General features: G+C 35.4%; 2 protein-coding genes and 1 pseudogene across 2 annotated transcripts; 2 read left to right on the forward strand and 1 right to left on the reverse strand.

The window, feature by feature from the left end:
• Positions 1–15,523: 15,523 nt before the first annotated feature.
• Positions 15,524–32,657, reverse strand: LOC149779317 (uncharacterized). The gene is made up of 3 exons (XM_089938422.1): positions 32,514–32,657; positions 21,958–22,006; positions 15,524–16,855 (listed from the first exon to the last, which is right to left on the reverse strand). The coding sequence occupies exons 1-3, from the start codon at positions 32,655–32,657 to the stop codon at positions 16,740–16,742; spliced, it is 309 nt and encodes a 102-aa protein (XP_089794548.1). The 3' UTR covers positions 15,524–16,739.
• On the forward strand, positions 28,202–29,631 carry LOC149779318 (uncharacterized; annotated as a pseudogene).
• A 2,580-nt stretch (positions 32,658–35,237) lies between the features above and the next one.
• Positions 35,238–48,277, forward strand: LOC149779319 (uncharacterized). The gene is made up of 3 exons (XM_089939932.1): positions 35,238–35,450; positions 43,914–44,097; positions 46,703–48,277. The coding sequence occupies exons 1-3, from the start codon at positions 35,274–35,276 to the stop codon at positions 46,816–46,818; spliced, it is 477 nt and encodes a 158-aa protein (XP_089796058.1). The 5' UTR covers positions 35,238–35,273; the 3' UTR covers positions 46,819–48,277.
• The last annotated feature ends 23,812 nt before the right edge of the window (positions 48,278–72,089 follow it).

The raw sequence follows: 72,089 nt of genomic DNA on the forward strand, positions 1-72,089 counted from the left end.
TGAAAAACGTACAATAGTGTGAGGGTCAACCGTTTGACAGGAGAATCTTGATCGAGACCTGGCTTTATGTTTGTTTTGAATTAGCAATACATGTAGTTACCACTTAACGAACAATAATTGAGGGTTTGTCCTTTCCATTTTGGTATAAAGTTGTCCTTTTTTATAACCATAACGTCTGGGACCACCGTTGGCAAAGATCAGAATAGTGTGTTTATGATGTTCGTTGGTTCACTCTCCTAAAGGTTCATTGTCGATGAAATGGTGATAACCTCTTGGGCAATTGATGTACATGCAACTATCGGTGACAAATTAAAGAATACGATCTCCTAAAGTTCCAAGATGAGATGGAATACAATTTTAAGCGGGCGTTGGCTGTTAGGTAAGAAGCAATAATGACATCACCAAACTCATCACATGAAACAAACTCCATGACCACTTCATAAATCACAAACATCAAATTTTTACGGATGTTTCTACGTAATTTACGGACTCTCCTTTATCGTCAATTGTCTGAAAATATTGACCTGATCGATCAAGTATTCGCTATTTGGCAATATCAGACGTTCAGCCAGGTTTCTGCAAAACTAAATGATTATCAAGCATTCTCTTGTAGAATCCGGGGATAACACTTTCCGTTCCGTCTGGTGTATAATTATGATTTTCTATATTTAATCCTATATACCTTGATTTCTTTCATAGGAATCAGGAGCAAATGTGTAGACATATAAGAATGAATTACTGGGTCCTCAGGCGAGTATGTCTGCGACACACGAGTGCATATAACACTATAACACCGACTCATTTGCATCATTTATTCGTGATGTGTGCTTAGTCGTGATGGAATATGAGATAGTGTGTGCAGGCAACGCGATGGGTGACTTTTACCCGCGGACCTGTGTTCGAATCTCCGCAGAGTACGACTTAACAGTTCTCTAACCTGTATGATAGTATTATTTGTATTAAATATTAATTCTGCCTACTATTATCAAGCATTCTTCTACAGAATCCAGGGATAGCGCTGTTCTGTCTGATGTATATTTATATTTCTCCCTCTCTCTCTCTCTAAACCTATCTGCCTATATATATATATAATGTATTTGACTGATTTATTTAACTATTAATTAATTTTTTAGTCATCTGCTGATCTGGTTATTTGGTCAAGTCAGTTAGTCAATAAATAGAGAAATATTTAGTTACTAATTAAATGAATAAATTACCTCCAGCGAGTTCATAATCCAAATTGATAAGTGTTAGGGAGAACAGAAGCAAAATCAAGGGCTGTCCTCAAAGTACTACTTTTCTATAAATAGCTCCAACAACATTTACCTATTTCTAAGTATATCTCAATAATAATACTTTTTTGTTTTTTTTTCAAATGCAGTCACATAAGATTGATGTATACGTTTAGCAATTTCATGCTTTACAATAAATACTTATACGTGTTTCTTTCTGCCCAGAATACTACCATTGACTGGAGAGATTATGCGGAAAAGAAGGAAAAATGAGTTAGCAGTGTCCAGTTTAGTTTTCAGCACTATTTTCATTGTGCATATAATCAATTAACTCAGCATATCAATATTTATAAAGTTTTAAGTTTGATGTATAAATTAATATTTTTACTTTAGCTGGCGTGTCTTGTTTATTTTTGTTTAATATGCGTGTAAATGGACGAATGTAGAAAGGGTTCTAGGTACATTATTCACTGGAAATAACGTAGGTGGATAGATAGAAGGTAGACAAGCTTGAAAGCAGGCAGATTATTTTATGATGCTTATATATGTAAGTATAGGTAAATAAAAATAGTTTCAAGGCAGAAAATTAAAATTTTAAAAGCTGTAGAGTACTGGATGACCGCTAGATACTAGTATTATTTATACGTACATTGCAACCAACCAACCAATTAAAAACACCTATCTGCCCATCTGGTCAGGCAGGGTCTCTTACCATGGTGTGTCATTTGGCAACACCCTTTCTCTCCAGTTGCCACGGCACTAAATAACTTACTTGAGTTGTTTTACCCTCAAACACCAAACCAGTATCATTCATTAAGACTTGGGCATTTATGTCAAATGGTCTAAATTCATACATACATTCACAATGGACGATACAAACAACTATGTAAATGTGCGATAACAAAGATATGTTTTCACTTAAACTGGTTTCATTTCTTTCCCTATAATACAAATATCACCTTAGGGAATAGTGTTCTCGGGAATATAGAGGAAACAGATGCAATTCTGTAACATTAATTTATGTATTTTGTGGCAAGAGGACGTGAAATAGTACATAAATATACATGACATGCAGAAATATACTTTACCTGCCAGCCATACAAACTGTCTTCTCACCTTTATATTTTCCTGTCTACCTTCCCTCCACAAATATATGCACCTTCTACATCGCAAATGCATATACCGTTGCTCACCCGTCTACATACAATGAAATAACTGCATGATAATATGATAATCTTTCATGCAGGAAAACATATGCAAATATTTGGTAATATAAAGATGTTTTTATTTTAACCGATTGGTATTTTGCAGAACGCAAAAGACCAATATAATTCTGTCTAAATTATATGTGCATACAGATCTAAATAAACATATGATTTCAGACACAAATACCTGTCTGCCTTGGATTATCCATACCTACATACCCACCTACCTAATTATATATCGTCCAATCAACTCACAATGTATCCTGTGCTTTCTGCGTTCCTTTTTTAGATTATATGTTGTACAACAACAAATGGTCACAGATTAGTAGACAAATGGTTACCTTATAAATTACAAAGATATTAATAAAATAATTCAGAATTTGAATCTTCCTTGATTTCTATTAAAATCGATAGCATTTGAAATTGCAGGTATTCGTGTATTGGATATATGAATACAAAGAATGTAGTGTTAAAATCAACATCACTTATTATACCTGGTTCTGTTACTTTCTGTAAATACAGCAATAGCAAATCGCGTAATGGTATTTTCTCAAATATAATAGATCACTTATAATTAATGGGACACGTTCACAATTAATAATGATCTGAATACTTAATCAATAATCATAGAGAAATGTTAGCTATGTATTTGTATTACGATGTTTACAAAATAAATGTCACTAGTTAGCTAGACAATGTAATTGATTTTGAACAAATATCAATTATAACATACATACACACACATATACAGACACACAGACACACACACGCATATATATATATATATATATATATATATATATAGGGGCCCCGAGTGGCCGAGTGGTCTAAAGCGCTCTTCGTTACGGATCACTGCCATCTCACCTGTCTGCGGCGGTTCGAGTCTCGGATTCAGCCAATGTGGGTATGTGAGAAAGCTTGCCAGTAGCATCTCGTGGGTCGGTGGTTCTTTCCGGGGTTTTCCCAGGTTCTTCCTCCTTCATTAATACTGGCCACCATATATAGCCTATCGTGTGCTGTAAAATGGCGTTAAACCCCACAACAAAAACAACAATATATATATATATAACAACAATTATATATATTGGTAACATATATATATATATATATATATATATATATATATATATATATATATATATATATATATATATATATATATATATATATATATATAATGAGAATGCACAACGAACAAAGCAAATTAAATATGCATAACAAGTGGTTTACAAAACGACACGCTTGTCATTTTTATAATGATATCTTTTCTATAAGATTTAACATAATAAACATTGTGGCTAAAGGGCATAAAGGAAATGTACATGTATTTTGGACTGCGTTTGAATGCCATAGTTGCAATCCAAACTATTAAGGGAAATTGAGTAAAGGATAAGATTTATTTGATTCTCATTTTAAATTAACCTGCATGATCAAACTTTTTTGCAAGAAGCAAACGCATTAAGTATTTAAAGTAATGCCGTTAACACCTGTTAGGGGATAAATTAGCTTTTAAACTAGGGATCATACAGGTATGTTTTGGGAGAATGAGAGATCGACTTCGAGGACAAAACATGGGCTTTCGAAGTCTTTTTCTAATGTGCTAAAGGAACCTGTGTACATAAAAAAAATAATTAAGCTGAAAGTGGTGAATGTAAATGGTAGGAGAATAACAAAATTACTGGACGCAATTACTGCATGCGATTCAGTTGTCTGGGTACAGCCGACATGACAAAATCGTATACATGAAAACTATTGGATTCTAGCCAAATCATGAAGGAAAATAACTTGAGGTACAAAAAGCGGAAAATCTTCAAACAGTACTTCCGATGGCATGTACAAAAATACGAAATGGAAGAAGAGAATAAGCTTGTCACTAATACAGAAAAACACTTTATATCGCATTTTTCATTTCTGATTATTTGTTTATCCAAGCCAAATGTATGCCCTCGTACGTGCAGATCTATTATAACGATGGATACTTCATGGAAGATCCTTCCTGTGTAAGAAATGAATAAATCATCTAGGGAAGCTGGTTCTATGAGGTTTATTTGTGTTGTACGTGTACTGCATTATATATCAATATTTTCGATTTAATACAGATCAGATTTATTGTATATTACAGCTTGATAGCGCAAGAACCTGACCATTCACCTCTTTCTTCATCATCGAGTTTAGTCATCTTTTTTGTCATTTCATTAAATAGCAGCTATCACATGTGAGTACATTAGGATTTTGCTTACTCAATGTCTGAATAAATCTTAATTCAAGGTTGAGGTAATACAACATGGATAATATAATCAGAATTTGGAAACTGCATGAGCAAATCAGTTTGTAGTTTTATTCAAGATACACAGACTTTGTGGTACTTGTATATTCTGAGTATGATATTGGAATATAACACTATTAATGATGATAAACTACACATTTGTCTCAGAAAAGGAATTCTGTTAATTTGTCACTACAAATTATGTCAAAGTGACTTTGGGATAAATATTTCTCACATATTCAAATACAGCTATTGCCCATTGAATGGTCCACAAAAAATGTACAGTCCTGTAAGATGCTGCCTAAAGAATTGAAATACTGTTGCAATACTGTTACATGCTATGTTCAGTACTACAACAAATAATGAACAAGAAGTACATTAATCGACTCGTATGGTCCAGCATGTTTCAGGTATATGCCAAACATTATTCATTCGGATAGTATACTACATGAAGGAATATACCTGGAACTCATTTATTTCGCTGTAATTTGCAAATATTCTAGTCAAACGTAAAGCACCATACACAGCATTTAAACGAAGCATATAAAAACACAGTCATTTTAAAATTGTGAACCTTGCTCCACACGTTCTGGTCATATCAAATACAAGTTTTGCTGAGGATAGACACTAACTAACCATTCAAGTATTGTCAGTTTAGGAACTTTATTCTAATAAGGCTGACAAGCGACAATCACTCATTGTCGAACAGGAATAAGATCCTCATATCACTTTTTTCTTTCTTCAGAGGGCTATCAGCGAAACTGAAGCCGGACAAGTACATATTTGTTATGTTCTTAAATATGAGGTTTGTATTAGAAAACTGAGATCATCTGAGTGGTCAGTGAGCTATCAAATTGTTGTCCCTAAATCGTAGAGACAGGGCATTCATAGTCAAGCCCCTGAAACCCCTTTGGTGGGTCATTTTGGGGTAAATAAGACTAATCATATCATTTTTGTTCATTTTCATTGGCCAAAAAAGTAATGTTTGTAAATACTATTGATCTTCTCATGCTTGTCAAATGGTATGAAAAATTATATCATAATTTACCAAAGGATCACCTGCAACCTATTTCTGCATCTGACTAACTTTTTAGTAGAATAATAGATGACTGTGTCGGATCCCTGCCTAAAGCCAAGTGAAAAATTAAATTAGGGTATGACAGCAATACGATGGAAATGAGTTTTCAGACTGGTAACAAAGATATGGCTGTCACACCCATACCTCAAAGCTCTGTTCGTGCTAAATAGAATGAACCTTATAGAAAGTTAGAACGAATGTGAGTGTTTCAAATTGCATCGTCAATGCTCCTGAGATGTTAACATGTCAAAGGAGTATGATGATAGAGATACCCGTATTAATTGTGTAATTGTACATGTACCTCACTATGAGAATTTAATTGGTTGGAATGAAACCGGCCTGTAGTGTCTTTAGTGTAACAAGTATTTGGAATTAAGAAACATTGAATAATCTTGGACAGAAAATTTCTCATATTCAGCCAAAAGACAAGAGTGCACTCACACATCCATTAGTTAATATGAGCACTTGTTTCAAGATTTTCCAACACGATTAAATAAAATCTACCATGACCTTGAAATTGTAGATTCTGCACCTGTGAAGTAGCATCCGTGCACGATGAATCCTCTCAAACAGGAATGTTTGAGAAAAAAGATTGAATTTTAGCTTGAGGGTAATTCTCTAGAACAAGGTAAATGTAACTGGAGTTCACCATGTATTCTCGTGCCAATACCAGATAATACCTTCTGCTTAATGCACCGATTTTTAAATAATAAATAGTGTGACCAAATCAAATTCATTTCCATTGTCAAGAATCGATGACTGCGTTGACAAAATTGGAAATGCAAAATGTGTCACCCAATTTGACCTTCTGATAGGATTCTGGAAAATTCCACTCACGGAAAGGACAAAGATAATTCCGGCATTCATAACTCCATTGGACTTAGGAATATAAAGTAATGCCGCAATTCATCTTTTGTAATTTTTTAGATAGATACATTCGGAAAAATATCATTAAAATCTGACGTAGGGAAGCTTTTTACATCAAAACCGAACCCAGTTATTTGCAACACAAACACAAATAGAGTTTATAGTTCTACAATGTTTCTGTTTTCTTTATTCCTATCCATGCTAATCACCAGTAAAGGTTATAATAATTATATGGGTTATAGGGGCTGTTAGTTTTATTTATAAAAAGAAGGTAGAGAAGTTAGAGTGAAATAGGGGTTCATTTTATTTATTACGGATTTAGAATCTATTTTAAATGAACTTTTTTAACATCCGATGTTGTGTGCTCAGTAAATGAGAGGGTGTTGGTCAGTCCAAAAGACTGATCAATGAGGTGTGGTTCCAACATTGCATTCTAGTTAGAAGCCAGAGACTTCCACGTGGTATATTACAGTGAGAGACCAGAGTGTCATATATGTGTTTAATTCTCGTCTGAGGCCAGAAGCTCCACCGTGTTTAATTCCCTTTAGAGACCAGATCAAGAAACAACCGCTATATCAATTTCCGCCAGAGGCCCAAGTGCGGTTGTTTGTCCTTGCCGTCAAACATATCGTATCTAAGTCGTTGATCATTTCAAGGGTGCGTTCTCTGAGTCTCAAGTGTTAGTGTTGTATGGAAAATGCATATAGGATTATATGACTGTGCACTAATGAATTCCTGTACTCCTGTATTTGATTTGACATTCATGTTCTGAACGTACTGATGTCAGCTTGTGTTCGTTTTAAATTTTGTGTCCAAATTATTTACTTATTAATTTTAATCATATAGATAGGTTATGAGTACCTACTTAATTGTTAGGCAATCTTGAAATGCAGGAATATACTTTAAAGCAACGGAATCATTTTATTCTTATCTTAGTTAATGCCCGAGGCGTAACAGAGGCTCTCATACATCCGGTGTTAGTAGCCTTGACACGTAAATTCAAAGTATGCGAGCGAAACAATCGGATGCAGTTTATTATTGAGCTAACAATAAATTAGGGTCCTGAAATTTAAACGGGAAATTTGAGCATTTGTGGGAAGATTTCATTCAGTTCGGGCTGTGCACTAAGAGAATTCACAGAGAGGGAGACGTGTAACCGGACAGTAACCGTCATATTCTAGATACAGTGAACAAGGATAAGTGGAAATAAATGAAAAGGCACTCTGAGTAATGGGTGGGATTTGGTTGACTATCTAACCATCGGACTGTAAGAACTTCGAAAGATATGATGATATCCTGGCCGAATTGTATAGTTCATTGAATTAAGAAAATTATGTTGCATGCAGTTACCTGTATAATCTTTGCACTGAGTGATGATGTGCATTTGCATTGATCAGAATATAATGGGCGTAGATATTTAGTCGAACTAACAATATAATTACGAACATGGCATTCTAAGTACTGCCCTAGCATCACGACCCTGTATGAAATTTGGCATCGGTGTCAAATCACGTAATCAGCATTGCCACTCTTAAGGATCTGTTTGTGAGAACAATAAAGTGCGGAGAAACAAATCAAAACAACAACACGTGTTAGAAAGATGTTTCACCCGCCCCCCGCCCCCTTCATATAAACATGCCGTTTGTGTCACTGATGAAACAGCTCTCACGGCAGCTTGGCATAGAAATACCAAGTCGTATAAGAAAGCAGACATATCTGAATAATCGAGACCCATATTTGTACTGGATTGGCAGCTATTGCCATCACCACCACCGGTTGTCACTGTAACTGCAGAAGCAACAGTCACCAACAACACAACGGTAATAATAATAATAATAATAATAATAATAATAATGAGGACTTTGTATAGTGCCTAATCTTTTGAAGCTCTAAGCGCTTTACAATATTAGACATGACCTATAACATAAAAAACATATATAATGATATGATTACAAAAATCAAACACCATGAAATTAGAAAACATAAAAAACATGCTGAAAATATTTCGTACAATGGGCCATGATGCAGCCACTTCTGGTCAGTGAATTTCAGTGCACCGATCCCGCTCATGCACATTGATCTGCAAAACGACGTACACAAAACATTCATGGTGTCCACAGATACTTCTTTCAAGTTGACCTGAAATGTCCCGAGCATGTTGACAAAGCACGCAACGATTATCCGCTGCTCCAGAAGCACTGTCAGTGAGAGATGGTTCATGAGTTCCGAAACAAATATACTGACTGCACCAAACTGGTACAGAGTCTTAACACCATACAAAATTATATAATGCACGTGAGAAATTTGCAGTTGTAATCACGAATGGGTATGCATATAACTAAGATCCATCGACTGCTTCGATTTCGTCAGCACGCCTGGATGTTCAGACCAATATGGACCTACGGACAAAGGATACCAACCAATTTGGAAAGGACCGTTTCAAGCTGATGTTCAATGCCATGTTTGGGAAAACCATGGAGAATCTGCTCAAACGAATTAGAGTCGATCTGGTCCCTGATAATAGTGAACGAGACAGAATTGGAAGGTTCATTGAGGACATGGCCCTTGAATTCCGAAAAATCTTTGATGGCGGACTTTTTACCGTTCAGAGTATAAATCAAAATACAAAATAAGTATATGTCGAAGCTGCTCATGTAAGAGTTTTACTATGAAAAGTTCCAACCGATTAATCAGGATATGGTCAAGTTGCCCTACACAGACAGTACGTCGCTGACATGTATTTTCCTGAACGTGCAGCTCCTGCTGGTACTAATTACAGATAATATGCTGAAATACTTTCTAACAAGACACTGTAGTTGCAGGGTGCTGGAGGTCGAATGAGGGTGATTGATGCACCTGTGGCACATTCGTAGAATTTCTTAATTAAAGCTGTTACATATTTATAATAATGTCTTATCACGACGTGAGGGTCGGTCTTACTCAAAGACAGCCGAGAAAAACAAACACGCAATCAGACACAATTGTGCATTCACACTGAAACTTTCTCCGGCAAAATTAACTGGTAATATCCCCGTGTGGTCGACCCAAACGTAGTTCGCTCAGATTAATGCGACCAAATACAACTACACCTCAGCGATATTAAGACCAGTGAAATATTTCCATTCCTTGCAGCGATTCCAGCATTAATGGCATCAGTGGTTGCAAAAGCTTCAGCGTTAGGGGCTGTTGAAACTGCATCAGGAATGGCTTTGAAAAGGCGGTTGGAGGCCGTATAAAAAAGAAGAGGTCTTATATAAACGGACACGAGTCATCGAATACCATTGGACATGTATTCGATTACCCATTCACAGAAGATCATGCAGCTGATGGAAGCGAAGGTTCTCAACCTTCCATGGATCAGTCTTGATTTACACGCGATGACAAAGTCTATAAAATATCTTCGTAGTGTTTTGATGCGAGATGATTTTGCAACGATGGTACTACAAACATGTGAACATGTTATCTTCAAACTGGATTCATCAACAGGACCGATCACTCACTGGGACGCATACGTGATAATGCCTCAGCATAGTTTGTATTTTGATTAGAACGGACTTGCACCGTTAGTTAAAGTTGGTAATTATTTATGCGGGACACTGGTTTAAATTTACTAGTACAAACTAAGTTGGATGGTCCCATATGAAGTCATTTTATCACTGAAGTAATGTAATCTGACCGATCTGATTTTATTGTGGAATTTACCACCGGCTGAGTGCTGCACCACGTGCCAGCTGATGTTAACATCTATAACAATTTTTATCAACCGCAAGAGGAAATTTTTAGTCGAAGTGGTGTAATCAAACCCTCTTATGAATTATCAGACAATTTTGTTAAAGTAGAAATTGCCATTTGGAATAACCCTGATCTACCACAACCAACCCTAAGTCAGTTTGGAATCATAGCACGTTTACGTGGAAACTCTGAATCATTGAGTGCCTTACCATATATAAAAACACTCCAGGATTGCTTCTATAATGGCAAAGTAGCATGCACCGAGGGATTCAACTCACATATGTTTACCACTGAATATTTTAAACCAACATTGACTCAACTAAGAAAAGAAAGGTCTCGACTGTTATTTAACAAGGACGCGCTTGTTTGGGTAACATTAACTGGGCAAAGACGATCTTTAGATGTCCAAGATTCTGGCGTAATCAGTGTGTTTTTGTATGACAGGGGTGCCACACCACCAGAACACACAATCGCTGCACATCTAAGTATTTCCGATGTAAGTTTGTTTGTTTATAACTGCAAGAAAACTGCTTTAGTAAAAAATGATAATTGGCTGTAAGTGCCCATGCGTACGGTGCCTGCACGTGATGATGACACCTGAACAGGTCTCCGTGTTGTGCAATTCAAATAAGCAATTGCATTTTTAATAGAACTATGACGGACCCTCAGTCTTACCGACGTGAAAAATAATCGGAGCGGAACAACAGCTGCGAGATGGAATTACCAAGAGAACTGCGCTGGTTGTGAAATACAAACGCACGTGCTTGCTCGTAGATGCTATTTACGGTCTTGCTACGGAAACATATGATGGTCTTGTTGCGACTGAAATCACGACAACATCACCCATTCAACGTACACGAATCTGAATTGTTGTCAGAACTATATCAATAGTAACCAATGTCTCTGGTAGAGCGAGTAAATTAATTTTGATGTGACTACATTCACCAGAACGCTTATGTTCCGAATTGTTTGCAACTGCACAAAGCAGTCTTAATATGATCAGTATATTATAATCAGCAGCAATTGATGATAAAATAATAAGTGCGGCTGAGTTTGAGACTATGTTGACGGAAATGAAAAATCACAGGAAGTTACGAGCAAAAATAAGAAACAGCGCAGATTTACAAACAGAAAAAGTCAAATAAAAATCAACATCCGTGCATCGTGTTTATATTGGTCGCTACCATATACTAGTACATTATGCTGCATGAGTTTTTCTCTTTTCTACAATCACTGCAGACTAGAGTAAGTCGTACGAAAAGCAGGTCTTTCTCCCTACTAGTCCTCATTGGAGGCATTTCCATCCAAAGAGATTCTACCCACCATAACTAGATCACTCCTGTCACGTGTGTATTTTCCAATCTAACCACACATGGTCCATATTATCTTCTCCACGTACAAAATGATATAATTTTAACACATGTTGAAGTTTCTTATATTTTGATCTTAGATTGCTTTGTTTTTCACTATTGATGGTTTCTGTCCTTTTCAGAAATCTGTAATTTGTCACCATCAGAGTTTCGTGAATTTGCCCCGTGAAATTTTAAACTTAAAGGTATCCCAATTTAGAATGCATACAGATATGAAGGAAATCAAGATAGAGATATATGGTTAACCAATCTGATGTCGTTGAAATTGATATAGGCCCTTGAGGGCTCGCTGTAGAGCAGGATACTCCAACATGATGTACATACTATACTGCAATTGGAATAAAAAGCGATGTTTCTCCAGGTTGAAATGGTAGCTTTGCACTTCTCTAAGATTAGGCGCAAAATCAATATGGAGGTACTAATCGTGCATCTCAAGCATGCATTGCAGATCAGAATTTGCACTGGAAATTTATACACTATGACAGAAATTACTTATGTCCCATTTTAAAGAGTAAGAGAACAGCATACAGGTAATGGTTTAAAATTTAAAATATACCTGCCTATGACCAACACATTGATTTTATTCTTTATTTGTATTCATGCTTTGTCTCTGTGGTTTTAATTGTTAATGAGAAAACATGTCATGCTACCTTGAATCATAAACTAATAATTTCTTTGCACACCGTATGCCAATACTACGCTATTGTCAAGCTGCATGTGCATACTAAACAAATATTATGGTTAAGAAAACGTTCTTGACCCTCTTAGATGAATACAGTTAAATGTAGAACGTTTCTCATTCGGTTTATTCAGTGTAAGGGAAGTAACCCATGTTAAATAAACTTTACCAGGTACTTGTTTGTCATTTCTCTGTTGAATTTTACGTACAATCAGCTTGACTAAAATGACAAGGTAATATTTTCATATCATACATATTTCCTTTAAAAACACAATGCTTGTAATTTTGGCCTCCGAGCCCCATCAATTAAGCATTATTCAATAACGTTACTGCTTATCAACACAGACCGATGCTTCTTCAATCGTACAATTGACTTTAGCCTCACATGGGTAATTCCTGTCATACTCTCATTTTTCTAAGAAGAATCAGTATTGGATTGTTGATTTATTTCACAAAAAGTTATATCTGATGTTTTGCATTTGACAAGAATATATGCAAATTACAACGAAATACGTGTGTTCTATTTTATTCATTCACGTCGCATGGTCTATGAGTGAATTCTGTTTGATATATAACTCAAGCACAATGGACTGAAGTTTAATCATTGTACTTTCTGCTAATTATTAGTTGTAGTAATGAGGATAGCACGTGAATGTCTAACATCACAGTAATAGTTTAATTGTTTAGACAGCATCTTACAAGCCTGTACATGATACGTAGCCAGTGTTGTTGTTGTTGTTGTGGGGTTTAACGCCATTTTTCAGCACACGATAGGCTATACATGGCGGCCAGTATTAATGGTGGAGGAAGAACCCGGGAAAACCCCGGAAAGAACCACCGACCCACGAGAAGCTACTGGCAAGCTTTCTCACATACCCACATTGGCTGAATCTTAGACGTAGCCAGTGTAATATTTCACATACCCCACCCGCGATCTGTTGTGGGCAATATCTATGTCTGAATATATGTGTAATATTTACCCCAAATGTGATTTTGACATAATTTGCAGTGACAAAATATCAGACTTCTTTACCCGAGATCAAGGTGTAAATATTTGTTATTGATGAAAGTGGATCCAAATGTCATATTCAAAAGCAAAAAATAGACCATTGTCTATGTATCTCTTGTAGTAGACTATACACTGATTTCCTGACGCCGGAGTAAAAGTTTACAGTTTATTGTGCAATTTTGCCCACTGATATAGCTTGCCTGTGTAAGTAAACACACCAGCTCCTAAGAATAGTAACTCCATGATAACAAGTCATTTCTCAATATGTTATCTGTGTCACGTGTCCCACTATTGTTCTTATATATCGCTCGTACAAAAAGCCTACAACTTTGAAAAATAGGTTTTGCTACAGCTTTTTTGGTATCTGTGTTATCAGAGATTGCCAGAAGTTTGGGAATTACTGAAATAATCCCGTAAATAGTTCCATTGGAGACCAATGGTAGTACAAGACTTTTCGTAAATTTACCTTGGTCAAAGTGTTAAACTTCAAACCACAACAAATTTGCATGCAATTATATGCTTATGAAATCAAAAGAGGTGATATAACTATGTCGACCACGGCTGGTTATGGTATTGTTGTCGAAAATGGTATGGTCCGTTAACGTTTCGATATAAAACGGGGTAATGCAACCAGTTGTTGAAACCAAACTGCAGCTTAGATGCAGAACTAATTCAATCAGGCTGAAATGGTAGTTTTGCATTGCTTGCAATTATGCAAAATTGAGATGAGCTGCACCTGTTCAATATCCATTCAAAACAATATATATGCGAATAGAGTTGCTTAAAGCTTGTGTTCACATGGACCATCATTCTATGGCCACCAAACTTCAATGTTTGATTTCAGCCAACCAATGTGAGAATATGAAATTAAAGATTGCATAAGGAAATATCAAATATAAAATAAAAATTGATGGTCCCCATGCTGAAGGCATGTCATTGGAATGAGCTTTACGTTTGAAATGAATTATTAGTAATGTGATGCATATCAGTTAAAGACTGCACTTGTCAGTTTGAATGTGTTTGTCATAAGAAAAACTGTGTTGTGCTAACTTAGCTCTAAGTAATTTAGTTCTTCGTACAAGATGAAATGCATTTATACCGATCATCGCACCTTTGATGTTTTCTTTTTGTTTCTATTCTGATCAGAACAAGCTAGGCATGTAGTTTTCATATTATGACACTGTTGTCTATGCTTTCGTTGCATTATTTCAATCTTGTCAGAAGATTTACCCAGTCATTCAATCTGCAAAATACTAGTTTACCTACATGTGATACCAGGCGTTTTTAATGAACTGATACAGGGATGATTAACCTCGAGGAGGAAGAGGTAAGGTTTAATATTCTGATTTCTAATCTACGTAGTCATCAAGCTGCAAGATACAACACATTTGTTTTAAACCGAAAGTATTGATTTATGATGCACTAAACGTACATCACAATTAACCCTCATAGAAACAAACTCCTTAGTGGATTTTATCGAGTTTGGACTCCACCATTACATATCTATGTTTCTAATAAAACTCTACAGATATGGGGTTATATATGTGGTTTGTATAAGCCAAAAATCAGACAAGAATAGTACGATTAAACGTTGTTTTGTGTATTAAAGAATGTTCTTTGTTCCTCCATTTCGTATTTATTTTAGATGTCATCAGAGGTATGGTTTTAACATTTTCGGATTCATTTACCTTTTATTCTTTTCTCTATGTGATTGTGCTAGTATCCAACAGATAAAATTGCATACGATTTTGTCATGTAGGTTGTCCCCAGACGACTAACTCGCAAGTTGTAATTAAGTACCGTAGTTTCGATTTCTTCTGCCATTCGATACACTCAACGTAAGGTTAATTATTTCATCTTTACAAAGTTTGCTGGAACGCTAGGAAAGAGCTTCGAAACCCATGTCTTATCCTCCTGGTCGACCTATCTCGTGCACCCAAAGCAAAACGTGTATGATTCTTATGTTCAAAGCTAATTTATGCCTTCATTGGGGTGTAAACTGCAATGCTTTAAATATTTAATACGCTTGTTTCTTGCAACATATGTGATCAGGAGGTTTAACTAAAATTAAAAACGCATAAAATATTTTCCGTTGTTATCTTCTTTTTAATATTTTGGATTGCAGATATGACATCCAAACGCCGTCCAAATACATGGAAGTTTCTTGCTTGTGTTTTGGATTGTAACGTTTCTTATGTTAAATCTAATTAAAAATGTCAATGACAAAGTGTGAAGTATCTGGGTTTGACAAAGTGTGAAGTATCGGGGTTTTCTATCTTTTTTAAGGATAACATCTATATACTTCCCCCAGAAAAACTCCTTATGAATAAAACAGAAGCATACATCGTTTTGCCGGATAGCACTTTGCACATTTTAACATTTATGCAGAAAACCAAGTTATTACTTAACGTAGATTTAAATAAATTAATACAAATTATGTATAATTCGCCTTTACAATCCGTTTGCCTGGCTCTATTATTTGTGTATCTTTCGTTCAATTTAGCTGACAAGGAAACTCGTTCAATTTTGACTCACTTTATTTTAAGCATATAGTCAAGCGTTTTAGTCTGACATAGGACTGACTTCTTTCTTTCTAATAACAACTGAATACACACTTCGCAATTTGTGTAAGATGAGCTTTAAGAAAGGTTGTTTACAAATTGTAATATTTCTCGCATATTTCTCGCATATATATCAATAAATGAAAAATAGAACGTACTGTTAAAGTATGTGAAGACTCAACTAGTGCATTCTTTGTTAATAAAATATTCGTATGTACAAGGTTATCAGGCAAATTAGTAGAAAATGCCACGTTATATTAATTCACTTATCGTAGGTGTTATGCCTGGATAACCGACAATGTCAAAATACGCAAAACCGTTGTCCGATTAGCGAAGTAAGTTCATTTTCTATTGAGATGGGGCAAGTTGGGGGTAATCGTTCGGAACAAACTTTGTCAAAACCATTCTCAATCAGATTATGGATTAAACGGTTATCGCCGAAAGAGTCTCAAGGCGTGTTTGCATAGTGTTTGGACAACTAACGTTGCCATCCAGATTTTTCTCAATACATAAAACACAAAAATATCTGCATTTTCATTCTAGCTAGACAAATTTGATCTGCATTTAAATTCCAACACGCCCACCTGCTCACGCCCTCCATCACATTTGATTTTTAGCAATTGCATACGAATGATCGGACATGGACATATAAGTTGTCTATGCTTTAGACGTTATTTGCATTATGGCAATGATCAAGAGCATGCCTTCCAGCATAACACCGTCTTTTGTCGTCATTCAATCTAGCCGTGAATCCAAAGTGCAAAGGTAAAGGCACCAAAAGAAGCTAGGGAAACCACAGTTCTGAACATGTGTTTAGTGTTCCAGGTACGAATTTTCTCCCGAATCCAGGATTCTCCTATAAATAAACAAAGACAGGAATTAGATAGTAGTATGGCAGTATATGCATATATTAATACAGTAGAAAACAGAGTTTGTGACAATAGTGCATATTTAAAACAAGGGCAAGATTCTAACTTTCAGTTCAGCCTTAAGGCTATTTGAATTCCGGGGAACGGAATGGAATGGAAGCGAAGTCAATCGTTTTCAAAGCATTCCTTTTGGCATAGCATATAACTTAACTCAAGTATGCCTATTTTAAAGTATATCTGAACATTACTATATTTAAATACTATTTTTAGTACATCCATCCAATATTATTAATCACATTAGGTATTTATGCTCGACATTAATTATCCATATATGTGTGCATTTCATTCCACACAAAAAATATTACGCAGAGAATGTAATGCAGAACGGAAGGGGACTAGATAAAACGAGTAGAGATTTGTGTACATATACATAAAACATGAAAACACATGCAATTTCAAATAATTTTATTTTTTATGAAAATTAAGGAAGCTTATAATTTTGACTTATGATTGGTGAATACGTTTGTAACATATCAGGAAACCATTTTTCTACTAATCTCTAATCTATTTTTGTTGTTCAATATATGTGAGAATAAACGAACGTAGAAAAATAGGGCACTATGGTAGGCTGACGGGGTAGTAGTAGAGATGCGCAGTAATACTGAAATGCCGGTTTACTGCGGTATTTTTTTCCGGTGGTACATAACGCGGTACTTTTTCACTATAACGGTACTTCGGTACATTCCAGCAGGAAACAAATGTACGAAAAATTCCCGAGTAAACCTTTTTTTAATTGAATCATATCAAGAGTATGTTTCATTTTTCATGACAAAATAACTATAAAAAAATTTCATATTTCACAAAAATAGTTGTGTTTGCCACTAAATAATTTTGAATATATATGTATATCGCATTGTTGACACGTGTCACGTATGCCAATAGGGCGACCGAGTAGAATGTTTCGAAGGATAATCAGACCAAATCCACATTTCGAAACATTTCGGATTGAAGAAAAACGATTGTAAAAACTGAACCGATGCATCAACAGTAAGGAACAATCACTATGGTATAATCTCATAATGTCTTCAAATGAATTCGACATAAATCCGTGAAAGTTATTAAGTCCAGAATTTCCTTGAATGAATTCACAGTATTTCCGTGACAGCTATTGCAAACCCAAACACTTTGAAATATTTCAAGTACTATAAATGCAACAAATGATTAAATTAAATAAATAAATTCCTCTCAATGATAAACTTCCAAGACAGGTGTTTAACTAAGAATGTCTAATTCTAAGTATTAATTCTCTTATGTAGAATACTAAGACGTAGGTACTAAAACGTAAAGATGGGTCAGTGACTCATTTACATCGGACCGGTAGACAGGTTTACGTGGTTTACACTAGCTGATCAAGAATTAGGTCAAAGTGACCTCTCACTAGAAATGATGTACTGAAATTGGAGCACGTGATGTCCACCTGATTTATATTACATGTCAAGCTTAGAATTTTATGATTGAATCTACGTACTGTATACACCACTCATCTTTAAAGAACAAACTAAGATCCTAGTATGTTAGTTTTAAAAATATCGTTAATTAAATGACTCTTAGAAAGCTAGTATTTTGAAAATAATACAAATAATATAAACATACAGCAATATACAATAGATACACACGTGCATGTAAATGTCTGTAGTACGGTTGGTTGTGTGCATTTGTGCATGTCTATGTCTGTGTCTGCGAGACAGAACGAGAGAGAGAGATAAAGAAGAGTAAACCCGAGACAAAATCAAATTCTGATTCCTCTACTAAGGTTATCAAATTGTACTTGCATGATGTATGAATTATTTTCAAACACCTCAGTTTATTTCAGGCAGTTACAAATTGTTAAAATTTTCTGACGCGTTTTCTTATATGGCGTGTTATTGGTGAAGCTAATAGTATCGGACACTGGAAGACATCGCAGGAAAATACAACACATTCAACTGGATTTCTGTTTTCAGGGTATTTAATAGTTTCAAAGCATAGTTCCAATCTATGAAGCATTTAGGTATAGGTTTTTTAAAAAGCTGAAAATCTCCAAGATTTAAATTCATTGTTAGGTTTGTAAAGAAAGAAACTATCTTTAACAACCCTTTGTGGATTCCGTGTACTTCTTGAAGCTTTGCCGTTAGAAAATAGTACCTGGTTTTCTTCCTGTCATTGCATACAACCAGGCCTAGAATGACGCAGTTAGCTGAATAATCCTCCACTGGGAGTGGGGGAATTTTGAAAACATAAATATTCGTATACGTCATTTATATCAGAAAATGAACTCGACTTTTTGAATGGTTCTAAATTACAGCAAACAATGTCAAATATAAGTTTCTTTATGAAACCTCAAAAGTGCGCAAGGCATAACTCTCCAAATGAACACTTACAAAAGAAGTAACTTTCTGGTTTAATATATTTATATCTTAACACAAGTTATGTCAAATACATTTTCCGTCATTCAAGAGACTGTAGAAATGGTAGTTCACAACTGTGTTTATTTTTCTTTCTGTCTTTCTTGTCTTGAAATGTATTGAAGACTTAAGAGAAATTTAAACATATCTTCCTTTGAATCTTTACTATCACTAAATAACCATTCCTTCATTAGGTCAAAGGATAGCATGCTACACAAATCAAGCAGATAAAATTTCAGTAACTGATTAAATCGATCAAAGATAGATAGTGCAGGATCGGATTTAGATTGGAACTTATGTATAAACGGATCTGTACGTAGCTTATTTACATCCGTGCAAGTTGATCTATATTACAACTGGCCAACCAATCATTCCAGCTTTTTTCCACTTGTGTCTGAATCATGAATGATATCTCCTAATTCATTTGAAAATAGAAATAACTTAAGAATTTTAATTAATTTTCAAAATTTTCTTCGTCTTAAATTTCCATTGAGGACAGGGGCGCCTGTTGCACTGCAGCACGAAAAAGGGGTCAATTCATCAAGTGCAATGGAAAACAATTTTGTCTTGCGCTCGATAAACTGACCGTACATTCCACGAATGCATGTTTTTCAGTACATAACAACTGTCCGTTGTGTTAAGTATATGAAACATATATTGAGCACTGTTGGGCTCGGGTCACATTTATTACTTCCGTTTCAGTACCCATGAATGCAAGTCTTTTTTAGAGCATTTTTCCTCTAGTTTTTGGTGGTGGTACAAGACTTAGATTTAGGTATTCTTTGTGTTGATTTAAAGGTACTTTATTATTTTCTAGAATTTGATCATTATAGTGCGGTTGTCTATTTGCATTATGGCGGCAATGCACAGTGAGTAATTAGGCATTGGCTCTGATCTAGAAGCTGTGATCAATTACGCATTGGTTTGTTTACAGCACAGCCTGTCAAAGAAATACCGGATACCTATTACAAAAACTGCTGTGAATTCATCTTTGAAGGTATTTTAGATTAACATATGATTTATTAAGATTTGTTCACAGTAGAAAGTTCAGTAGAGAGAAACAAATGAAGAGATTATAAAGAAAAATAATTGTGACCCGAGTCCTGTTCGCGATTTCTTTTATGCTCACTATATTCCTTGGCACTGATCTGTGATTCCTATAAACAGTAAAATATTTGCCACTTTCTCTCGCCGTGAGTTTATCGAGAAATCTGGCTCAATTTAATGGTCTATAATGTTGTACTTATCTATTTTCCATACATATGCCACAACGTCTTGAAAAACTACAAAAATGTCCTGATTAGTTTCATATCTTTCTGTTTTAAATATAAATTCTTTTAACTGCCTATCTAGTGAGTTCTGAAATCTCCATATATTCGTGTTATTTGCATTTTTAGCAACATGTAAGCTAGTTTCTGTTCTTGTCAGGAAGCGAATTAGATATGGGGATGGCTTAATACCCTTCTTTCAGATTTTTGTATTTTTGTATCCATCAAACTCTCACATTTTATTAAATTACTATTCGCTTCAGCTAAATTTCAGTCTTTCGTGGTTAAATAATGAGTCTATTTATACGATGTTCTTTTTATTAGCAGTTAATTCTGTTCTGTTTGTATTGTCTAATTTTATAATATTCGCCATTATAATACAAGTTTGATTAAGTAATATTTGCGCTGTTTTTACGTTTTTTATGTGTGGAGTATGTCGACGCTTCATTTGCTCAATGTTCTTATTTCGACAAAATTAAAGGATGTACATTATCTCATAAAGTTATACTAATTAAGTTATTTAAATATGGATATGGGATTCCTAATGATCTCTAAAGCAAACTGTTTCATAAGCTTGGAATTGTTAATGACTACATTATTTGATATATTTTGATTCTTCAGACTCCTTAGAATAATAATCTGGTAAAATATTGCACCCATTTCGTCCAGAATGTTTATAATGCCCCATATTTATCATAATATGCCTGCAAATTTCGGAGCAGAAATATACAATATAACTGCGGACGATATTAGAACATTTGTTATTGCCTAAATATTTGCTATTATGCCAGTGTACATCGCTAGAAACAAAACAGTATTAGGTCATTATACAAAAAATTCAAATAACTTTCCTTCAGAATAATTTGTTTCATTTTATTCTTTTAAAGTTCTTTGAATTTTGGAGCAATCAATTATATATTTTCCATTTATTTTATCAAAATGAGATTTGTATTGGATACCCAATTATCAAAGGTATCCTCATATTCTTTAGTTTAAGTAGCACACAGCATTGTACCGTTCGATGTTGTCGTTTCTATTTGTTTTGAACCTTCAATACGTCATTATTCGACGTATAGAGATAACTCCTGCAATTAATATATTAATTCAACATTCTCTCCCTTTTTGTGGTCCACTTTATATGGACAAAGAACACAGTTAATTTTACTATATGTTCTCTACATTTGTTTCTCAGTACTGACCTTTCCACTGTGTGACAATCAATGCAAATCATATGTTAATCTAAAATACCTTCAAAGATGACTTCACGGTGTCAAAGGCTGACCTGCTCTTTTTTGAGATGATGGACTGTCAATATAGCAGCATGTAAACAGAACACAGATTTCACTTCCGGATCATCACCAAGGCCTTATTACTCACTGTCCACTGTCGCCAAAACACACATAGACAACAACACCCTCAGCTCATACTATCAAGAATAAACAGTTTCCTTCAAATTGCTACCAAAAATGCATAAATAAAGCTCTTCTATCACCACCAAAATGAGAGAGGAAAAAATGTTCTAAAAATAGACTAGAACTACATTCGTGGGTACTGAACTGGAAGTATTAATTGTGACGTAATTCCATATATAGGGGTTTCACGGTTATCTCCCCTTGAAAACACCAGAGGGCATCCCCGTGCAACTCACTTCCTGATAGTTCAATCAATTAAGATGGCAGATGTAGCTCAAGAAAATGTGACAGTCCGCCCACATTATGCAAGCAGGATCGATATCTCACCATCTTAAAAAGAAATAATATTAATATTTTATCAATTGTTTTACATCTTTTTTTCTCACCAACTTGCGCTGCTCCTAGCTTTCAAATAAATATTCTCTGCCCATTTCAGAACTTCATTATCTTTCCATTACTACCTTATGTTCTAGTTTGTATTATTTGATTGTGCGAAAGTGTATCGCTGCGTAAAAAGTTCTTGCAATTTGTCTCACTTGAAGATTAATGAAAATATGTTTATTTGTTGCAGCTTCAGTCAAAGCAGTTAATAGAGGTTGAACGACAACGAGAACAAATTCTAACTTCTTAAGGTTCTTTTATTATTGATTTAGACTGTTGCTTGTCTATTAATGTTCGTTATAGTTTTCATGAAATAACCTGAGCTTTTTTAAAACGCACAAATGTCAATCACCCTTGAACAGACAGGCGCACGTACGAGTCTCCTTGATGATTACTTTAATTTTATTTCCTTGAACGGTTGGAAATTTTAGAGTATACAGTTTGGAGAAATATCAATGTTAGACACACTATGCATGTATATGACATTTGTGGCTCTCATCCATCTGCCTGCCTGTCTGTCTGTATGTCTGTCTCCTTTCAACTGGTGCATGGGTATGTATATCCTCGAATGAATGTGTGTTCGCATACGTATATTAAATGAGCATACTGGTGAAAAACGAGAATAAAATGATGCTAAGATAGAAGGAGTGACCGATAGATGAAGACAACAAATATGAATATTTGTGAGTATCCATTTATTATTGACTTGTAAAGTATGTTCTTACAAGCAGTCTCTTTTTTAAATCATACTGTTTGCAAGTTTACATCCGGTCACGTGGATCAATATTGATTTAAAAGGCTAACCAAAGTAATATGATGGAATCTCAAATAATTGGATCTTTAAAACTTACATATTTGATGGAAGGAATGTTTACCAGAATTAAACTAATTTTAAGAAGACTGTTCTATATGAATTTGCTGGTGGCAGTCAGAAATTTTGTCTAAAGACCCCAGCAAATTTGAGAGTTATTACCTGTCAGCATAAGCAAAGAAAAATCATGTAATATGACGGAATCTCAAATAATTGGATCTTTAAAACTTACATATTTGATGCAAGGAAAGTTAAACATAATTAAATTAATTTTAAGAAGGCTGTTCGTGATGAATTTGCTAAAGACCGCAGCAAATTTGAGAGTTACTACATGTCAGCATAAGAAAAGAAAAATCATGCTGAAAGTTATTGCATGCACCGTCCGATACTTGATGTTTCAAAAGTCAAAAAGAAAATGAACAAAAAAAAAAAAACGTCATTGGCCATGCTATCTAATCTGAGTATTGTACGATATTTACACCCAAATATGAATAAATATTCCGTCTGCATTAGTTATACTCCTTTGTCTTTATGAACAAGATCATCTGAAATTAAATGTCTGACAAAACATATTTCTTTCCCGAAATTAGGAAGACGGCCTTTCAATAAAATTATAGATTTTGAGATTATAACTTTCGTGCCTAATTTTTACTTAGGCGTTCATTCCTTTGGTATCGTTTATTAGATATTCATTTAAGTTGATCAACACTTTAGACCTCGTTTTAGGGTCAGTGACCTTAAATAGTAACATATCAATAGATGTGATTACTTCTTGCAGAAAGCTCATATATCACCTCTCTCTTCTCAATCCCCAAGGCAGGCATCACCTCAGTAATATACCTTCCCTTCCCCCTTAGATAATTCATTATCCTTTTTACGGTGAACTAAGTGGGGTGCTCGTGTCAATAAATTCGAACTTAAATTCAACGGAATGCCCCATGTTTACCAGAACATGTGGTCGAATTCAACCTCACTGAATACTCCGAATGTAATTCGACCTGATTATCCCTCAGAGGATGGAGTACGCTGATGACTCACATTTAATCAATTTCGACTCATTAACCTTCGTGCTAATATTAGGGTCTTTCTCCCGGTTCCCTCAAGACCAGCATCTCAGTCCCGACGAATGAGTAGGCTAGATAACAAAATGCACTCCAAATAAATGTTGAAAGAAATTATTTAAGACTGATAGGTCTTGACCGCACATACATTGTATTTCTTACACTGTATATACAGTGTGTGTGTGTGTGTGTGTGTGTGTGTGTGTGTGTGTGTGTGGTGGTAATTCAAAGAGAAGTCCCATTATATTACCCCTCACCCTTTTTTCCACATAAAAGGAAACTTATAACCTATCGAGGCTTATATATTCCTATATATCAGTTATGGTATGTCCAGACAATAACAATGTGCATGTGTAATCCAACGACTCTTAAAAAAATAAAAGCAACTTATTTTCCAAACATTTTCATTAAAACAGTAATGTACGATATTAAAACAATAAAACATACAACAAAATCAACACATTCCCTTCTTGAAAATTGCACTGCTCCGCGCGTGGTGGCGGTGTCTATTAGAATAACTACGGTACTCTTTTGGTAATAAAGTGTCAGCGTATGATATAAAGAACACCAACTATAGAAAGGCAAATCAGCCATTAACACTATGATCAGGTCTGTGTATGTGTGTTGTTGGACTTTTAACAGCTTTAACAATTTTATTCATATAGCTACGATATCTGCAGTGTAGTAGGTTATAGCAATGTTTAGCACTGGGGCATCATGACTCAGACATGTAGCATCATGTCCCACCCAGTCACATTATCCTGACATCAAACCGACCAGTCCTAACACTAACCTCTTAATGCTGAAAACCAAGCAGGGTAAGGTCTAATTATGCGAAATTATTTAGATACAATGATTCTCGTTAACATTTAAACCTTGCGTGCACCTAACTTGAGGCCATACCTATCTCAATACCGTTAAAGGCCAGAGACAACAAAACGGTGTTACCTATTAAAGAACTATAACTACTATTGTGTGAATTCGCATACGCATATAAATTTATTTAAACACATTTGAATGTTGTAATTCGAATTTTTAAATTTGTAGTACTCAAAAACGTTGAAGTTTTTGCACTTCGTTTTTAAATATTCTTTACAAAACGAAAAATGTTGGCTAGATCGCATTTTAAGTCAATAAATCACCATAAATAGTGTAGTGTAGATCGGTCAGTGACCTAGAGAATCAAGAGTCCAAATGAATACACATTTTCGTAAAGTTATATCAATTAAGACCTTCATTTAGCTAAGCGTATTTGTCTCAATATATCAGCATTTCAATATGCTAACATGTATTTGTCCATTTTATGCCCAAAGCTAAGACTCCTGTATTTCTGAAAATTAAATGAATCTAAGATGCTAAGATACAAGCTGCAAACACGGCTGTTTTATCTAAACATAAACTCTTGATTAGCTCTGATCACCGTCAACACCAAGACGGGACTAATCATTCTCAAAAGGTAAACATCATTTGATCAATAGTGCAAGAATAGACCTCTGTCTTTTAATAGGGCCACATTCTAAAACAGTGGAGTACATGGCTAACTGGGAGTGTATTTTCTAGAAAGGAAGACATGTGAGATATGATGATCAGACTGGGTCTAATACTTGAGAGTAGATTCACTCGACATACACTGACAACATGGAAAAGAAAAAAAAAGAATATAACTTCTCCGCTTGCAATAATGGCAACTCTGTTCATGTTAAAACGTATTTGACTTGCTCATACTTTAAAAAAAAATGTAAGTGCCTCTAGTGGGTAAAAATAAATCTAAAGATGGAGTGGCATGATGAAGAAGGGCAGGAATTCGTCCATGATCCAGTCCCGCTTCTTGACCAGCCATGTATCTGCAAATTGTTTCTGTAATTAAACGATTCAACTAAGATTTACAAACGTCCTTTTGACACCTTCCTTGAGGCAGGTGTTCTAAGCAAATGGGTTATCTTTCTCATACATTGATATACATGTTTTACGGCGTAAAATACCTGACAACTGTTTTTCCAAGTGCGGAATGCAATAATTGAACTGTCAGGGCTATGAGAGAAGGTCACACAATGGGAATTTTGCCTCCACGTAAGTGAGGACTGACTTGCAAATAAAATCTGGCCTCACGCCATTTCTGTCTTGAACACTGAAGCAGAGAGAGAGAGAGAGAGAGAGAGAGAGAAGGGAGGAATGGGTGGAGAGAGAATAATTAACATGGGATAAATATAAATAAAATGCAACCACGCATCTCTCTCTCTCTCTCTCTCTCTTTCGTTCTCTCTCTCTATCTCTCTCTTTCTCTCTCTCTCAACAACGTAACACATTGTTCAAGATGTGTTATGCATCGATTTGTAGTCCCATCCACCAACATCTCAATAACAAAAAGCTCATTCGATTAATCAAGCCTACATGATCTTTTTCAGTGTTACGCATTCGGGGCTTTTCCGAGTGTAACCTTGCCTTAAAGTGCCATACCAGTGTAGATAAAGTAAATCAAATTCAGTATTATTTGAATAGAAAATAAAATCATGAAGCGGTATAAACAAACCAAATGGAAAAATTCTCCATAATAAGTGAGAAATACGCTCAGGTTTGTTTTCGAAGATAATACACATCGGACCGATTTTATAGCTCGGTAATTTCCGGAGTGTATAGATGTCTGACGTCATATTTTGAACACACACCTTACTTCCGTTTCTATCGAAACATAAACAAAGTACGTGTTCCGTACCTTATTAGTTAGTTTGAAAACTTACATCATCACAATCATGTCAAGAGGAGATCGTGGAGGTACATGCAAGGGCAGCTGGGTCAAGTGTTTTGCAGCAAATTGTGGGAATACAAATGCTGATGGGTTTTCCATGCATTGCTTCCCGAAAGACCAATCACTTTGTCGTAGGTGGACAGATTTTGTAAAAATCAAAAGAGCAAACTGGGATGGTCCGACTGAGTTTTCGGCTCTCTTCTCCTTTCATTTCACACCAGAATGCTTCCCATTTAGGTATAGATTTGAGGTTGAACATATGTGAAGGGCACCAAAGAAAGTCAAACTCATTGATGATGCTGTCCCGCCTATCCACTGTTTGAAGGAAACTGAAAACCAAGCCAAGGTGACTGCAAAGGTATCAGAACCTTCAACACCAAAGCATCCGCTGTGTAGGCTTGAAATGTTGTCACAATCAGAGGAAGTAACTTGTCAAGTGTCACCGCCAAAGAAAATAAGAAGGAGCTATTCAAAGAGAGAAGCAGCAAGGGTGAGTTTTTCAATGACAAATACCATATTATTATATCTATGATATTCAAGAGATCAGTCACCATATCATTTCCATGTGTACCCTGTAGAACGTTCTTTCATAGTTTCCAAAACAAATGCAATAAATATCTAATAAATCAAGAACAGGGATATAAACATTTGATAAATATTGTCAAAATTTTCATGTTGCCTTCAACTTTGACCATTTGAATAGAGAAATCTTTCTGCTGGATGATTTAGAAGGCCTACATATATCTTTCATTATCGGAACATGTGTGAATCAGATTACATATAGATATTTACAAACATGATGAGGTTTATTACCATCCCCAATTAATAAAAATCTGCAAAACAAAATTGAGTAGAAATTTTACAATATTGTGTTTCGATTTTTTCGATGGTGCTGGTGTTGTCATGTTAAATAATTTTTCAGTCGCATCGTGACTAATTTTTTTTGGGAAGTCAGAGAATAGCCATCAATATGAGTGACTCATAAATCTTCTCAAATAAGGTACGTTTTGTTTCAGATTATTGCTGCACATGAGGAACATTATTGTTAAAAGTGGCATTAAATGCCTAAAAATTACTAATAAAACTGTCTGACAGTGAAATATTGTTGGGTGCAGCATTAAACACCTCAAAATCAAATCTAAAATTATATATGATTTAATATTGTGCCAACATTACGTTACAGAGTAATGAGGTAAAGAGCAGCTGCCACATGGAAAAGGAAAGTCTTGTAAGGAGTGTATATTTTTTTTAAGTACCATGGGATCCCAATCAGATCCCTAATTGCAGACAGACATGTCCAAATATTGAAATGGGTGAGGGAAAATATGACAGACACTCAACATTGTTTTGATGACTGGCATGTTGCTAAAGGTAATAAAAATAAAATTCAAAATGTTTTGCATTGATATTCATTGATAAATTGCCTTTATATGTCAATGCAAGTGTTAATGTTTTTAATGTGACACTCATAATCATACCCAATGTAGGTGGTTTAAGTTGTAGAAATTTTAGATATTCATAACATCTTGTTCAATCAGTTGGTCAAAAAGGACTTTTTTAAAAACTTCCATTTGACTTGCAAAAGGTATTGTTTAAAAAAACTTTTCATATTGCTCTTAATATCTGTTTCTATATACAGGACTGAAAAAGAAACTCTTTGCCTTATCAAACGAAAAAGACTGTTCGAATATAACTCCATGGATAAAGAGTTTGGTCAACCAAATGTATTGGACTGCAGCAGCATCGCCTGACCAAAACGAAGAATTAATGCTGGAAAAGTGGCAGTCTGTTATAAACCACATCAGTAATGTGCATTCTGGCTATGGTGATTTATTTGTATCATGTGAACATGGTTCTTTGGAGGGAAGAGAGAGACAAGAGAAGTGGTTTAAACCAGATAATATAAATGGTTGAAATCTTTTTCTTTTTAAAAAAAAAAAAAAAAATACTTGTATTCTTGGCAACAATTGTTTACGTCCATCAAGTTTGTTCAATTAGTAGGTCTATTTCTTATTGATCAGTGATATTTCGTATGCAAAAGCCTCTTATGGAGTACATGTCATATAGGCATGTAACTTTGCCTAACTGTATTGGTCTACTAATTTATTGAATATGGTACCTTGGAAGGAAGAGAGAGACAAAACAAGTGGTTTAAACCAGGTAATATAAATGGTTGAAATCTTTTTCTTTTAAAAAAACCCATACTTGTATTCTTGGCAACATTTGTTTAGGTCCATCAAGTTTGTTCAATTAGTAGATCTATTTCTTACTGATCAATGATATTTGGTATGCAAAAGTATCGTATGGTATTATGGAGTACATGTCATATAGGCATATGACTTTCACTAACCGTATTGGTCTAGTAATTTATTGAATTTAGATATATTTTTGTTAGTGCACACTTTAAATTTCATGCAAGATAGCATAAAACCAAGCTTTGATGAATATATTTTATAACTTATAGGATCTAAAGTATTTGAAAAGCTTGAAGAGATTGTGACCAGCAGATAAATGAGAAAATATGTACCAATGCTTTCATCTGGACAACAAACTTCAGCATTGGAGGGATACCACTCCGTGACCAATCATTCTGCACCAATAATGATTGGTTTCTCCTATCATGGAATGCTTTCAGCGTAAATCTTAACTTATTGCACACAAAAAAGTACTGATTCAGGTTTTTCAGTATTTTATTTATAGTCCAGTATATTCATCTTCAACTTTAATTATAGATATCAAGATCTGATCTTTTGATATCCTGCAATGTAAAATTGTATAACAGTTTTTAGTATTTTGGAATGTTTGCAAAAAAAGTATCTATAAAAATAAATTATCTGGTTTTGATAGAATTATATACTGTATTTTTGCATCTTTATTTACTCTGAAATAGGCTTTGGCTAGCTGCATTGCATTTTAATGAAAACAGCCAAAGAGAGCAAGCATGCACTAAGGATAGGAGAGCCAGATATAAAATAGTGTATCCAAAGTACAAGAAAGGAGAATACACTGTCAGGAAAAGCCTTGTTGACTCAACATATGGTAAGAATATACATTAGTAGTTAATGAACAGAAAGGAATATATCACTTAGAGATATAAATACTGTTGTACAAGTGCAAGTACCTTTATTATTTTTTTATATTCAATTCAAACAGTAAAGACAAAGTATTTGTTAAAGTTGACACTCCTTTAATTTTAAAGGCCATGATTTTGTCCTGTGGTAAAATAATTAAAATATGCAAACAATTGTAAAGACAAATACTTTTAATTCATGTATTAACTTCAACAAAAGGTTGCAGTTTTTGGCTTGTAAAATGCAATGCATATTAAATTTATTTGCAGATTATGGTGAATGTCTGATGAAAACAGCATTCACAATTGGACAGGTGTCTCACATGAATGATGAAGGAGTAAAACTTATGGTAGATGTATCACCACCATTATGTAGTCTGTATGAGAGGCCTCACACGGATATTGCTACTCAAAATCTTATCAGGTTTAATCGCTGTCAGCCTCATGAAAGCCAGTGTAGTTCAGGTTTTGATCAGGAAAGGCAGTGCGGATCCTCTGAACAACACATGATGGAATGATGACCCTCACTTCCTTGCCCAAGAAGTGCCAACACCACCGAGAAAATTTTCTATATGCTGTATACCGATGTCTTCTGAAATAATAATTTGAGAATTAAGTTGAAATAAATTATGCTTTGTGCATTAGATCAAATTAGGAAACAAACGTTTTAGTAGATAGTGTTATTGGCCCAGTGTGATTTATCGTTATTTTTTATATCAATAAAGTTCAATAAAGTTATATGATTCCAACATAATCTGTGCATATATATATATATATATATATATATATATATATATATATATATAAAACCATTTTTTCCGACACAAAAAATGAAATAAAACAATATTTAAATATGTATATGTGTTGTTTTTTGGCATGACTTATCAGTATCATTGTGGTAAAAAGGTTAGACAGTGTAGGCCTCCAGAAAAGGGGTTCAATCAATGAAGGCATCATAAAATGACTGGAAAAAGTGACTTATTTATTTGCTGTATTAATAACCCCAATACTATGCTGTCATGCATATATCATGAAAACAAAAGAACATGAAAAATTACTCAAACATTTTACTTACTCATTTCCTTGTTCTGGACATTCATCAAATTGTTGTCTATACTGGTAGTATGCAACTTTTAAAACATGGATGTCGAGACAAACTGGACCGAACCCTGGATGGTGTGTTATACATTGTATCCCCTGGTATTCATTGCAGACACTTTTGACCTCTATGTCACAACAACATACACATTCCCTACCTGTGGACATTACCAAACAATGTCCACAATTACACCTAGAGTTTTCTTCTTTAATGCATAGTGCTGTGCTGGTCAAATTTAATCTTATATTTATGAACACATCGACAGCACAGTACAATGACACAAACTGACTAAAGTCAGGAACAGGTAAAACATTTAGTACAGCACTGTAAAATTAAATTAGATAAGAAAGAAAATTGAAGTTGCAAGTAGATGCCTACCACATAAAAAAAGGTTTATTTCATAGTTTATAAAAATCAACTATTAGCATACATATGAGAAATTCGAAATTTTAACTTATAATACAGTGTACAAAATATGAATTTAATTTTACTGTTATGAGGGTAACTATCCTGCCTATTTCAATAGTTGTGCAAAAGAGGACCTCCTCTTCTAGGAATCTTAAGTACTTCTAAATCGTATCAAATTGTTCACAGGGTTTCGAAGCTTACAACTGTGATCCGATGTACCTTTTACTTATCAACGTATAAATACGTCTCTACCCATGAAATGCAATACATTTGTACATCCTTTATTACAGGTGAGAAAAAATTCATTTATAAACGAACAGGAGAATGTTGAACAGTACTGCAAATACCGTCGGATACATATATTTATCGTAACTTAGGCCGTATACATATTCAGAAAACAATTACCATGAATTGTCCGTCAATCTATCTTGTCTTTCTTCTTCGTCATCTTCATCTGCAACTTCGGATTCGTCGATATTGGAAATATAGGCTTCAAACTGGTGCGGATTAATTTGGGTGCCAGCAGCCGCTTCTACGCCATTATCATAATCTTCCGAGCTTATTAAATCCCCATCTTGGAATGGCGAAGACCCGCAGGACAGTGACAATTCACTTCCTTCAAAATCGCAGTTTTCGTGTTGAGTTTCTGAAGACTTTTCCATAATGTGCCCATACCAACTCAGCCTTTGTTTACAACAAGTGTTCAAAATGTGACGTCACACTTTGTTTTCCCTAAATACCGGAAGTGGTCGGCACTTGCATTCGGTTATTATCGTAACCAGGTGCAGACGCGATATTAGATAGGCTCACATGCAGTTATTACTGAAAATTTTACAATCGGATTTTTTACATTCGTATTTTGAGTATATATTCTCATTCACCAAGAAATAAACTGAATAAATGTAGATACACTGTTATGGCACTTTAAGTGAGCTTTAATCTTACCTGGATCTTTTTCGCTCGATGAAAAGCGTCTTTCCAACTTGAAAGAAGAAACGGTATGTCCAAATTAATCTTAGACGGGATATCCACCAAATTTATGTACATAGCGTTCCCTGTTAGGGCATCTGCTAGAGCGATCGACTTCATTTCTGCCGGCAGAATAGTAAGAGCTAAGTGGGCGCTATTTATAGCCTGCATGACTCGTTGTTACTCTTGTATTTTTGGTATACAAACGTATTTTCTTTAACAAAATAATAGCAAGTCCTTATTATTGAATAAATGCATATACTTATCCATCTAGTATAATATCAATTAAGGCTGTATTATCATAATTATCTGTATTACCTACAGGTGCTATTACAATAATGTACGTATAATCATTATCACCAGTAATTAATTTTACATCAATTAAAAGTGTGTGGGGTGGGCTCGAGTGGCTGAATGGTCTAACGTGCTCACCGTTACGGATCACTGCCATCTCTCCTCTGTCTGCGTGGGAGGACACCATGTGAGCCGTGGCATAGTTTTGATCCAGATATACATAAAACATGTGTTATCCAAACTGCACTTAACGAATCATGTGCTACTTACATTAGTGTGTGTGTTCGTACGTCAAGTCTGTACAAATGTTAAAATTGCATCAATAGAATCGTCTCTCTATATGTTTTCAATTGCAGATAGGGTAAGCTCGATAGAGATTTTTTAACTAAAATTTCACTTTTCATTATTAACCAATTATGCCATGACTTTTTATAAATAAATTTACAATAAAATTTCATGATTATTTAAACGTGATGCTCTAAACTGTCGTACTATGCATAGGGTTGAGTTTTTAAAGAATGAGATTTACCTCACATGATGTCCTGTCCTGGTTATTTAACAAAAAAACTTCTTTATTTAAGCTGTTGTTAAAAGAGCTCTTGGTGTACAATTGATGGGTTTGGTTTGGTCTATAAAGTATACAGCTTGGCCTTGTTTCTGATTTTCACGTACCAAAAACTGCTTCCTCCCCTTGGTCAGTTCTTGAAAACTTTCTGGATTTCAAATGTAATTGCAAAACTAAACGAGCAGATATTTTCGTAATTCATTCATGGCACTTTCGTAAACTGGTAGTTAATGCTGATTTTTGTTGAACATGTGAGCAGACACTTTAGTCGACTATCTTAGATGATGTAATGTTTCCACAGGCAAAATATGTAAACAAATGCTAGAGGATTACATGAAAGTGTCATAGAGGTATGGCAACATTCTCTCCAATGTGCATCCTGCAGATGCAATCACCTTCATCTTACACCTGATATATATCGAGCACCGTCTTAAAAGCAAAACATGCCTAGTTTCTTATGATTACGATGACTTATGGTAAGGGACGCCCTCTTGCGCATTTCTTTATCTCGCTCATATTTATATTACGCCATAATGGCATCCTATAAAATAGAAATTTAGTTGTACCCGACTCATGAGTTATTTAAATATAGTTTTGATCTTTTCTGTTCTGACTTTGACACTATGCCAAAACGTTTCAAGTATGCAGAGAAGAGGTGACTGGTGGCCATTCAAAACTGTCACTATTGATTTTTCCCCCTATTTCCAGGCATTTCTTGCGATTTCTTATGTAAGATACTGTCAGTAAATTCCGAACACTGTATTCCTTTAAACCACAACCATTACAGTCCGTGCTGGGCTGTCTTCATGAATGCTTTTTCATATATATAAATTTTAAGTTGATGTGTGACCTTTTACACCGGGTCGAAACAGTGGCATGTTTAACGAATTTTGCTCTGTAGTACATCTGGATCAGATGCTATACGTTCGTACTTGCTGCATATTTGTCCTAATTTGAAACTGCAGAGATCGGTATAGTAAAGGAAGCGAGAATGTGAAATTTTTCAAACCAGGTGGGGCGTGTGGTAATAATGCCGGTTAGTTAAACTCTCTCTCTCTCTCTGGGGGCCCCGAGTGGCCGAGTGGTCTAAAGCGCTCACCGTTACGGATCACTGCCATCTCACCTCTGTCTGCGTCGGTTCGAGTCTCGGATTCGGCTAATGTGGTTATGTGAGAAAGCTTGCCAGTAGCTTCTCGTGGGTCGGTGGTTCTTTCCGGGGGTTTTCCGGGTTCTTCCTCCACCATTAATACTGGCCGCCATGTATAGCCTATTTTGTGCTGAAAAATGGCGTTAAGCCCTACAACAACAACAACAACAATCTCTCTCTCTGTTTCTCTCTCACTCTTTCTCTTTCTCTCTTTCTCTGTGTCTCTCTCTCCCTCTCTCTTTCTCACTCTCTCTCTCTCTCTTTATCTCCCCTCTCTCTCTTTGTCTCCTTCTCTCTCTGTCTCCTTCTCTTTCTCTTTCTCCCTTTCCCTCTTTCGCTCTTTCTCTCTCTCTATCGCTCTCTTTCTCTCTCTCTTTCGCTCTCTCAATCTCTCGCTTCCTCTCTTTCTCACTCTCTCTCTCTCTTTATCTCTCTCCCTCCTTCATTCTCTTTCTCTATCTCTCACTCCCGCTCTCATTCTCTTTCTCTGTCTGTCTCTCTCTCTCTCTCTCTCTCTCTCTCTCTCTCTCTCCACAGTCGCTGGAATGCGCACATTAAATGATATTCTTTTTGTATTATTCTACGTCAAAAGCTTGCAAATGTTTTACTTTATATTAAATTGTAAGGGGGAGCTACTGAAATTAAATTGCAGACTGAATTATTCTCCTTGTTTTGAGTCATGCAGGCTATAAATAGCGCCCACTTAGCTCTTACTATTCTGCCGGCAGAAATGAAGTCGATCGCTCTAGCAGATGCCCTAAAATTAGGGGCTGTGGGTTGTACGGGGCTTTTCGCAGGGAACGCTATGTACATAAATTTGGTGGATATCCCGTCTAAGATTAATTTGGACATACAGTTTCTTCTTGCAAGCTGGAAGGACGCTTTTCATCGAGCGAAAAAGATTCAGGTAAGATTAAAGCTCACTTAAGGCAAGGTCACACTCGGAAAAGCCTGAATGCGAAACACTGAAAAAGATCACGTAGGCTTGATTAATCGAATAAGCTGTTTGTAATTGAGACGTTGGTGGATGGGCCTACAAATCGATGCATAACACATCTTGAACAAATGTTTTACGTTGGAGAGAGAGAGAGAGAGAGAGAGAGAGAGAGAGATGCGTGGTTGCTTTTTTTAAATACTAATTCATGTTAATTAGTCTCTCTCCACCCATCCCCCTCTCTCTCTCTCTCTCTCTCTCTCTACTTCATTGTTCAAGACAGAAATGGCGTGAGGTCAGATTTTATTTGCAAGTCAGTCCTCACTAACGTCGAGGCAAAATTCCCACTGTGTCACCTTCTCTCATAGCCCCGACAATTATTGCATTCCGCACTTGGAAAAATAGTTGTCAGATATTTTACGCCGTCAAGCATGTATATCAATATGTGAGAAAAATAACCCATTTGCTTCGAACACCTGCCTCAAGGAAGGTGTCAAAAGGACGTTTGTAAATCATAGTTGAATCGTTTAATTACAGAAACAACTTGCAGATACATGGCTGGGTCAAGAAGCGGGACTGGATAATGGACGAATTCCTGCCCTCCTTCACCATGCCACTCCATCTAGTTCTCTTTAGATTTCGTTTTACCCACTACAGGCCCTTAATTTTTTATTTGATTTTAGTATGAGCAAGTCAAATACGTTTTAACATGAACATAGTTGCCATTATTGCAAGCGGAGAAGTTATATTCTTTATTTTCTTTTCCATGTTCTCAGTCTATTTCGAGTGAACGTACTATCAAGTATTAGACCCAGTCTGCTCCTCAGATCTCACATGTCTTCCGTTATAGAAAATACACCCCCAGTTAGTCATGTACTCCACTGTTTTAGAATGTGGCCCTATTAAAAGACACAGGTCTATTCTTGCACTATTGATCAAATGATGCTTACCTTTTGAGAACGATTAGAGTTAATCAAGAGTTCATGTTTAGATAAAACAGCCGTGTTTGAAACTTATATCTTAGTATCTTAGATTCATTTAATTTTCAGAAATTCAGGAACCTTAGTTTGGGGCATAACATGGACAAATACATGTTAGCATATTGAAGGCACATACGCTTAGCTAAATGAAGGTCTTAATTGATATAGTATTACGAAAATGTGTATTCAGTTGGACTCTTGATTCTCTTGGTCACTGACAGAACTACACTAAACGTTTTATGGTGATTTGTTGACTTAAAATGCGATCTAGCCAACATGTTTCGCTTTGTAAAGAATATTTAAAAAGGAGTTGCAAAAACTTCAACGTTTTTTAGTACTAAAAAATTAAAAATACGAATTACAACATTCAAATGTGTTTAAATAAATTTATATGCGTATGCGAATTCACACAATAGTAGTTATAGTTCTTTAATAGATAACACCGTTTTGTTGTCTCTGGCCTTAAACGGTATTGAGATAGGTATGGCCTCAAGTTAGGTGCACGCAAGGTTTAAATGTTAACGAGAATCATTGTATCTAAATAATTTCGCATAATTAGACCTTACCCTGCTTGGTTTTCAGCATTAAGAGGTTAGTGTTAGGACTGGTCGGTTTGATGTCAGGATAATGTGACTGGGTGGGACATGATGCTACATGTCTGAGTCATGATGCCCCAGTGCTAAACATTTCTATAAACTGTCACACTGCAGATATCGTAGCGATATGAATAAAATTGTTAAAGCAGTTAAAAGTCCAACAACACATACACAGACCTGATCATAGTGTTAATGGCTGATTTGCCTTTCTATAGTTGTGTTCTTTATATCATAAGCTGACACCTTATTACCAATAAGAGTACCGTAGTTATTCTAATAAACACCGCCACCACCCGCGGAGCAGTGCAATTTTCAAGAAGGGAATTTGTTGATTTTGTTGTATGTTTTGTTGTTTTAATATCGTACATTACTGTTTTAATGAAAATGTTTGGAAAATAAGTTGCTTTTATTTCTCTAAGATTCGTTGGATTACGCATGCACATTGTTATTGTCTGGACATACCATAATTGATATATAGGAATATATAAGCCTCGATAGGTTATGAATTTCCTTTTATGTGGAAAAAAGGGGGAGGGGTAATATAATGGGACATCTCTTTGAATTACCACTACACACACACACACACACACACACACACACACTGTATATACAGTGTAAGCAATACGATGTATGTACGGTCAAGACCTATCAGTCTTAAATACTTTCTTTCAAAATGTATTTGGAGTGCATTATGTTATCTAGTCTACTCATTCGTCGGGACTGAGATGCTGGTCTTGAGGGAACCGGGAGAAAGACCCTAATATTAGCACGAAGGTTAATGAGTCGAAATTGATTAAATGTGAGTCATCAGCGTACTCCATCCTCTGAGGGATAATCAGGTCGAATTACATTCGGAGTATTCAGTGAGGTTGAATTCGACCACATATACTGGTAAACATGGGACATTCCGTTGAATTTAAGTTCGAATTTATTGACACGAGCACCCCACTTAGTTCACCGTAAGAAGAATAATGAATTCTCTAAGGGTGAAGGGAAGGTACATTACTGAGGTGATGCCTGCCTTGGGGATTGAGAAGAGAGAGGTGATATATGAGCTTTCTGCAAGAAGTAATCACATCTATTGATATGTTACCATTTAAGGTCACTGACCCTAAAACGAGGTCTAAAGTGTTGATCAACTTATATGAATATCTAACAAACGATACCAAAGGAACGAACGCCTAAGTAAAAATTAGGCACGAAAGTTATAATCTCAAAATCTATAATTTCATTAAAGGGCCGTCTTCCTAATTTCGGGAAAGAAATATGTTTTGTCAGACAGGTAATTTCAGATGATCGTATTCATAAAGATAAAGGAGTATAATTAATGCAGACGGAATATTTATTCATATTTGGGTGTAAATATCGTACAATACTCAGATTAAATAGCATGCCGAATGACGTTTTTTTAGGTCAGTTTTCTTTTTGACTTTTGAAACATCAAGTATCGGACGGTGCATGCAATAACTTTCAGCATGATTTTTCTTTTCTTATGCTGACATGTAATAACTCTCAAATTTGCTGGGGTCTTTAGACAAAATTTCTGATTGCCACCAGCAAATTCATATAGAACAGTCTTCTTAAAATTAGTTTAATTCTGTTTAACTTTCCTTGCATCAAATATGTAAGTTTTAAAGATCCAATTATTTGAGATTCCGTCATATTACTTTGGTTCGCCTTTTAAATCAATATTGATCCACATGACCGGATGTAAATTTGCAAACAATATGATTTTAAAAAGAGACTGCTTGTAAGAACATGCTCTACAAGTAAATAATAAATGGATACTCACAAATATTCATATTTGTTGTCTGTATCTAACAGTCACTCTTTCTATCGTAGCACCATTGTATACTCGTTTTTCACCAGAAGTATGCTTATTTAATATACTTATGCGAACACACACTCATTCGAGGATATACATACCCATGCACCAGTTGAAAGGAGACAGACATACAGACAGACAGGCAGGCAGATGGATGAGAGCCACAAATGTCATATACATGCATAGTGTGTCTAACACTGATATTTCTCCAAATTGTATACTCTAAAATTTCCAACCGTTCAAGGAAATAAAATTAAAATAATCATCAAGGAGACTCTTACGTACGCCTGTCTGTTCAAGCGTGGTTGACATTTGTGCATTTTGAAAAGAACTCAAGCTATTTCATGAAAACTGTAATAAACATTAATAAAAAAGCAACAGTCTAAATCAATAATAAAAGAACCTTAAGAAGTTTGAATTTGTTTTCGTTGTCGTTTAACCTCTATTAACTGCTTTGATTGAAGCTGTAAAAGATAAACATATTTTCATTATTCTTCAAGCGAGATAAATTACACGAACTTTTTACGCAGCGATGCACTTTCGCACAATCAAATAATACAAACTAGAGCATAAGGTAGTAATGGAAAGATAATGAAGTTCTGAAATGGGCAGAGAATACTTATTTGAAAGCTAGGAGCAGCGCAAGTTAGTAAGGGGGAAAAAAAGATGTAAAACAATTGATCAAATATTAATAGAATTTTTTTTAAGATGGTGAAATATCGATCCTGCTTGCATAATGTGAGCGGTCTGTCACATTTTCTTGATCTACATCTGCCATCTTAATTGATTGAACTATCCGGAAGTGAGTTGCACCGAGATGCCCTCTGGTGTTTTCAAGGGGAGATACTAACCGTGAAACCCCCTATATTTAAAGTTGACCACAAAAAGGGAGAGAATGTTGACTTAATATATTAAGAGCAGGAGTTATATCTGTACGTCGAAAAATGACGTATTGAAGGTTCAAAACAAATAGAAACGACAACATCAAACGGTACAATGCTATGTGCAACTTAAACTAAAGAATATTATGATACCTTTGATAATAGCGTACCCAATGAAAATCTGATTTTGATAAAATAAATGAAAAATATATAATTGATTGCTCCAAAATTCAAAGAACTTTAAAAGAATAAAATTAAAGAAATTATTCTGAAGGAAAGTTATTTGAATTTTTTGTATAATGACCTAATACTGTTTTGTTTCTAGCGATGTTCACTGACATAATAGCGAATATTTAGGCAATAACAAATTTTCTAATATCGTCCGCAGTTATATTGTATATTTCTGCTCCGAAATTTGCAGGCATATGATGATAAATATGGGGCATTATAAACATTCTGGAGGAAATGGGTTCCATATTTTACTAGATTATTATTCTAAGGAGTCTGAAGAACCAAAATATGTCAAATAATGTAGTCATTAACAATCCCAAACTTGAAATTGTGCTTATGCAACAGTTTGCTTTAGAGGTCGTTAGGAATCCCAGATCCATATTTAAATAACTTAACTAATATAACTGGATGAGATAATATTCATCATTTAATTTTGTCGAAATAAGAACATTGAGCAAATGAAGCGTGGACATACCCAACAAAAAAAAACGTAAAATCAGCGCAAATATTACTTAATCAAACTTGTGTTATAATGGTGAATATTATAAAATTAGACAATACAAACAGAACAGAATTAACTGCTAATAAAAAGAACATCGTATAAAGAGACTCATTATTTAACCACGAAAGACTGAAATTTAGCTGAAGCGAATAGTAATTTAATAAAATGTGAGAGTTTGATGGATACAAAAATACCAAAATCTGAAAGAAGGGTATTAAGCCCCCCTTCAGTTCGTTTCCCGACAAGAATAGAAACTAGCTTACAGGTTGCTAAAACTGCAAATATCATGAATATACGGAGATTTCAAAACTCATTAGATAGGCAGTTAAAAGAGTTTATATTTAAAGCAGAAAATTATGAAACTAATCAGGACATTTTTGTATTTTTTGAAGACGTTGTGGTATATATATAGAAAATAGATAAGTACAACATTACAGACCATTAAACTGAGCTAGATTTCTTGACAAACTCACAGCGAGAGAAAGTGGCAAATATTGTACTGTTTATAGGAATCACAGATCAGTGCCAGGGAATATAGTGAGCATAAAAGAAATCGCGAACAGGACTCGGGTCACAATTATTTTTTCTTATAATCTCTTCATTTGTTTCTCTCTACTGAACTTTCTACTTTGAACAAATCATAATAAATCATATGTTAATCTAAAATACCTTCAAAGATGAATTCACGGCAAAGTTTTTGTCATAGGTATCCGGTATTTCTTTGACAGGCTGTACTGTAAACAAACCAATGCGCAATTGATCACAGCTTCTAGATCAGAGCCAATGCCTAATTATTCACTGTGCATTGTTGCCATAATGCAAATAGACAACCGCACTATAATGATCAAATTCTAAAAAATCAAGGACCTTTAAATCAACACAAAGAATACCTAAATCTAAGTCTTGTACCACCACCAAAACTAGAGGAAAAATGCTCTAAAAAAGACGCACTACATTCGTGGGTACTGAAACGGAAGTAATAAATGTGACCCGAGCCCAACGGTGCTCAATAAATGTTTCATTTACTTAACACAACGGACAGTTATTATGTACGGAAAAAAGGCATGCGTGGAATGTACGGTCAGTTTATCGAGCGCAAGACAAAATTGTTTTCCATTGCACTTGATGAATTGCCCCCTTTTTCGTAATGCAGTGCACAGGCGCCCTGTCCTCAAGAGAAATTTAAGGCGAAGAAAATTTTGAAAATTAATTAAAATTCTTAAGTTATTCTTATTTTCAAATGAATTAGGAGATACCATTCATGATTGAGACACAACTTACACGAATATAAATATAGCTACGTACAGATCCGTTATACATAAGTTCCAATCTAAATCCGATCCTGCACTATCTATCTTTGATCGATTTAATCAGTTACTGAAATTTTATCTGCTTGATTTGTGTAGCATGCTATCCTTAGACCTAATGAAGGAATGGTTATTTAGTGATAGTAAAGATTCAAACGAAGATATGTTTAAATATCTCTTAAGGCTTCAATACATTTCAAGACAAGAAAGACAGAAAGAAAAATAAACACAGTTGTGAACTACCATTTCTACAGTCTCTTGAATGATGGAAAATATATTTGACATAGCTTGTGTGAAGATATAAATATATTAAACCAGAAAGTTACTTCTTGTGTAAGTGTTCATTTGGAGAGTTATGCCTTGCGTACTTTTGAGGTTTGATAAAGAAACTTACATTTGACATTGCTGTAATTTAGAACCATTCAAAAACTCGAGTTCATTTTCTGATATAAGTGACCTATACGAATATTATTTATGTCTTCAAAATTCCCCACCCCCACCCCCCGTGGAGGATTATTCAGCTAACTGCGTCATTCTAGGCCTGGTTGTATGCAATGACAGGAAGAAAACCAGGTACTATTTTCTAACGGCAAAGCTTCGATAGGTACACGGAAGCCACAAAGGGTTGTTAAAGATAGTTTCTTTCTTTACAAACCTAACAATGAATTTAAATCTTGGAGATTTTCAGCTTTTTAAAAAACCTATACCTAAATGCTTCATAGATTGGAACTATGCTTTGAAGCTATTAAATACCTTGTGAACACAAATCCAGTTGGATGTGTTGTATTTTCCTGCGATGTCTTCCAGTGTCCGATACTATTAGCTTCACCAATAACACGCCATATAAGAAAACGCGCCAGAAAATTTTAACAATTTGTAACTGCCTGAAATAAACTGAGGTGTTTGAAAATAATTCATACATCATGCAAGTACAATTTGATAACCTTAGTAGAGGAAACAGAAGTTTGATTTTGTCTCGGGTTTACTCTTCTTTATCTCTCTTTCGTCCTGTCTCGCAGACACAGACACAGACATGCACAAATGCACACAACCAACCGTACTACAGACATTTACATGCACGTGTGTATCTATTGTATATTGCTGTATGTTTATATTATTTGTATTATTTTCATACTAGCTTTTTAAGAGTCATTTAATTAACGATATTTTTAATACTAACAAACTACGATCGTAGTTTGTTCTTTAAAGATGAGTGGTGTATACAGTACGTAGATTCAATCATAAAGTTCTAAGGTTGACATGTAATATAAATCAGGCGGACATCACGTGCTCCAATTTCAGTACATCATTTCTATTGAGAGGTCACTTTGACCTAATTCTTGATCAGCTAGTGTAAACCACGTAAACCTGTCTACCGGTCCGATGTAAATGAGTCACTGACCCATCTTTACGTTTTAGTACCTATGTCTTAGTATTCTACATAAGAGAATTAATACTTAGAATTAGAAATTCTTAGTTAAACACCAGTCTTGGAAGTTATTCATAGAAAGGAATTTATTTATTTCATTTAATCATTTGTTGCAATTATAATGCTTGAAATGTTTCAAAGTGTTTGGGTTTGCAATAGCTGTCACGGAAGTACTGTGAATTCATTCAATGACCTTTTGGATTTATTAACTTTCACGGATTATCTCGAATTCATTTGAAGACATTATGAGATTATACCACAGTGATTGTTCCTTACTGTTGATGCATCAGTTCATTACTGACCATCATTCGGAATACCTTTGGAAATCATTTGGAATATCCTATAGTTTGGAATTGATAGAACATATATGACTTAAGGATTTTAATCATCACACTGTAAGTGGTTTTTAATTTTTCACTTCTGTAATTTAGGAAAATAAATCATATATTCAATTATACTAAACGTTTTGCTTTTTCCCATTCTTGTTACTTATTTTGAGACCATAGACTTGTAACTATATGCACGTGGACAAAACAATAAATGCAGGCATCTTTGCTCAAATTTTAGCTGACCCACTGATTTAAACGTGTTGATGTAGATGATAATATGGATGCGAATGATAAAAAATAAAAATATAAAATAATTATAACTACAGTATTGATGACATTATAATTTACCTTACTAGGGCGGTTTGGTTCTTCTGGGAGCAGCATGTGGATATGGCGCCTACTATTTTGAAGTTCCGACTAATAAGTGCAAGATGTACCTCATTGCCTCTACTGCCTTCCTCAGCCTTTGGCCTTGGACCATCTTCTTCATGTTCCCAGATATCGGAAAACTATGTGAGAAGGACTGTCTAGAGAAAAGAGGTAATACGATAACAACAGGCCATGCTTTTGTTTGCGCTCACCAAACTTTTGAAAAGTTACCCATCGATAGAGAATAGTCAAAGTATTTTGTTTAAAAAAAGACACAAAACGCACATACAATGTACCAATATGTAAAAAGTGAATTCTTAATGTAATGAAAAAGCAGGCATTCCTTTGCAGAAAGTACATACATAATAGAGAAATAGTCTTTCCTAGCAACTAATTACATTCTTTGGTAATTAAACAAGAAAATAGAAAGACGCAGAGGCTGACATCCTATATAGGAAGTGAAGTACAGTAACCAGTATTTGTAAAATCAAATTCGAATCTTCTCCTTCTTAGAAAGTTAAAAGACTGTGGCCGAGCACTTTGTGGTGGATTTGTCTTTGGAGATTATCACACCATGTTCAGGAACAGTGGAGCCTCGTTTGAGAGGACTCAGTTAATATCGGAACGAATTTTTATCTGAATGACAATCTATAGAAACAAAATAATCACCGAAAGTGCTATCTGTAGAAAAAGCAGTTACTTCAGGATGGGAGGATAATCTAGCTTTCTCTTTGTATCTGACCACTCGGTATAGATTTCGGTCAAGAGTTCATATACTTTCCTACAATGTAAACTTTAGTAAGGTGTTCAAATTTTCAAAAATGCCTTTTATACTTCTAATGTAACAGAAGGATCAATATACTTGAAGTGGGACTCGGTAGGCATGAGTGGAATAATCTATTGTTGAGGGGATACGGAAATACTCAGAGAAATGTTGCTATGTGTTACCTTACTACATTTTCAGAAAGATACTAACTTAAAGCCAATTAAAGAGGTGGATAGTTAAAAAAGGAAATGGAAAACTGCAATGTTTTGTGTTTCTGTGTGTGCATTTGTGAGAAAAAGAGAAATGCAAATAAAGTATAAGAATGGGAGCTAAGTTCTTAGCAAATTTTAATAAAACATTTTAATATTAATGCACAAGTCGATAAAATTAGCAAGCAACAACTTTTATGTGACGTGATGAAAGTGAGAGTCTATCCTTTAAACAGAAATATGATATTAGGTTTCTGTGATTTTATTTTCCAATAACTTTGGAATCAATACAAGGCATTCTTCGTCCTTTTATAAAATTGCCTTTTCCCTCGACTTAAAATGTGGCGTACAAATTGATACAAAGTAGCATGCAACGTACATACGCTGAATATGGAGAACTTTTTTAATGAGAAAGGAAATGTTTATGCCTATAGTTTACTAGCTACACTAGTGATATAATAGAGATGAAAACTTTGATTGCGATGCCAACAACCAGGCAGGATATTTCTCAAAGAGGTTTAGTATTAAAAAAACACACACTTACTCAACAAACGAGAAAATAGTTAGCGGACTAGAGATATTTTATACTTTAAATTCACTATTGATAAAAGTACTCTCCTGAAAATAGGTGGATGATTCTCTGTCTCGAATAAAGGAATACAAGAACTTAACACATTAACAGACGCTAATGTTCGATTTTTATAATTGTATTTCTTCAATCCGAAATGTTTCGAAATGTGGATTTGGTCCGATTATCTTTCGAAACATCCTACTCGGTCACCCTATTGGCATACGTGATACGTGTCAACTATGTGATTATTAAAGATTATATATATATATATATATATATATATATATATATATATATATATATATATATATATGGCGATTCAAAATTATTTAGTGGCAAATACAGCTATTTTTTTTTTTAAATGTGGAAAAAATTACAGTTATTTTGTCATAAAAAATGAAACATACTCTTGATATGATTCAGTTAAGAAAAGGTTTACTCGGGAATTTTTCGTACATTTTTTCTTGCTGGAATGTACCGAAGTACCGTTATAGTGAAAAAGTACCGCGTTATGTACCGCCGGAAAAATATATCGCAGTAAATCGGCGTTTCAGTATTACTGCGCATCCCTACTACCAACCCATCAGCCTACTATAATGCCCTAGTTTTCTACGTTCGTTTATTCTCACATATATTGAACAACAAAAATAGATCAGAGATTAGTAGAACAAAGGGTTCCTGATATGTTACAAACATGTTCACCAATAATAAGTACAAATTATAAGCTTCTTTAATTTTCATAAAAATTAAAATTATTTGAAATTGCATGTGTTTTCATGTTTTATGTATATGTACAGAAATCTCTACTCGTTTTATCTAGTCCCCTTCCGTTCTGCATTACATTTTCCGCGTAATATTTTTTGTGTGGAATGAAATGGACACATATATAGATAATTAATGTCGAGCATAAATACATAATGTGATTAATAATATAAGATGAATGTACTTAAAATAGCATTAAATATATTAATGTTCAGATATACTTTAAAATAGGCATACCTGGGTTAAGTTCGTTATAGGCTATGCCAAAATGAATGCTTTGAAAACCACTGACTTTGCTTCCATTCCATTCCGTTCCCCGGAATTCAAATAGCCTTAAGGCTGAACTGAAAGTTAGAATCTTACCCTTGTTTTAAATATGCACTATTGTCACAAACTCTGTTTCTACTGTATTAATATATGCATATACTGCCATACTACTATCTAATTCCTGTCTTTGTTTATTTATAGGGGAATCCTGGATTCGGGAGAAAATTCGTGCCTGGAACACTAAACACATGTTCAGAACTGTGGTTTCCCTAGCTTCTTTTGGTGCCTTTACCTTTGCACTTTGGGTTCACGGCTAGTTTGTATGACGACAAAAGACGGTGTTATGCTGGAAGGAATGCTCTTGATCATTGCCATAATGCAAATAACGTCTAAAGCATAGACAACTTATATGTCCATGTCCGATCATTCGTATGTTATTGCTAAAAATCAAATGTGATGGGGGGGGGGGGTAGGTGGGCGTGTTGGAACTTAAATGCAGATCAAATTTGTCTAGCTAGAATGAAAATGCAAATAGTTTTTTGTTTTGTATATTGATAAAAATCTGGATGGCAGCGTTAGTTGACCAAACACTATCCAAACACGCCTTTGGACTTTTTCGACGATAACCGTTTAATCTATAATCTGATTGAGAATGGTTTTGACAAAGTTTGTTCCGAACGATTACCCCCAACTTGCCCCATCTCAATAGAAAATGAACTTACTTCGCTAATCGGACAACATTTTTTGCGTATTTTGACATTGTCGGTTATCCAGGCATAACACCTACGATGAGTGAATTAATATAACATGGCATTTCCTACTAATTTGCCTGATAACCTTGTACATACGAACATTTTATTAACAAAGAATGCACCAGTTGAGTCTCCACATACTTAAACAGTACGTTCTATTTTTCAATTTAATGACGATATATGCGAGGAATATGCGATAAATATTACAATTAGTAAACAACCTTTCTTAAAGCTCATGTTACGCAAATTGCGAAGTGTGTATTCAACTGTTACTAGAAAGAAAGAAGTCAGTCGTATGTCAGACTAAAACGCTTGACTATATGCTTAAAATAAAATGAATCAAAATTGAATGAGTTTCTTTGTCAGCTAAATTGAACGAAAGATACACAAATAATAGAGCCAGACAAACGGATTGTGAAGGCGAATTATACATAAGTTGTATTAATTTATTTAAATCTACGTTAAATAGTAACTTAGTTTTCAGCAAAAATGTCAAAATGTGCAAAGTGTTATCCGGCAAAACGAAGTATGCTTCTGTTTTATTCATAAGGAGTTTTTTTTGGGGGGGGGGGGCGGAGTATATAGAAGTTATCCTTAAAAAAGAGAGAAAACACCCAGATACTTAACACTTTGTCAAACCCAGATACTTCACACTTTATCAAACCCAGATACTTCACACTTTGTCAAACCCAGATACTATACACTTTGTCAAACTCATATGCTTCACACTTTGTCAAACCCAGATACTTCACACTTTGTCAAACCCAGGTACTTCACACTTTGTCAAGCCCAGATACTTCACACTTTGTCAAACCCAGATACTTCACACTTTGTCAAACCCAAATACTATACACTTTGTCAAACCCAGCTACTTCACACTTTGTCATTGACATTTTTAATTAGATTTGACATAAGAAACGTTACAATCCAAAACACAAGTAAAAAACTTCCATGTATTTGGACGGCGTTTGGATGTCATATCTGCAATCCAAAATATTAAAGAAAAGATAACAACGGAAAATAATTTATGCGTTTTTAATTTTAGTTAAACCTCCTGATCACATATGTTGCAAGAAACAAGCGTATTAAATATTTAAAGCATTGCAGTTTACACCCCAATGAAGGCATAAATTAGCTTTGAAAATAAGAATCATAAACGTTTTGTTTTGGGTGCACGAGAGAGGCGATCGAGTAGAAGGATTAGACATGGGTTTCGAAGCTCTTTCCTAGCGTTCCAGTAAACTTTGTAAAGATGAAATAATTAACCTTACGTTGAGTGTATCGAATGGCAGAAGAAATCGAAACTACGGTACTTAATTACAACATGCGATTTAGTCGTCTGGGGACAACCTACATGACAAAATCGTATGCAATTTTATCTTTTGGATACTAGCACAATCACATAGAGAAAAGAATATAAGGTAAATGAATCCGAAAATGTTAAAACCATACCTCTGATGACATCTAAAATAAATACGAAATGGAGGAACATAGAACATACTTTAATACACAAAACAACGTTTAATCGTACTATTCTTGTCTGATTTTTGGCTTATACAAACCACATATATAACCCCATATCTGTAGAGTTTTATTAGAAACATAGATATGTAATGGTGGAGTCCAAACTCGATAAAATCCACTAAGGAGTTTGTTTCTATGAGGGTTAATTGTGATGTACGTTTAGTGCATCATAAATCAATACTTTCGGTTTAAAACAAATGTGTTGTATCTTGCAGCTTGATGACTACGTAGATTAGAAATCAGAATATTAAACCTTACCTCTTCCTCCTCGAGGTTAATCATCCCTGTATCAGTTCATTAAAAACGCCTGGTATCACATGTAGGTAAACTAGTATTTTGCAGATTGAATGACTGGGTAAATCTTCTGACAAGATTGAAATAATACAACGAAAGCATAGACAACAGTGTCATAATATGAAAACTACATGCCTAGCTTGTGTTCTGATCAGAATAGAAACAAAAAGAAAACATCAAAGGTGCGATGATTGGTATAAATGCATTTCGTCTTGTATGAAGAACTAAGTTACTTTGAGCTAAGTTAGTACAACACAGTTTTTGTTATGACAAACACATTCAAATTGACAAGTGCAGTCTTTAACTGATATGCATCACATTACTAATAATTCATTTCAAACGTAAAGCTCATTCCAATGACATGCCTTCAGCATGGGGACCATCAATTTTTATTTTATATTTGATATTTCCTTATGTAATCTTTATTTTCTTATTCTCACATTGGTTGGCTGAAATCAAACATTGAAGTTTGGTGGCCGTAGAAAGATGGTCCATGTGAACACAAGCTTTAAGCAACTCTATTCATATATATTTTGTGAATGGATATTGAACAGGTGCAGCTCATCTCAATTTTGCATAATTGCAAGCAATGCAAAACTACCATTTCAGCCTGATTAAATTAGTTTTGCATCTAAGCTGCAGTATGGTATCAACAACTTGTTGCATTACCCCGTTTTATATCGAAACGTTAACGGACCATACCATTTTCGACAACAATACCTTAAACAGCCATGGTCGACATAGTTATATCCCCTCTCTTGATTGCATAAACATATAATTGCATGCAAATTTGTTGTGGTTTGAAGTTTAACACTTTGACCAAGGTAAATTTACGAACAGTCTTGTACAACCTTTAGTCTCCAATGAAACTATTTACGGGAATATTTCAGTAATTCCCAAACTTCTGGCAATCTCTGATAACACAGATACCAAAAAAGCTGTAGCAAAACCTATATTTCAAAGTCGTAGGCTTTTCGTACGAGCGATATGTAAGAACAATATTTGGACACGTGACACAGTTAACATATTGAGATATGACTTGTTATCATGGAGTTACTATTATTAGGAGTTGGTGTGTTTACTTACATAGGCAAGCTATATCAGCGGGCAAAATTGCACAATAAACTGTAAACTTTTACTCAGGAAATCAGTGTATAGTCTTATGCAAGAGATACTTATATTATGGTCTATTTTTTGCTTTTGATGTGACATTTGGATTCACTTTTATCAATAACAAAAATTTACACCTTGATCTCGGGTAAAGAATTCTGATATTTTGTCAATGCAAATTATGTCAAAATCACATCTGGGGTAAATATTATATTCAAACATAGATATTGCCCACAGCAGATCTTGGGGGCGGGGGGGTATGTAAAATATTACACTGGCTACATCTCATATACAGACTTGTAAGATACTGTCTAAATAATTAACTATTACTGTGATGTTAGACATTTACGTGCTACCCTCAATACTACAATTAATAATGAGCAAAAAGTACAATGATTAAACTTCAGTCCATTATGCTTGAGTTATATATCAAACAGAATTCACTCATAGACCATGCGACGTGAATGAATAAAATAGAACACACGTATTTCGTTGTAATTTGCATATATTCTTGTCAAATGCAAAACATCAGATAGAGCTTTTTGTGAAATAAATCAATAGAGAACCATTCTAAAGTTCAGAACCTTACCCCAAAATACTGTTCAATACTGATGCTTCTTAGAAAAAATACAAACTAACCAAAAAATTGCAGTTAGATAGAATTATCTCAGTATTAAATTTTCAAAATCATCAATCATTTATATGGCGTGCAACCGCACCAAAGTGTGTTTACTTACATAGGCAAGCTATATCAGTGGGCAAAATTGCACAATAAAATGTAAACTTTTACTCCGGCGTCAGGAAATCAGTGTATAGTCTATTGTAAGAGATACATAGACAATGGTCTATTTTTTGCTTTTGAATATGACATTTGGATCCACTTTCATCAATAACAAATATTTACACCTTGATCTCGGGTAAAGAAATCTGATATTTTGTCACTGCAAATTATGTCAAAATCACATTTGCGGTAAATATTACACATATATTCAGACATAGATATTGCCCACAACAGATCGCGGGTGGGGTATGTGAAATATTACACTGGCTACGTATCATGTACAGGCTTGTAAGATGCTGTCTAAACAATTAAACTATTACTGTGATGTTAGACATTCACGTGCTATCCTCATTACTACAATTAATAATATTTCGTTGTAATTTGCATATATTCTTGTCAAATGCAAAACATCAGATATAACTTTTTGTGAAATAAATCAACAGTCCAATACTGATTCTTCTTAGAAAAATGAGAGTATGACAGGAATTACCCATGTGAGGCTAAAGTCAATTGTACGATTTAAGAAGCATTGGTCTGTGTTGATAAACAGTAGCGTTATTGAATAATACTTAATTGATGGGACTCGGAGGCCAAAATTACCAGCATATTGTTTTAAAAGGAAATATGTATGATATGAAAATATTACCTTGTCATTTTAGTCAAATTCAACAGAGAAATGACAAACAAGTACCTTGTACAATTTAATTAACATGGGTTACTTCCCTTACACTGAATAAACCGAATGAGAAACGTTCTACTGTATTCATCTAAGAGGGTCCAGAACGTTTGCGTAACCATAATATTTGTTTAGTATGCACATACAGCTTGACAACAGCGTAGTATTGCCATAAGTTGTGCAAAGAAATTATTAGTTTATGATTCAAGGTAGCATGACATGTTTCCTCATTAACAATTAAAACCACAGAGACAAAGCATGGATGCAAATAAAGAATAAAATCAATGTGTTGGTCATAGGTACATTTTAAATTTTTATGGGGCAAATTCACGAAACTCTGATGGTGACAAATTACAGATTTCTGAAAAGGACAGAAACCATCAATAGTGAAAAGCAAAGCAATCTAAGATCAAAATATAAGAAACTTCAACATGTGTTAAAATTATATCATTTTGTACGTGGAGAAGATAATATGGACCAGTGTGGTTAGATTGGAAAATACACACATGACAGGAGTGATCTAGTTGTGGTGGGTAGAGTCTCTTCGGATGGAAATGCCTCCAATCAGGACCAGTAGGGAGAAAGACCTGCCTTTCGTACTACTTACTCTAGTCTGCAGTGATTGTAGAAATGAGAAAAACTCATGAAGTGTAATGTACTAGTATATGGTAGCAACCAATATAAACACTATATACGAATACTGATTTTTATTTGACTTTTTCTGTTTGTAAATCCGCGCTGTTTCTTATTTTTGCTCGTAATTTCCTGTGATTTTTCATTTCCGCCAACATAGTCTCAAACTCAGACGCACTTATTATTTTATTCTCAGTTGCTGCTGATGATAATATCCTGATCGTATTAAGACTGCTTTGTGCAGCTGCAAACAAATCGGAACAGAAGCGTTCTTGTGAATGTAGTCACATCAAAATTAATTTGCTCGCTCTACCAGAGACATTGGTTACTATTGATATAGTTCTGACAACAATTCAGATTCGTGTACGTTGAATGGGTGATATTGTCGCGATTTCAGTCGCAACAAGACCATCATATGTTTCCGCAGCAAGACCGTAAATAGCATCTACGAGCAAGCACGTGCGTTTATATTTCACAAACAGCGCAGTTCTCTTGGTAATTCCATCTCGCAGCTGTTGTTCCGCTCCAATTATTTTTCACGTAGGTAAGACTGAGGGTCCGTCATAGTTCTATTAAAAATGCAATTGCGTATTTGAATTGCACAACACAGAGACCTATCCAGGTGTCATCATCACGTGCAGGCACAGTACGCATGGGCACTTATAGCCAATTATTCTTTTTTACTAAAGCAGTTTTCTTGCAGTTGTAAACAAAAAACCTTGCATCGGAATACGTAGATCTGCAGCGATTATGCGTTCTGGTGGTGTGGCATCCGTCTCATACAAAAACACACTAATTACACCAGAATCTTTGACGTCTTTGCCCAGTTACTGTTATCCAAACATGTGCATGCTTGTTATAAGAGTCGAGACCTTTCTCTTCTTAGTTGAGTTAATGTTGGTTTAAAATATTCAGTTGTAAACATAACTGAGGTGAATACCTCGGTGAAAGCTACTTCGCCATTATAGAAGCAATCCTGGAGTGTTTTTATATATGGTGAGGCACTCAATGATTCAGTGTTTCCACGTAAACGTGCTATGATTCCAAACTGACGTAGGGTTGGTTGTGGTAGATCATGGTTATTCCAAATGGCAATTTCTACTTTAATAAAATTGTATGATAATTCATAAGAGGGGTTGATTTCACCATTCGACTCAAAATTTCCTCTAGAGGTTGAGCAAAATTGTTATAGATGTTAACATCAGCTGCCACTTAGTGCAGCACTCAGCCGCTGGTAAATTCCACAATTAAATCACATCGGTCAGATTACATTACTTCAGTGATAAAATGACTTCATATGGGACCATCCAACTTAGTTTGTACTAGTAAATTTAAACCAGTGTCCCTGATAAATAATTACCAACTTTAACTGACGGTGCAAGTCCGTTGTAATCAAAATACAAACTATGTTGAGGCATAATCACGTATGCGTCCCAGTGAGTGATCGGTCCTGTTGATGAATCCAAATTGAAGATAACACGTTCACGTGTTCGTAGTACCATCGGTGCAAAATCATCTTGCATAAAAACACTACGAAAATAGTTTATAGACTTTGCCATCGCGAGTAAATCAAGACTGATCCATGGAAGGTTGAGAACCTTCGCTTCCATCAGCTGCATGATCTTCTGTGACTGCTTAATCGAATACCTCTGCCCAATGGTATTCGATGACTCGTGTCCGTTTATATAAGACCTCCTCTTTTTATACGGCCTCCAACCGCCTTTTCAAAGCCATTCCTGATGCAGTTCCAACATCCCCTAACGCTGAAGCTTTTGCAACCACTAGAGCCGCTGATGCCATTAATGCTGGAATCGCTGCAAGGAATGGAAATATTTCACTGGTCTTAATATCGCTGAGGTGTTGTTGTATTTGGCCGCATTAATCTGAACGAACTGCGTTTGGGTCGACCACACGGGGACATTACCAGTTAATTTTGCCGGAAAAAGTTTCATTGCGAATGCACAATTGTGTCTGATTGCGTGTTTGTTTTTCTCGGCTGTCTTTGAGTAAGACCGACCCTCATTTCCTGATAGGACATTATTATTGGTATTATCATAAATATGTAACAGCTTTAATTAAGAAATTCTACGAATTTGCCACAGGTGCATCAATCACCCTCATTCGACCTCCAGCACCCTGCAACTACAGTGTCTTGTTCGAAAGTATTTCATCATATCATCTGTAATTAGCACCAGCAGGAGCTGCACGTGCACGAAATACATGTCAGCAACGTACTGTCGAACTCCAGATGTTCCAGTAAAGAGGTAATACATGTTATTCAAAATGGATTCAATTTACATTCCATCGATGGAATAATGTGCCCTGTTAAACTACGCCAAGATTCAGTTGCTGACATATTCCACTTGGCATTGACAGCATCATCGGTCTTTGACAGTCTTCCCTCTACTTCCAAGAATGAATCACATGCAAGAAAAACCTAGATGTGTCTTGCACTTGCAATTCTATTTTTAATTGATTCTGATCTCTATCCAGTTGTAAAAATTATAATGAAAATATCTCTTTTTTCGATTCACTAACACATGCGCTCACATGTCAAACGCCCGATCAAATACATCTTTGAACTGTGTCATGGTGTATACATTAATGATTTTTTAAAAAAAATAATATTACTTACTGTGAAAGTCCGCTCTCCATTGTCAGATTCAGGTCTCAGCCACATACTCTTCGATTGGTTTACCCTAACACTCGTCATTAAACTTGCCAACCACCTGTTTATTGGCGCCACTAAGCAACTACTGTTCTTTCGGATAATCGCTGATATCCAATTCATTCACCAAGCTTGGATTTGCCATGTCCGGTACACATCGTTGATGGTGGTATGCATCAGAAACGAGTCAGTGTCTGTGTAGGGCAACTTGACCATATCCTGATTAATCGGTTGGATCGTTTCATAGTAAAACTCTTACATGAGCATATACTTATACTTATTTTGTATTTTGATTTATACTCTGAACGGTAAAAAGTCCGCCATCAAAGATTTTTCGGAATTCAAGGGCCATGTCCTCAATGAACCTTCGAGTTCTGTCTTGTTCACTATTATCAGGGACCAGATCGACTCTAATTCGTTTGAGCAGATTCTCCATGGTTTTTCCAAACATGGCATTGAACATCAGCTTGAAACGGTCCTTTCCAAATTGGTTGGTATCCTTTGTCCGTAGGTCCATATTGATCTGAACACCCAGGCATGCTGGCGAAATCGAAGCAGTCAATGGATTTTAGTTATATGCATAACCATTCGTGAGTACAACTGCAAATTTCTCACGTGCATTATATAATTTTGTATCATCCAAAGACTCTGTACCCCTTTGGTGCATTCCGTGTATTTGTTTCGGAACTCATGAACCATCTCTCACTGACAACGCTTCTGGAGCAAGCGGATACTCGATAATCGTTGTGTGCTTTGTGAAAATGCACGGGACATTTCAGGTCAACTTAAAAAAGTATCTGTGGTCACCATGAATGTTGTGTGCACGTCGTTTTGCAGATCAATGTGCGCGGGATCGGTGCACTGAAATTCACTGACCAGAAGTGGCTGCATCATGGTCCATTGTACAAAATATTGGCGTTTAGATATATGACTTAACTGTTGGAGTCAACGGGGTCATATCTGGACACGTTTGGGTTGTTGGCACTAGCGAATCTACGATTCGAATGGATATTCTACCACGAAGTGATTGCTTGATAAACAGATGATGGTCGATATCAATGAGAAATTACAGCTTTATTTTGATTATAGTCAACAATGCATCCCAACCCATATCCAGTGACGAAACGTAATTTGTGGCATCGAACTTGTACAAGTAAATAGCGGCATGATGAAACACACTAGCGAGCAACAACACAGCAGTGCGCAGATTGCGATTGTCACCGAGGTTTTGCATCGAATGCAGACCAAACGTTTATTTTTTTTCATGTTCGTAGCCGTCGTTAGAAATATTTTCACATAACAACGAAGAATAAAACGATTCCATCGTTGGCAACTGGATTTCAGCAAGTTTTCTCCCGTCATTCTTCTACTCGCATGGTCTGTTATCAGGTCTGTCTTGGTTGCAAAGTATCCACGATTGATTTTAAAGTTCTCCACCCTTCGAATATTCACAAATTTCTCTAGGGATGAATTCGTTAACTATAACGAATTGATAAACTGCAATTATCCCAGCCGAAACGTGATGCAGTTTTCCACGTTACCTGGGAAAACGCTAACCGTGGTGTCTGAGGTTCTGGCTACTGCATTTATGATCAAGTAGCCACGCAGGCTATGAAGCACCTCTGGAATTTTGGTGTTGTTGGGATAAATTTTATTTTGCAAATTACATTCTTTGTGTGTGGCACCTCTGTACGTTCCACTGATATGGCAGTTGTTTTAAACTATGGCATCACTGCAAGTAAAAACTTTTGAAAAAATCCAACAATGAGCAGTTGCATGAATAAGCAAATGCTATCGTTGGTCACAATTCTGAATCGAGCTGCGGTCAAATCTATTCTATGTGACTTTGATCGGTCTGAGAATACCTCAACTGTCTTTAACTAGCTTGTACTCTGATCACGGTAAACGAATAGCGGCTTTGTTTTTTCATCATATAGAACCACAGCAGAACAGAACCAGCATGTACTATGTTCTGCAATTTATACAGTTCGATTATTATCAGTCCTGGGCACATTTATGCCTTTGAAAGCAGAGCTGGAATCATTATTGTTTATGAAAGCAGAACGTTCTACTGAAATATTCAGACAATCAAAATCCGCGTAGAAGACAGACTGGACTTTCATCTTTCGCCGTTATTCATTAAATTGGACAGTGTATTTACGTGGCGCGGGCATGATAGTGTGTGATGTGGTTTTTCACCGTTACCACCGCAGTAAGAGTTATAACTGGAGAGCAGTTCTTGAGTGTTAAATACTTTCATGCAACGTCTACAAATATATATCTTTCCTTTGTTCTTGATGTGCCAGTTAAGCAATCGACCAAGATTCTTTTTCAATATGCAGTGCCATATCGATTATGTTTCTTTCATTTCACAAAGCATCAACAGCCCAGTCTGAATTCATTTATGATGGCTATGCGTAACTTTGTCATATGTGAACACATTAACAGCTATATCTGGGTTCAGTGTTTCAAATTTCTTCACTGTGGTTCAGTGTGGGTTTGGTAATATGCACACGAAAATTGAAATCACCAAAGTTGTGTTTACCATGGTGTCGCCTGTATTTTCGAGGCATGTCTTGGTGATCACTGACATGGTTTAGTGTCGACAAAATTGCACATTCGAAACAACGAATATCTAAGTTTTTTCACGTTGATAACTGACCTTGGCGGAACCAGTTTGGAGATGCTATGCAACTGGATTCACTAATCGAATGATACGGCGAGAGAACGACCTCGACATGGGCACATCTTTTGAGATGCCTTACCGATTATGCCTTGGTATATTTCTCCACCCTTTCGAAAATCATTTCAGTGTCTCTGCCTATTTCATTATTGATGGTGCTGCTGTTTATGCGGTGCATAATTACGCGGGTACCGCTGTGAGTCCACAGAGTTGTTGTAATTTAATCCTTGTCATGACTAAGAGGCACAAGCAGATGAGCACTGAGGACAATATCATATTCAACTTCAGCGTTGTGTAACTAGTTACAATTCCTGGAATTATATTCGACAACAGATCCCGAGCGTCATTGCCTAGTTTGAAAGTGGGTGGAATAATGTCCACGTGAATTTTGCAACTCACCACTACGTTTCAATAGCAATAGCAGAGGCAAGACCACGACGGCAGTTTAATTCATATTCATCTGTTAGCACAAAGATATCGACTTTTATTGCTCCTCTAGGTATTCGAGTTTTATGTTCACGTGCAAATTGCCTTATTATTTTACTGTTCTGTTGTTGGTGACTGTTGCTTCTGCAGTTACAGTGACAACCGGTTGTGGTGATGATAATAGCTGCGAATCCAGTACAAATATGGGTCTCGAATATTCAAATATGTATGCTTTCTCATACAACTTGGTATGTATATGCCACGCTGCTCTGCGAACTGTTTTATCAGTGACACAGAAGGCATGTTTATATTATGGGGGGATAAAGCATTTTTCTAACTGGGAAATGTTGTCATGTTTTTTTTTAAAATTTATTTTGGTATTTGTTCAGGATCAGAAACTGCAATCACTTCAATCCTGGTGATTATTTCATCTATTTCTGTTTTGTTGATTTTTGTTCTTGTTGTGATATATGTTTGTGCTTAAGCTGCCACATGTGTTGTTGTTTCAATTTGTTTCTCCGCACTTTATAGTTCTCACGGACAGATCCCCAGGACTGGCAATGCTGATTACGTGATTTGACACCGATGACAAATTTCACACAGGGCCGTGCTGCTAAACCATCACGTGATTTGCGTATGTGTTTTACAGTACTCAGAATGGCATGTTCGTAATTTAAATTGTTAGTTCGACTAAGTATCTACGCTCATTATATTCTAATAAATGCAAATGCACATCATCAGTCAGTGCAAAGATTATTAAAGGTAACTGCATGCAACATAATCTACTTAATTCAATGAACTATACGATTCGGCCAGGATATCATCATATCTTTCGAAGTTCTTACAGCCCGATGGTTAGCGAGTCAACCAAATCCCACCGATTACTCTGAGTGCCTTTTCATTTAAGTTCATTTCCAATTGCCCTTGTTCATTGTATCTAGAACATGACGGTTACTCTCCGGTTACACGTCTCCCTCTCTATGAATTCTCTTAGTGCACAGCCCGAATTGAATGAAATCTTCCCACAAATTTCACGTTTAAATTTCAGGACCCCACCCCAATTTATTGTTAGCTCAATAATAAACTGCATCCGATTGTTTCGCCCGCATACTTTGAATTTACGTGTCAAGGCCACTAACACCAGATGTATGAGAGCCCCTATTTACGTCTCGGGCATTAACTAAGATAAGAACAAAATGATTCCGTTGCTTTAAAGTATATTCCTGCATTTCAAGATTGCCTAACAATTAAATAGGGACTCATGACCTATTTAATTGATTAACATTAATAAGTAAATAATTTGGACACAAAATTTAAAACGAACACAAGCTGACATCAGTACGTTCAGAACATGAATGTTAAATCAAATACAGGAGTACAGGAATTAATTAGTACACAGTCATACAATCCAATATGCATTTTCCATACAACAGTAACACTTGAGACTCAAAGAAGATATATATATATATATATATATATATATATATATATATATATATATATATATATATATATATATATATATATATATATATATATATATATATATATATATTATGGACAAAACAAATATCAGACAATGAATCTAAATATATGTATACATGCACTCCGAATTTATCAATAATATGGTTCCAACGTGAATCACTGTTTGGTGTAAGAAAACTAAACGCACCTACGAAATAATCAACGACTTAGATACAATACGTTTAACGGTGAGGACAAACAACCGCACTTTGGCCTCTGGCGGAAATTGACTTAGCGATGGTTTCTGATCTGGTCTCTAAAGGGAATTAAACTCGGTGGGGATTCTGGCCTCCGACGAGAATTAAACACATATATGACACTATGGTCTCTCACTGAAATATACCATGTGGGAGTCACTAGCTTCTAACTAGAATGTAACGTTGGAACCACGCCTCATTGATCAATACGTCTTTTTGACCTGACCAACACCCTCTCATTTACTGAGCACACAGCATCGGATGTTAAAAAAGTTCATTTAAAATAGATTCTAAATCCGTAATAAATAAAATGAACACCTATTTCACTCTAACTTCTCTACCTTCTTTTTATAAATAAAACTAACAGCCCCTATAACCCATATAATTATTATAACCTTTACTGGTGATAAGCATGGATAGGAATAAAGAAAACAAAAACATTGTAGAACTATAAACTCTATTTGTGCTTGTGTTGCAAATAACTGGGTTCGGTTTTTACTTAAAAACCTTCCCTGGTCAGATTTTAATGATATTTTTTCCCGAATGTATCTATCTAAAAATTGCAAACGATGAATTGCGGCATTACTTTATATTCATAAGTCCAATGGAGTTATGAATGCCGGAATTATCTTTGTCCTTTCCGTGAGTGGAATATGCCAGAATCCTATCAGAAGGTCAAATTGGGTGACATATTTTGCATTTCCAATTATGTCAATGCAGTCATCGATTCTTGACAATGGAAATGAATTTGATATGGTCACACTATTTATTATTTAAAAATCGGTGCATACGCAGAAGGTATTATCTGGTATTGGCACGAGAATACATGGTGAACTCCAGTTACATTTACCTTGTTCTAGACAATTAGCCTCAAGCTAAAATTAAATCTTTTTTCTCAAACATTTCTGCGAGGATTCATCGTGTACGTATGCTACTTCACAGGTGCAGAATCTACAATTTCAACGTCATGGTAGATTTTATTTGTTTGTGTTGGAAAATCTTGAAACAAGTGCTCATATTTAAATAATGGATGTCTGAGTTCACTCTTTTCTTTTGGCTGCATATGAGAAATGTTTCTTAATTCCAAATGCTTGTTACACTAAAATCACTACAGTCCGGTTTCATCTCAGGAACGTTGATGATGCAATTTGAATCACTCACTTTCGTTCTAACTTTCTTTAAGGTTCATTCTATTTAACACGAACAGAGATTTGAGGTATGGGTATGTCAGCCATGTCTTTGTTACCAGTCTGAAAACTCATTTCCATCGTATTGCTGTCATACCCTAATTTCATTTTTCACTTGGCTTTAGGCAGGAGGCCGACACAGCCATCTATTATTCTACTAAACGGTTAGTCAGATGTAGAAATAGGTTGCAGGTGATCTTTTGGTAAATTATCATTTAATTTTTCATACCATTTGACAAGCATGAGAAGATCAATAGTATTTACAAACATTACTTTTTTGGCCAATAAAAATGAACAAAAATGATATGATTAGTCTTATTTACCCCAAAATGACCCACCAAAGGGGTTTCAGGGGCTTGACTATGAATGTCCTGTCTCTACGATTTAGGGACAACAATTTGATAGCTCACTGACCACTCAGATGATCTCAATTTTCTAATACAAACCTCATATTTAAGAACATAACAAACATGTACTTGTCCGGCTTCAATTTCGCTGATATCTCTCTGAAGAAAGAAAAACCAAGTGATATCAGGATCTTATTCCTGTTCGACAATGAGTGATTGTCGCTTGTCAGCCTTATTAGAATAAAGTTCCTAAACTGACAATACTTGAATGGTTAGTTAGTGTCTATCCTCAGCAAAACTTGTATTTGATATGATCAGAAAGTGTGGAGCAAGGTTCACAATTTTAAAATGATTGTGTGTTTATATACTTCGTTTAAATGCTGTGTATGGTGCTTTACGTTTGACTAGAATATTTGCAAATTACAACGAAATGAATGAGTTCCAGGTTATTCCTTCATGTAGTATACTATCCGAATGAAAAATGTTTGGCATATACCTGAAACATGCTGGACCATACTAGTCGATTAATGTACTTCTGGTTCATTATTATTGTAGTACTGAGCATAGCATGTAACAGCATTGCAACAGTATTTCAATTCTTTAGGCAGCATCTTACAGGACTGTACATTTTTTGTGGACCATTCAATGGTACACCGAATAATATATTTCCGGTATGGGTAATAGCTATATTTGAATATATGAGAAATATTTATCCCAAAGTCACTTTGTAGTGACAAATTAACAGAATTCCTTTTCTGAGACAAATGTGTAGTTTATCATCATTAATAGTGTTAGATTCCAATATCATACTCAGAAGATACAAGTGCCACAAAGTCTGTGTATCTTGAATAAAACTACAAACTGATTTGCTCATACAGTTTCAAATTCTTATTCTATTGTCCATATTGCATTACTTCAACCTTGAATTAAGATTTACTCAGACATTGAGTAATCACATGTGATAGCTACTATTTAATGAAATGACAAAAAGATGACTAAACTCGATGATGAAGAAAGAGGGGAATGGTCAGGTTCTAAACTAAGCTATCAAGCTGTAATATACAATAAATCTGATTTGTATTAAATCGAAAATATTGATATATAATGCAGTACACGTACAACACAAATAAACCTCATAGAACCAGCTTCCCTAGATGATTTATTCATTTCTTACACAGGATCTTTCATGAAGTAGCCATGCATATAATAGATCTGCACGTACGAGGGCATATATTTGGCTTGGATAAACAAATAATCAGAAATGAAAAATCTGATATAAAGTGTTTTTCTGTTTTAGTGACAAGCTTACTCTCTTCTTCCACTTTGTACATGCCATCGGAAGTACTGTTTGATGATTTTCCGCTTTTTGTACCTCAAGTTATTTTCCTTCATGATTTGGCTAGAATCCAATAGTTGTCATGTATCCGATGTTGTCATGTCGGCTGTACCCAGACAACTGAATGGCATGCGGTAATTGCGTCCAGTAATTTTGTTATTCTCCTACCATTTACATTCACCACTTTCAGCTTAATTATTTTTTATGTACACAGGTTCCTTTAGCACATTAGAAAAAGACTTCGAAAGCCCATGTTTTGTCCTCGAAGTCGATCTCTCATTCTCCCAAAACATACCTGTATGATCCCGAGTTTAAAAGCTAATTTATCCCCTAACAGGTGTTAACGGCATTACTTTAAATACTTAATACGTTTGCTTCTTGCAAAAAGTTTGATCATGCAGGTTAATTAAAATGAGAATCAAATAAATCTTATCCTTTACTCAATTTCCTATAATAGTTTGGATTGCAACTATGGCATTCAAACGCAGTCCAAATACATGTATATTTCCTTTATGCCCTTTAGCCACAATGTTTACTGTGTTACATCTTATAGAAAAAATCTCAACATAAATATTACATGAGTGTGGTGTTTTAAAGGACAACCACTTGTTATGCATATTTAATTTGTTTTGTTCGTTGTGCATTCTCAATATATATATATATATATATATATATATATATATATATATATATATATATATATATATATCGCCTCGCCTGCACACACTATCCCATATTATATCACGACTAAGCACACATCACCAATAAATGATGCAAATTAGTCGGTGTTATAGTGTTATATGCATTCGTTTGTCGCAGACATACTCGCATGAGGACCCATAATTCAATCTTATATGTCTACACATTTGTTCCTGATTCCTATGAAAGAAATCAAGGTATATAGGATTAAACATAGAGAATCATAGATATACACCAGACGGAACCGAAAGTGTTATCCCCGGATTCTACAAGAGAATGCTTGATAGTCATCTAGTTTTGCAGAAACCTGGTTGAACGTCCGATATTGCCAACTACCGAATACTTGATCGATCAGGTCAATATTTTCAGATAATTGACGATAAAGGAGAGTCCGTAAATTACGTAGAAACATCCGTAAAAATTTGATGTTTGTGATTTACGAAGTGGTCATGGAGTTTGTTTCATGTGATGAGTTTGGTGATGTCATTATTGCTGCTTACCTAACAGCCAACTCCCGTTTAAATTGTATTGCATCTCATCTTGGAACTTTAGGAGATAGTATTCTTTAATCTGTCACCGATAGTTGCATGTGCATCAATTGCACAAGAGGTTATCACACTTTCATCAACAATGAACCGTTAGGAGAATGAACCAGAGAACATCATAAACACACTATTCTGATCTTTGCCAATGGCGGACCCAAACGTTATGGTTATAAGAAAAAGGACAACTTTATACCAAAATGGAAAAGACTAACCCTCAATCATTGTTCGAGTTAAGTGGTAATCTATTGCTAATTCAAACAAACAAAAGCCAGTTCTCGATTAAGATTCTCCTGTCGAACGGTTGACCCTCACACTATTGTACGTTTTTCAGATCATCGAATTGTCAGTCGACCCTTGGGAAAATTATATCAGATCATATACGACAGAGGCAAGGTCAAGAGGGCTGGAGATAGTATCGGATGCATTGGATGACCAGGACTACCTATGTTCCTCGTCATGCTCTATACGTTCCACAACTTGTTGCTGTGAATCGCCTTCATGCCCGTCGAACGTGCTATATCGGTTTCGTCCGCGCAGACCTCCGAATCCAGTCTTCATATCCTTGGGTAGGAAAGCCCTAACTCACCGAGTGTTTAAATCCCGTCGGCTTCCCGATATATATATATATATATATATATATATATATATATATATATATATATATATATATATATATATATATATATACATATATATAAGTAACAATTATTAAAAGCAGATGAATATTATCACGAAATACGATTGTCCGAGTCTGGAAAATGAGAGAGATGCTGTTTGAGTTGCAGAAACTATGCCATGTGATTTGTGTTAACTTATTATATTGAAACTTTATGCTGTTCAAATGACAATTTCAGTACTCCGTTGAAATAAGTTGAATTTAAAACTTGTGATTTAATTCATGCGTAAAAATTATTAAACTTTGCTTTTGTGGCTATAAAGTTGTATGACCAGTATTCTTACCATCCATCATCCCCCGCTTCTCATCAGTCAATATAGGGTTTACTGTTTCATAAAACTTCATATTAACCTCAGCAACGGTGAATAACTGTCTATTAAATATATGGAGTATGGGATAAATATCTTATTAGAGCGGTTCAGTGTGATATAACAGAGAACAGAGATGGCGGCTCCGTCACATTCCACTATGATTTGGGATAGTTTTTGTCCCTAACTATGAAGAAATCCTGTTAGATGCAAGAGTAATGACAAAAGCACATGATTCGTTGATTAGATATCAGAACAAAAGAAATGAGAATGATGGCTGTAGAGAGGGAGAGAGGATAAATTTTATTTAAAAAAAAAAAACACTGCATCAATGAGACATGTCATTGCTTACATTCTCTAATTGCAAATTACTCCTTGGTCAAATTAAAATGGTGGGTAACGGTTTGTTGCGGAGAGTCGTTTCTCTTTAGCCGCAAAGATTCTTCTGTTTCGATTGTTTTGTCTTTTCTTTTGCATTCATATTTAACCATGTTTGTCTTCTTTGTAACTCTCTTGGCCTATTATACAATATTTTTTAGTTATCGATATTGTTTCCAACAACATATTCTGTCATTTCACAATGTAAAATTACCGTTCGTGTCTAAACTGTACTAGTATGATACAATGTTACCCGATATTCAAATATTGGGGCTATATTCTATTCTCATCTGAATCTGGATTGTATGAACCAGAAATAATCGAAACATTGAAAATACTAAACATTCATTCGACCCCTGTCTTGTTTCTTTGCTCACCACTATTTTTAATAAATTTTCTTACAAACATGTGGAGACCAAATTACTTTATCATATGTTCACCTTTCTTCAGTCTTCAAAACCGAATACCATCTAATTACACTGACGATATTTTAGCATCTAACGCATCTAGACAACTTGCTTTGTTATTGTAATTAATAATGACAGGAAACAAGTTTGGCACTATAAAGGACCTATATTTATGACGTTTCAATCATATTAGTGTCTACCACGTAAATATAGTACTTGTTTGGTGTACGGCCCCGTTGTAATTACGCTGCAAATGTGATTTCTAGATTTTAATTGTTCATAAAAAGTTTGTGCTAAATGATTTGTCCGAGTCAACAAAAGCCTTTTCTGGGAAACCATGCTCAGAACAATTTCTGTACTTGGCTATTAATCAAGCCCTTCATTGTCACAGTTGTCAGGGCAAAATCATATGTTAAAATGTGTTCAATATTTATGCACACTTAAACCATATACGTAGATGGATTTTACACATGTTTATGTTAAACGTGAATCAAATGTGCATATATTGGATCTGTTTCCTCGGGTAGATCAATTATAATTAAAGACAGCCTTTGCATTTAATATTTTCCTTTATCAACACAAGCAAAAAGCCCAAAATAGTGTGAAACGTATCTGCGGCTTATTGATCATGCGGATAGGTTCTATTGCCCAGCCATAAAGATGGTTCCGATAAATGTTGTTTACCCAATTCGCTGATTCGTTGGCATCATAGTCTATGCATAGTCGGGTTATTCGCCTCCTCATGACGCCGTCTTACCGTCACGATGCTGCCATGGATACCCTTCTCAGTTAATAGGTTCATGTTGATGTTCGTCAGTATTTTAAGCTTTCAGTCGGCCTTTCTCAGACGCGCATCTCAGATCATTGCAAACTCCATATTGATATGACTTTCCATTCAGAAGAAATGGCAATTAGAGGCGTTTCAAGAGGGCTGATGCTGTGTCCATATTGGATGTCAGATTGGCACCATTTTCTTTAGAACTAACTAGACACCATAAGAAGTTTTTAGGAATACCTAATGTTCATTCAGATCCAGTCCTGATAAAGTTCTTCAAATTGACCACTTGTGTGGCCATATTGGATTGGTTAGCAGAACATTGTCAATAAGGACCAGCTTGAGATCGTCACTCTTCTGGTGAGAACCCCGGGTTGATATAGCCTTTTCATTCAGGATGAGTAGCGATAACAAACTTTTCAAGATGGCTCTTTTTAAGATGTGTCCATGTTGGATTTACACATTGTTTATTAAGAATCAGCTAGGTATCATAAGACATAAACTGGTGAAACCCGATGTTATATATAGCCCTAAATTCTGGAGGAGTAGAGATAACTATAGTTTTAAGATGGGCACCATGACTAGGACCAATTTACATGATTGGCATTTCGGATCAAATAGACATCATAAGAACTCTTTATATGAAACCCCACTTTGGTGGCCATATTGGAGATCAGATTAACATCATTTTTTCATAAGACATCTTTCAGTGAAAATTCCATGCTAATTCATTCAAGAGTAGTAATAACAAGATTTCCAAGATGCCCACTGTGCATATGTCTCAGCATTACCATTTTCATTTAAGACCATCTCGTCATTATATGAAGTCATTTAGTGAAACCACATGTTGATACAATCATCTATTCAGGAGGAGTAAGAACAGTGATTATCAAGATGGCAGCAGTCGCAGTCAGATTGGATGTACAAGTGGCGCCATCTTCATTTAGAGATACAGCATGAGATTATTCTGGTGATTACCAGATGTCAATATGATAATGGTATCACGTGTTCAGGAGTATATATATCAAGCTTATCAGGATGGCAGTATTTAGGATCAACTGGACACCGTACGAAATCCTCCTAGTATTGTTCAGGAGAAATAGTAAAAGCAAGTGTTTTATTGCAACATGGCTATTGTGGAAGCCATATTGCACATTAGATCAGCACCATCTTTAATTGCACTAACTAGATATCGTAAGAAATCTTACAGTAAGAGACCCGTATTTATTTAGCCATCCATTCAGGAGGAGTCGCATAATACTATTTTGATTAAGGCCACTGTGGATGTCATTTTAGGTATCAGATCGACACCATTTTCATTAAAGACCAACTAGACATTCTGGTTTTTAAAAAAAAACATATCAATATAAAAATTTTTAGGATGAATATCGAGAACAAGATTTTCAGGAAGGCTGCCATGATGGCTCTAATGGAAGTCAGACTGGCACAATTTTTTATTTTCAACGATACTTTGTAAGAAATCTTTTGTTGAAAAACCCATGTTTATATCACCATCCATTCAGAAGAAGTGGCGATTAAAATATTGTAAAGCTGACTCATGTGGGGGTCACGTCGGATGTCCGAGCAATGGTTTCATTTACGATCAACTAGACCCTGGAATTACGTGAATAAAGTTTCATAGAAATCCTCCAAGTAGTTAAGGAGGAGAAGCGATAACAAACTTGTGAAAATGGATGGATGAAAGACCACTCCATCGGCTCTTCTGATCTTTGACTAGCAGAGCAAGAAATAAATGGCGGTGGCTGCGAGAAAGTTGCAACAGATATTGACTGTATTCTTATTTATGTTACAAAGTTTTCAGAAGTCCATTCCTTTATTTTGTTCACGATAGACCAACATACAATTTAGCCATTTTTATGATCGACTTCAACACAGCTACTTCCTATGTTGAATACGATGTGCTGTGTTTTTTTTTTAATTTTAAATCGAACTTTGTTCTCCATAAACTGTTCCTACATCTTATGAGAGAAATAGTAGTATATTGCTTTTGTAAATATTACTAGATCTTTAGTTTGTACTGTAAACTTACCCATATACAGACTTGTACATTTATCCATACCAGAAAGATGAGTTATTCTTCGTCATGCTGCACTGTTTTCATCATTTTCTTTTAAATGCTTTTCTTCGGTTCAACGGTATCATTATTGAATTTAAACTGTAAAACGTGTATCTATTTGAAAACATCGCACGCAGCTTTTACATATTTGAAATCGAGAAATTAACATTTAAAATAACCAAGCTTAATTTGTGTTATCTTTAATGCTATTCGGTAACACATGTAAATTTGATTGAATTTTTACCCCCATACAAACTTGTCAACAAATAAACGTTTTCCTTGTTGGCTTCTTATTACATCCATTAAATATTTATATTTCCTCTCTAAAAATATTTGAGAATAGTGTTATCATTATTGAAAGTTTTGCAAAACATTTTAAAATACGTTACTCTCCACTCCATGCACAATCACTAAATTAGTAAGTAGACAAGAGACTCTAGGGTATTCTTTTATTTTATCTTATAATGAAGAATTATATTTGTTAGAGGAACAAAATATTTTTGCTTTAAAAAGATGAGTAGTCTAGAATTATTTAGAGTAGAGTGCTGGAATTATAATTTAGTGATATAGAAAAAATAATGATTTTAATAGTTTAAAATTGTGAGTATTCTTTCACTCTTCAGCACTAAACGTCGCAACCCTACAAGACAAACACTATTTTATTGCAAAAGGAGTTTTAGTGGAATAAGATTCACGAGAGGCTTGCATTTGATAGTAATTATTTTTGAAGAAAATCAACCACTTTAAAACTTTGTGGTAACTACTTCATCCTTTTATCCAGTATTTAACAGGAAATCTCGGGCCCCTAGTGGCCGAGTGGTCTAAAGCGCTCTCCGTTACGGATTACTGCCATCTCACCTATTTCTGCGTGGGTTCTAATCTAGGATTCGGCTAACGTGGGTACGTGAGAAAGCTCGCCAGTAGCTTCTCGTGGGTTGGTGGTTCTTCCCGGGGTTTTCCCGTTTTCTTCCTCCACCATTAATACTGGCCGCCATGCATAACCTATCGTGTACTGAAATATGGCGTTAAGCCCGACAACAACAACAACAACAACAGGAAATCTCCACGTTTCATAACAAGGCCATAAAATTATCTCTGTTGACAATTAAGATTGGCATCTATGCTATTTTGTGTTCTTCGGACCGCTAGCAATCACATGACATTACCTTGTTAAATGGTATACACACGCGCGCGACTGTTTGTGATGTTTCTCCTAGATTGGCAAGCATCAGAATCAAATAGATTATGCAAATAACTTAAAATAAGTTGCAGACATTACTGTTGGCGGTGTGCTGTCAGTGTTCCGTTTACCATCATCTGTAATTTGTAATTTGACCACTAGTTCTGGCATCTAGGTTTGTTTTTCACTCTCTCTGACCCATAGTCCGATAAATCGATCCCCATTCGAGGAAACGGTGGCTATCGTTATGATAATAGGGCGTTCTTCGCTCCTGGTCTAACCGGATATTGGTGAGCATCCCTGTTTATGTCAGGTTGATTCTTATATCAACACAAAGGAATACTATCCTGATCCCACAACATTGCCAGTGAATCATGTATGGGGAAGAGCAGCAGAGAGGGTGAACAGACCACTTAGGGGAATGGTCACCCTTGTGTTTTACCCAAAAAAATAGTGACCACTCATAGAGGTCAATTACCACGTCTACGATTATTGTTTGTCCCAAACAGAACCGTAGACGCCCCTCTCTGCTGCTATCAATATTGGGAATCATCATCTGAATCATGGGAATCTTCATCTGTTTCATCTTTATTTGTTTCATCTTTATTTGTTCTATGTTTCAAGTAATATTCAAGTTCTGATGGTGGTTTTTCTATTTTTGGATTTATGTTCTTTCTGTGTTTATAATATATCATCAAACTTCTGTATCGATCTCCACCGCAATTTTTGCAAATCTGATATAATCCTCTAACGCCGTTGTTACATCCAACACATCTTCGTGGACCAGCATGAGGATTTTTCTTTATAAGATAATTATGTTTCTTGCAATATTCTCCACGGCACCTTTTGTTGCATTTATCTGTTGTTCCTTGACGTAACCACGCACAGTTGTTCATTATATTAATGATATCTATTTAATTAAATTTAATTTTATCATCCCCCCTCTCTGCTGCTCCTCTTCTGCTGATATTAATTAAATTATTATGTTATAATAAAAATGGTACATCCAGAATCTCATACTGCAAGAACAGCACGAGAACGATTAGAAACAATTAAAAAATTTCTTCCTGTCAGAGACTCATTTAGAAAAAATCTGCAAGCGCAGCAAGAATCAAAAGTTGAGTACGAAGAAGACACTAAAAAACTATTTAAACCCGTCACTGCAGCTACTAAGAAAGCTGCATCGGCTGTTGAAAAAACTATATGGGGAGATATTGCGGAGAAAGATGAGAAGAGGAAAAAGGGTATTTTTCCGGTATTAGAACAAACTGCAGTACAGGCTGAAAAAACAGCAAGAAGAACCAAACAAACAAAGAAGATTTTACGAGACCTTCCACCTGGCATAGCCAGGGAAATAGCCGCAGCTCAACCTCCACCTGTTGATGAGGAAATACTTGAAGGTATTGAAGAACTTCGTACTGAAGTCGCCGATGTGAGAAAAAAACTTGCATCTGAACCCAAAACAGCAGAAGAGAGCTTAAGATTAATTGCAAGATTTAACGAAGGAGTTGTTGAGGAAATTAGAAACACTGAAAGAGAGAGATTACCTGAGATGATATCAAAAAATATATCTAATAAATCTAGTATTTTAAAACCCGGTCATGAAAAAACAAATGATGATAATTTCATTAAATGGATATATCGCGTATATTACAATAAAAAACAAGCTAGAGGTCAAGAATTTGAAAGACTTAAAGAAGAAGTAAAAAGACTTAGAGGGGGACGGGAACAACTAGAACAAGGAGAGTCCTCCCAGTATCAGCTTCCTCCACCTCTGCAACAAATAGAACAACAACAATCTTCTTCGCCACAACAAAGGTTGATGTCGGAAATTAAAAAGGCTAAAGAGTCACTTAAATCACCCTTCTCGAAGAAAATTCCTGCACCGAAAATGACATTTACACCGACAGGTTCACCACATGGATTTCGAGAAGGTTCACCCCCGGACACCGCTGAAGTACTTACTTCGGTAATGCAACCACCACCCCAAGATGAACCTAAAACAGGATCTGGTTTATGTCCTGATAATATCATCAATGACGTGTCACGGTTAGAAGTTCTCATAGGAGGAAAACGTGCCGGAAATAATTCACCAGAAATAACCAATGAAGCAGCTGATATTTGTCGGCGACTATTTCAAGGTGGCATCATGGATATTGGCGTTTACCGAGAACTTATTGATGAGCTCGTTGATGACTAGTTGTTAGATAAATGGTAAATAAAATAAGATGATCGTGCATGATAATCATCGTAAACCCACACAGGTTAGAGCGGTAAACTCACGATTACCAATCTATGAAGCAATTTACGGAAATGGACTTGGTGATGTCATTCGGGGATTATTCACGAGGATAGCTCCAAAAGTAGCACCTGTAGCAAAACAATTATCGATGAAGGCTATTGAT

This window comes from Sinohyriopsis cumingii, chromosome 17 (genome assembly GCF_028554795.1).
Source record: "Sinohyriopsis cumingii isolate HCF-2022 chromosome 17, ASM2855479v2, whole genome shotgun sequence".
NCBI lineage: Eukaryota > Metazoa > Mollusca > Bivalvia > Unionida > Unionidae > Sinohyriopsis > Sinohyriopsis cumingii.

What these genes read in the sequence shown, in the direction of transcription:
- LOC149779317 (XM_089938422.1), bottom strand. Translation starts at nt 32,657, where the DNA reads ATGAAGTCGATCGCTCTAGCAGATGCCCTAACAGGGAACGCTATGTAC. An exon ending in ATCGAGCGAAAAAGATCCAG is followed by an intron (nt 22,007 to 32,513) that starts GTAAGATTAAAG and finishes TATTCTTGATAG; the next exon opens with TATGAGCTGAGGGTGTTGTT. An exon ending in TGTTTTGGCGACAGTGGACA is followed by an intron (nt 16,856 to 21,957) that starts GTGAGTAATAAG and finishes GTTTATTTATAG; the next exon opens with GAGAATCCTGGATTCGGGAG.
- LOC149779319 (XM_089939932.1), top strand. Translation starts at nt 35,274, where the DNA reads ATGAAGTCGATCGCTCTAGCAGATGCCCTAAAATTAGGGGCTGTGGGT. An exon ending in ATCGAGCGAAAAAGATTCAG is followed by an intron (nt 35,451 to 43,913) that starts GTAAGATTAAAG and finishes TTACCTTACTAG; the next exon opens with GGCGGTTTGGTTCTTCTGGG. An exon ending in GGACTGTCTAGAGAAAAGAG is followed by an intron (nt 44,098 to 46,702) that starts GTAATACGATAA and finishes GTTTATTTATAG; the next exon opens with GGGAATCCTGGATTCGGGAG.